This window comes from Bombus flavifrons, chromosome 1 (assembly GCF_040668555.2).
Source record: "Bombus flavifrons isolate JBK064 chromosome 1, iyBomFlav1_principal, whole genome shotgun sequence".
NCBI lineage: Eukaryota > Metazoa > Arthropoda > Insecta > Hymenoptera > Apidae > Bombus > Bombus flavifrons.
In genome coordinates this window covers 6,858,353-6,930,441 of record NC_138442.1, presented here as the reverse complement: position 1 = coordinate 6,930,441, position 72,089 = coordinate 6,858,353, and positions in this window count along the sequence as shown.

Sequence of the window (72,089 nt, the reverse complement as noted above, 5' to 3'; positions counted from 1 at the left end):
TATTACGTTATATAGTATATTGATATAGGGTATAACGTTATAACGCATTACGTTATATTGTATAACGTTATATGGTGTAACGTAATATGGTATAACGTTATAACGTAATACGTTATATGGTATAACGTTATAACGTAATACGTTATATGGTATAACGTTACAACGTAATACGTTATATGGTATAACGTTATAACGTAATACGTTATATGGTATATCGTTATATGGTATAACGTAATAACGTAATACGTTGTATGGTATAACGTCATAACGTATTACGTTACATAGTATAACGTTATACGGTATAACGTTATATGGTATAACGTTATATTGTACTGCGTTATATGGTATAACGAAATAACGTATTATGTTGCATAGTATAACGATATATGGTATAACGTTATATGGTATAACGTTATAACGTATTAAGTTATATAGTATAACGTTATATGGTATAACGTTATAACGTAATACGTTATATGGTATTACGTAATAACGTATTACGTTACGTAGTATAACGTTATACTGTATAACGTTACAGCGTATTTCGTTATATGGTATAACATTATATGGTATAACGTTATAACGTAATACGGTATATGGCATAACGTTATAGCGAATTACGTTATATCGTATAACGTTATAACGAATTACGTTATATAGTATAACGTTATATGGTATAACGTTATTTGTTAAAACGTTATAACGTAATACGTTATATGGTATAACCATATAGCGTATTACGTCATATAGTATAACTTTATTAAGTAATACGTTATATGGTATTACGTAATAACGTATTACGTTACGTAGTATAACGTTATACTGTATAACGTTACAGCGTATTTCGTTATATGGTATAACATTATATGGTATGACGTTATAACGTAATACGGTATATGGCATAACGTTATAGCGAATTACGTTATATCGTATAACGTTATAACGAATTACGTTATATAGTATAACGTTATATGGTATAACGTTATTTGTTAAAACGTTATAACGTAATACGTTATATGGTATAACCATATAGCGTATTACGTCATATAGTATAACTTTATTAAGTAATACGTCATATGGTATAAAGTAATAACGTATTACGTTACATAGTATAACGTTATATGGTATAACGTTATATGGTATAACGTTATAAAGTAATACGTTATATGGTATAACGTTACAACGTAATACGTTATATGGTATAACGTTATAACGTAATACGTTATATGGTATAACGTTATAACGTAATGCGTTATACGGTATAACGTTATAACGTAATACGTTATATGGTATAACGTTGTAACGTATTACGTTAAATAGTATAACGTTATATGGTATAAGGTTATAACGTACTATGTTATATGGTATAACGTTGTAACGTATTACGTTAAATAGTATAACGTTATATGGTATAAGGTTATAACGTACTATGTTATATAGTATAACGTTATATGGTATAAGGTTATAACGTTCTACGTTATATAGTATAACGTTATATGGTATAACGTTATAATGTATTACGTTATATAGTATATTGATATAGGGTATAACGTTATAACGCATTACGTTATATTGTATAACGTTATATGGTGTAACGTTATATGGTATAAGGTTATAACGTTCTACGTTATATAGTATAACGTTATATGGTATAACGTTATAATGTATTACGTTATATAGTATATTGATATAGGGTATAACGTTATAACGCATTACGTTATATTGTATAACGTTATATGGTGTAACGTAATATGGTATAACGTTATAACGTAAGACGTTATATAGTATAACGTTATATGGTATAACGTTATAACGTAATGCGTTATACGGTATAACGTTATAACGTAATACGTTATATGGTATAACGTTGTAACGTATTACGTTAAATAGTATAACGTTATATGGTATAAGGTTATAACGTACTATGTTATATAGTATAACGTTATATGGTATAAGGTTATAACGTTCTACGTTATATAGTATAACGTTATATGGTATAACGTTATATGGTATAACGTTATAAAGTAATACGTTATATGGTATAACGTTACAACGTAATACGTTATATGGTATAACGTTGTAACGTAATACGTTATATGGTGTAACGTTATAACGTAATGCGTTATACGGTATAACGTTATAACGTAATACGTTATATGGTATAACGTTGTAACGTATTACGTTAAATAGTATAACGTTATATGGTATAAGGTTATAACGTACTATGTTATATGGTATAACGTTATAACGTAATACGTTATATAGTATAGCGTTATATGGTATAACGTTATTACGTAAGACGTTATATAGTATAACGTTATATGGTATAACGTTATAACGTACAACGTTATATAGTATAGCGTTATAACGAAGTACCTCATATGGTATAACGTTACAACGTAATACGTTATATGGTATAACGTCATAACGTAATACGTTATATGGTATAACGTTATAACGTAATGCGTTATATGGTATAACGTTATAACAAAGTACCTTATATGGAATAATGTTAGAGCGTAATACGTTATATTTTATAACGTCATAACGTATTACGATATATAGTATAACGTTATATGGTATAACGTTACAACGTAATACGTTATATGGTGTAACGTTATAACGTAATACGTTATATGGTATAACGTTGTAACGTATTACGTTAAATAGTATAACGTTATATGGTATAACGTTATATGGTATAACGTTATAACGTAATACGTTATATAGTATAACGTAATAACGTATTACGATACATAGTATAACGTTATATGGTATAACGTTACAACGTAATACGTTATGTGGTATAACGTTATATGGTATAACGTTGTATGGTATAACGTTATAACGTAATCAGTTATATAGTATAACGTTATAACGTAATACGTTAAATTGTATAACGTAATAACGTATTACGTTATATAGTATAACGTTATATGGTATAACGTTACAACGTAATACGTTATATGGTGTAACGTTATAACGTAATACGTTAAATTGTATAACGTAATAACGTATTACGATACATAGTATAACGTTATATGGTATAACGTTACAACGTAATACGTTATGTGGTATAACGTTATATGGTATAACGTTGTATGGTATAACGTTATAACGTAATCAGTTATATAGTATAACGTTATAACGTAATACGTTAAATTGTATAACGTAATAACGAATTACGATACATAGTATAACGTTATATGGTATAACGTTACAACGTAATACGTTATATGGTATAACGTCATAACGTAATACGTTCAATGGTATAACGTTATAACATAATACGTTATATGGTATAACGTTATAACGTAATACGTTATATGTTATAACGTTATAACGAAATACGTTATATGGTATAACGTTATAACGTATTACGTTATATAGTATAACGTTATATGGTATAACGTTATATGGTATAACGTTATAACGTAATGCGTTATATGGTATAACGTAATAACGTATTACGTTACATAGTATAACGTTAAATGGCATAACGTTATATGGTATAACGTTATAACGTAATACGTTATATGTTATAACGTTATAACGTAATACGTTATATGGTATAACGTTATAACGTATTACGTTATATAGTACAACGTTATATGGTATAACGTTATATGGTATAACGTTATAACGTAATAAGTTATATAGTATAACGTTATAACGTAATATGTTCAATGGTATAACGTTATAACACAATACGTTATATGGTATAACGTTATAGCGTAATACGTTATATGTTATAACGTTATAACGTAATACGTTATATGGTATAACGTTATAACGTATTACGTTATATAGTACAACGTTATATGGTATAACGTTATATGGTATAACGTTATAACGTAATAAGTTATATAGTATAACGTTATAACGTAATACGTTAAATTGTATAACGTAATAATGTATTACGATACATAGTTTAACGTTATATGGAATAACGTTATATCGTATTACGTTATATAGTATAACGTTATATGGTATAACGTTATAACGTAATACATTATATGGTACAACGTACTAACGTATTACGATACATAGTATAACGTTACATGGAATAACGTTATATCGTATTACGTTATATAGTATAACGTTATATGGTATAACGTTATAACGTAACACATTATATGGTACAACGTAATAACGGATTACGTTACATAGTATAACGTTATATGGTATAACGTTCTGTGTATTCCGTTATACAGTATGACGTTAAATGGTATAACATTATAACGTAATACGTTATATGGTATATCGTTATATGGTATAACGTAATAACGTAATACGTTGTATGGTATAACGTCATAACGTATTACGTTACATAGTATAACGTTATACGGTATAACGTTATATAGTATAACGTTATATGGTATAACGTTATAACGTAATACGTTATATGGTATTACGTAATAACGTATTACGTTACATAGTATAACGTTAAATGGCATAACGTTATATGGTATAACGTTATAACGTAATACGTTATATGTTATAACGTTATATGGTATAGGGTTATAACGTAATACGTTATATAGTATAACGTTATAACGTATTACGTTATATGGTACAACGTTATAACGTATTACGTTATATGGTATAACGTTATATGGTATAACTATATAACGTAATACGTTATATAGTATAACGTTATATGGTATAACGTTACAACGTAATGCCTTATATGGTATAACGTAATAACGTATTACGTTACATAGTATAACGTTAAATGGCATAACGTTATATGGTATAACGTTATAACGTAATACGTTATATGTTATAACGTTATATGGTATAGGGTTATAACGTAATACGTTATATAGTATAACGTTATAACGTATTACGTTATATGGTACAACGTTATAACGTATTACGTTATATGGTATAACGTTATAACGCAATACGTAATATGGTATAACGTTATAACGTAAGACGTTATATAGTATAACGTTATATGGTATAACGTTATAACGTAATACGTTATATGGTATAACGTTATAACGTATTACGTTATAGAGCATAACGTTATATCGTATAACGTTATAACGTAATACGTTATATGCTATTACGTACTAACGTATTACGTTACGTAGTATAACGGTATACTGTATAACGTTATAGCGTATTTCGTTATATGGTATAACATTAAATGGTATAACGTTATAACGTAATACGGTATATGGCATAACGTTATAGCGAATTACGTTATATCGTATAAGGTTATAACGTATTACCTTATATAGTATAACGTTATATGGTATAACGTTATTTGTTAAAACGTTATAACGTAATTCGTTTAATGGTATAACGTTATAACGTATTACGTTATAGAGCATAACGTTATATCGTATAACGTTATAACGTATTACGTTATATGGTATAACGTAATAACGTATTACGTTATATAGTATTACGTAATGTGGTATAACGTTATAATGTATTACGTTATATAATATATTGATATAGGGTATAACGTTATAACGTATTACGTTATATGGTGTAACGTTATAAGGTGTTACGTTATGTAGTACAAGGTTATAATGTATAAAGTTATAACGTATTACGATATATGGTTTAACGTTATAACGTAATACGTTATATAGTATAACGTTATAACGTATTACGTTATATGGTATAACGTTGTATGGTAGAACGTTATAACGTAATACCTTAGATAGTATAACGTTATATGGTATAACGTTATAACGTATTACGTTATATGGTATAACGTTATAACTTAATACGTTATATGGAATAACGTTATAACGTATTACGTTATATGGTATAACGTTATAACGTATTACGTTATGTAGTACAACGTTATAAGGTATCACGTAATACGTTATATGGTACAACGTTATAACGTATAACGTTATATGGTATAACGTTATATGGTATAGGGTTATAACGTAATACGTTATATAGTATAACGTTATAACGTATTACGTTATATGGTACAACGTTATAACGTATTACGTTATATGGTATAACGTTATAACGCAATACGTAATATGGTATAACGTTATAACGTAAGACGTTATATAGTATAACGTTATATGGTATAACGTTATAACGTAATACGTTATATGGTATAACGTTATAACGTAAGACGTTATATAGTATAACGTTATATGGTATTACGTTACAACGTAATACGTTATATGGTATAACGTTATAACGTAATACGTTATATAGTATAACGTTATATGGTGTAAAGTAATATGGTATAACGTTATAACGTAGGACGTTATATAGTGTAACGTTATATGGTATAACGTTACAACGTAATACGTTATATGGTATAACGTTATAACGTAAGACGTTATATGGTATAACGTTATAACGTAATGCGTTATATGGTATAACGTTATAACGAAGTACCTTATATGGAATAATGTTAGAACGTAATACGTTATATGGTATAACGTTATAACGTAATACGTTATATGGTAAAACGTTGTAACGTATTACGTTAAATAGTATAACGTTATATGGTATAAGGTTATAACGCACTACGTTATATAGTATAACGTTATATGGTATAACGTTATAACGTAAGACGTTATATAGTATAACGTTATATGGTATAACGTTACAACGTAGTACGTTATATGGTATAACGTTATAACGTAATACGTTACATGGTATAACGTTATAACGTAATGCGTTATATGGTATAACGTTATAACGAAGTACCTTATATGGAATAATGTTAGAACGTAATACGTTATATTTTATAACGTCATAACGTATTACGTTATATAGTATAACGTTATATGGTATAACTATATAACGTAATACGTTATATAGTATAACGTTATATGGTATAACGTTATAACGTAATACGTCATAGGGTATAACGTTGTAACGTAATACGTTATATGGTGTAACGTTATAACGTAATGCGTTATACGGTATAACGTTATAACGTAATACGTTATATGGTATAACGTTGTAACGTATTACGTTAAATAGTATAACGTTATATGGTATAAGGTTATAACGTACTATGTTATATGGTATAACGTTATAACGTAATACGTTATATAGTATAACGTTATATGGTATAACGTTATTACGTAAGACGTTATATAGTATAACGTTATATGGTATAACGTTATACTGTATTACGTTATATAGTATATTGATATAGGGTATAACGTTATAACGCATTACGTTATATTGTATAACGTTATATGGTGTAACGTAATATGGTATAACGTTATAACGTAAGACGTTATATAGTATAACGTTATATGGTATAACGTTATATGGTATACCGTTATAACGCAATACGTAATATGGTATAACGTTATAACGTAAGACGTTATATAGTATAGCGTTATATGGTATAACGTTATAACGTAATACGTTATATGGTATAACGTTATAAAGTAATGCGTTATATGGTACAACGTTATAACGTATTACGTTATGTGGTATAACGTTATATGGTATAACTATATAACGTAATACGTTATATAGTATAACGTTATATGGTATAACGTTATAACGTAATACGATATATGGTATAACGTTGTAACGTATTACGTTAAATAGTATAACGTTATGTGGTATAACTATATAACGTAATACGTTATGTAGCATTACGTTATATGGTATAACGTTATAACGTAATAACGTTATAACGTAATACGTTATGTGATATAACGCTATAACGTATTACGTTATGTAGTATAACGTTATATGGTATAACGTTACAACGTATTACGTTATATAGTATAACGTTATATGGTATAACGTTATATGGTATACCGTTATAACGCAATACGTAATATGGTATAACGTTATAACGTAAGACGTTATATAGTATAGCGTTATATGGTATAACGTTATAACGTAATACGTTATATGGTATAACGTTATAAAGTAATGCGTTATATGGTACAACGTTATAATGTAATACGTTATGTGGTATAACGTTATATGGTATAACTATATAACGTAATACGTTATATAGTATAACGTTATATGGTATAACGTTACAACGTAATGCCTTATATGGTATAACGTAATAACGTATTACGTTACATAGTATAACGTTAAATGGCATAACGTTATATGGTATAACGTTATAACGTAATACGTTATATGTTATAACGTTATATGGTATAGGGTTATAACGTAATACGTTATATAGTATAACGTTATAACGTATTACGTTATATGGTACAACGTTATAACGTATTACGTTATATGGTATAACGTTATAACGCAATACGTAATATGGTATAACGTTATAACGTAAGACGTTATATAGTATAACGTTATATGGTATAACGTTATAAAGTAATACGTTATATGGTATAACGTTATAACGTATTACGTTATAGAGCATAACGTTATATCGTATAACGTTATAACGTAATACGTTATATGGTATTACGTACTAACGTATTACGTTACGTAGTATAACGGTATACTGTATAACGTTATAGCGTATTTCGTTATATGGTATAACATTAAATGGTATAACGTTATAACGTAATACGGTATATGGCATAACGTTATAGCGAATTACGTTATATCGTATAAGGTTATAACGTATTACCTTATATAGTATAACGTTATATGGTATAACGTTATTTGTTAAAACGTTATAACGTAATTCGTTTAATGGTATAACGTTATAACGTATTACGTTATAAAGCATAACGTTATATCGTATAACGTTATAACGTATTACGTTATATGGTATAACGTAATAACGTATTACGTTATATAGTATTACGTAATGTGGTATAACGTTATAATGTATTACGTTATATAGTATATTGATATAGGGTATAACGTTATAACGTATTACGTTATATGGTGTAACGTTATAAGGTGTTACGTTATGTAGTACAAGGTTATAATGTATAAAGTTATAACGTATTACGATATATGGTTTAACGTTATAACGTAATACGTTATATAGTATAACGTTATAACGTATTACGTTATATGGTATAACGTTGTATGGTAGAACGTTATAACGTAATACCTTAGATAGTATAACGTTATATGGTATAACGTTATAACGTATTACGTTATATGGTATAACTATATAACGTAATACGTTATATAGTATAACGTTATATGGTATAACGTTATAACGTAATACGTCATAGGGTATAACGTTGTAACGTATTACGTTAAATAGTATAACGTTATATGGTATAAGGTTACAACGTACTACGTTATATAGTATAACGTTATATGGTATAACGTTATAACGTACAACGTTATATAGTATAACGTTATATGGTATAACGTTATAACGTAAGACGTTATATAGTATAACGTTATATGGTATAACGTTATAACGTATTACGTTATATGGTATAACGTTACAACGTACTACGTTATATAGTATAACGTTATATGGTATAACGTTATAACGTACAACGTTATATAGTATAACGTTATATGGTATAACGTTATAACGTAAGACGTTATATAGTATAACGTTATATGGTATAACGTTATAACGTAATACGTTATATGGTATAACATTATATGGTATAACGTTACAACGTAATACGTTATATGGTATAACGTTATAACGTAATGCGTTATACGGTATAACGTTATAACGTAATACGTTCTATGGTATAACGTTGTAACGTATTACGTTAAATAGTATAACGTTATATGGTATAAGGTTATATCGTACTATGTTATATGGTATAACGTTTTAACGTATTACGTTAAATAGTATAACGTTATATGGTATAAGGTTATAACGTACTATGTTATATAGTATAACGTTATATGGTTTAACGTTATAACGTTCTACGTTATATAGTATAACTTTATATGGTGTAACGTAATATGGTATAACGTTATAACGTAAGACATTATATAGTATAACGTTATATGGTATAACGTTACAACGTAATACGTTATATGGTATAACGTTATAACGTAATACGTTATATAGTATAACGTTATATGGTGTATCGTAATATGGTATAACGTTATAACGTAGGACGTTATATAGTATAACGTTATATGGTATAACGCTACAATGTAATACGTTATATGGTATTACGTACTAACGTATTACGTTACGTAGTATAACGGTATACTGTATAACGTTATAGCGTATTTCGTTATATGGTATAACATTAAATGGTATAACGTTATAACGTAATACGGTATATGGCATAACGTTATAGCGAATTACGTTATATCGTATAAGGTTATAACGTATTACCTTATATAGTATAACGTTATATGGTATAACGTTATTTGTTAAAACGTTATAACGTAATTCGTTTAATGGTATAACGTTATAACGTATTACGTTATAAAGCATAACGTTATATCGTATAACGTTATAACGTATTACGTTATATGGTATAACGTAATAACGTATTACGTTATATAGTATTACGTAATGTGGTATAACGTTATAATGTATTACGTTATATAGTATATTGATATAGGGTATAACGTTATAACGTATTACGTTATATGGTGTAACGTTATAAGGTGTTACGTTATGTAGTACAAGGTTATAATGTATAAAGTTATAACGTATTACGATATATGGTTTAACGTTATAACGTAATACGTTATATAGTATAACGTTATAACGTATTACGTTATATGGTATAACGTTGTATGGTAGAACGTTATAACGTAATACCTTAGATAGTATAACGTTATATGGTATAACGTTATAACGTATTACGTTATATGGTATAACTATATAACGTAATACGTTATATAGTATAACGTTATATGGTATAACGTTATAACGTAATACGTCATAGGGTATAACGTTGTAACGTATTACGTTAAATAGTATAACGTTATATGGTATAAGGTTACAACGTACTACGTTATATAGTATAACGTTATATGGTATAACGTTATAACGTACAACGTTATATAGTATAACGTTATATGGTATAACGTTATAACGTAAGACGTTATATAGTATAACGTTATATGGTATAACGTTATAACGTATTACGTTATATGGTATAACGTTACAACGTACTACGTTATATAGTATAACGTTATATGGTATAACGTTATAACGTACAACGTTATATAGTATAACGTTATATGGTATAACGTTATAACGTAAGACGTTATATAGTATAACGTTATATGGTATAACGTTATAACGTAATACGTTATATGGTATAACATTATATGGTATAACGTTACAACGTAATACGTTATATGGTATAACGTTATAACGTAATGCGTTATACGGTATAACGTTATAACGTAATACGTTCTATGGTATAACGTTGTAACGTATTACGTTAAATAGTATAACGTTATATGGTATAAGGTTATATCGTACTATGTTATATGGTATAACGTTTTAACGTATTACGTTAAATAGTATAACGTTATATGGTATAAGGTTATAACGTACTATGTTATATAGTATAACGTTATATGGTTTAACGTTATAACGTTCTACGTTATATAGTATAACTTTATATGGTGTAACGTAATATGGTATAACGTTATAACGTAAGACATTATATAGTATAACGTTATATGGTATAACGTTACAACGTAATACGTTATATGGTATAACGTTATAACGTAATACGTTATATAGTATAACGTTATATGGTGTATCGTAATATGGTATAACGTTATAACGTAGGACGTTATATAGTATAACGTTATATGGTATAACGCTACAATGTAATACGTTATATGGTATAACGTTATAACGTAATACGTTATATGGTATAACGTTATAACGTAATGCGTTATATGGTATAACGTTGTAACGTATTACGTTAAATAGTATAACGTTATATGGTATAAGGTTATATCGTACTATGTTATATGGTATAACGTTGTAACGTATTACGTTAAATAGTATAACGTTATATGGTATAAGGTTATAACGTACTATGTTATATAGTATAACGTTATATGGTATAAGGTTATAACGTTCTACGTTATATAGTATAACGTTATATGGTATAACGTTATATGGTATAACGTTATAATGTATTACGTTATATAGTATATTGATATAGGGTATAACGTTATAACGCATTACGTTATATTGTATAACGTTATACGGTGTAACGTAATATGGTATAACGTTATAACGTAAGACGTTATATAGTATAACGTTATATGGTATAACGTTACAACGTAATACGTTATATGGTATAACGTTATAACGTAATACGTTATATAGTATAACGTTATATGGTGTAAAGTAATATGGTATAACGTTATAACGTAGGACGTTATATAGTGTAACGTTATATGGTATAACGTTACAACGTAATACGTTATATGGTATAACGTTATACCGTAATACGTTATATGGTATAACGTTATAACGTAATGCGTTATATGGTATAACGTTATAACGAAGTACCTTATATGGTATAATGTTAGAACGTAAGACGTTATATAGTATAACGTTATAACGAAGTACCTTATATGGAATAATGTTAGAACGTAATACGTTATATTTTATAACGTCATAACGTATAACGTTATAAAGTAATACGTTATATGGTATAACTTTATACGTAATGCGTTATATGGTATAACGTTATAATGTAATACGTTATGTGGTGTAACGTTATAACGTATTACGTTATGTAGTATAACGTTATATGGCATAAAGTTATAACGTATTACGTTATATGGTATAACGTTATAACATAATACGTTATATGGTATAACGTTATATGGTATAACGTTACAACGTAATACGTTATATGTTATAACGTAATAACGTATTACGTTATATAGTATAACGTAATGTGGTATAACGTTATAATGTATTACGTTATATAGTATATTGATATAGGGTATAACGTTATAACGTGTTACGTTATATTGTATAACGTTATATGGTGTAACGCTATAACGTAATACGTTATATGGTATAACGTTGTAACGTAATACGTTATATGGTGTAACGTTATAACGTAATGCGTTATACGGTATAACGTTATAACGTAATACGTTATATGGTATAACGTTGTAACGTATTACGTTAAATAGTATAACGTTATATGGTATAAGCTTATAACGTACTATGTTATATGGTATAACGTTGTAACGTATTACGTTAAATAGTATAACGTTATATGGTATAAGGTTATAGCGTACTATGTTATATAGTATAACGTTAAATGGTATATGGTTAGAACGTTCTACGTTATATAGTATAACGTTATATGGTATAACGTTATAATGTATTACGTTATATAGTATATTGATATAGGGTATAACGTTATAACGCATTACATTATATTGTATAACGTTATATAGTGTAACGTAATATGGTATAACGTTATAACGTAATACGTTATATGGTATAACGTTATAACGTAATACGTTATATGGTATAACGTTACAACGTAATACGTTATATGGTATAACGTTATAACGTAATACGTTATATGGTATATCGTTATATGGTATAACGTAATAACGTAATACGTTGTATGGTATAACGTCATAACGTATTACGTTACATAGTATAACGTTATACGGTATAACGTTATATGGTATAACGTTATATTGTACTGCGTTATATGGTATAACGAAATAACGTATTATGTTGCATAGTATAACGATATATGGTATAACGTTATATGGTATAACGTTATAACGTATTAAGTTATATAGTATAACGTTATATGGTATAACGTTATAACGTAATACGTTATATGGTATTACGTAATAACGTATTACGTTACGTAGTATAACGTTATACTGTATAACGTTACAGCGTATTTCGTTATATGGTATAACATTATATGGTATAACGTTATAACGTAATACGGTATATGGCATAACGTTATAGCGAATTACGTTATATCGTATAACGTTATAACGAATTACGTTATATAGTATAACGTTATATGGTATAACGTTATTTGTTAAAACGTTATAACGTAATACGTTATATGGTATAACCATATAGCGTATTACGTCATATAGTATAACTTTATTAAGTAATACGTCATATGGTATAAAGTAATAACGTATTACGTTACATAGTATAACGTTATATGGTATAACGTTATATGGTATAACGTTATAAAGTAATACGTTATATGGTATAACGTTACAACGTAATACGTTATATGGTATAACGTTGTAACGTAATACGTTATATGGTGTAACGTTATAACGTAATGCGTTATACGGTATAACGTTATAACGTAATACGTTATATGGTATAACGTTGTAACGTATTACGTTAAATAGTATAACGTTATATGGTATAAGCTTATAACGTACTATGTTATATGGTATAACGTTGTAACGTATTACGTTAAATAGTATAACGTTATATGGTATAAGGTTATAACGTACTATGTTATATAGTATAACGTTATATGGTATATGGTTATAACGTTCTACGTTATATAGTATAACGTTATATGGTATAACGTTATAATGTATTACGTTATATAGTATATTGATATAGGGTATAACGTTATAACGCATTACGTTATATTGTATAACGTTATATGGTGTAACGTAATATGGTATAACGTTATAACGTAATACGTTATATGGTATAACGTTATAACGTAATACGTTATATGGTATAACGTTACAACGTAATACGTTATATGGTATAACGTTATAACGTAATACGTTATATGGTATATCGTTATATGGTATAACGTAATAACGTAATACGTTGTATGGTATAACGTCATAACGTATTACGTTACATAGTATAACGTTATACGGTATAACGTTATATGGTATAACGTTATATTGTACTGCGTTATATGGTATAACGAAATAACGTATTATGTTGCATAGTATAACGATATATGGTATAACGTTATATGGTATAACGTTATAACGTATTAAGTTATATAGTATAACGTTATATGGTATAACGTTATAACGTAATACGTTATATGGTATTACGTAATAACGTATTACGTTACGTAGTATAACGTTATACTGTATAACGATACAGCGTATTTCGTTATATGGTATAACATTATATGGTATAACGTTATAACGTAATACGGTATATGGCATAACGTTATAGCGAATTACGTTATATCGTATAACGTTATAACGAATTACGTTATATAGTATAACGTTATATGGTATAACGTTATTTGTTAAAACGTTATAACGTATTACGTTATATGGTATAACCATATAGCGCATTACGTCATATAGTATAACTTTATTAAGTAATACGTCATATGGTATAAAGTAATAACGTATTACGTTACATAGTATAACGTTATATGGTATAACGTTATATGGTATAACGTTATAAAGTAATACGTTATATGGTATAACGTTACAACGTAATACGTTATATGGTATAACGTTGCAACGTATTACGTTAAATAGTATAACGTTATATGGTATAAGGTTATAACGTACTATGTTATATGGTATAACGTTGTAACGTATTACGTTAAATAGTATAACGTTATATGGTATAAGGTTATAACGTACTATGTTATATAGTATAACGTTATATGGTATAAGGTTATAACGTTCTACGTTATATAGTATAACGTTATATGGTATAACGTTATAATGTATTACGTTATATAGTATATTGATATAGGGTATAACGTTATAACGCATTACGTTATATTGTATAACGTTATATGGTGTAACGTTATATGGTATAAGGTTATAACGTTCTACGTTATATAGTATAACGTTATATGGTATAACGTTATAATGTATTACGTTATATAGTATATTGATATAGGGTATAACGTTATAACGCATTACGTTATATTGTATAACGTTATATGGTGTAACGTAATATGGTATAACGTTATAACGTAAGACGTTATATAGTATAACGTTATATGGTATAACGTTATTTGTTAAAACGTTATAACGTAATACGTTATATGGTATAACCATATAGCGCATTACGTCATATAGTATAACTTTATTAAGTAATACGTCATATGGTATAAAGTAATAACGTATTACGTTACATAGTATAACGTTATATGGTATAACGTTATATGGTATAACGTTATAAAGTAATACGTTATATGGTATATCGTTACAACGTAATACGTTATATGGTATAACGTTATAACGTAATACGTTATATGGTATAACGTTATAACGTAATGCGTTATACGGTATAACGTTATAACGTAATACGTTATATGGTATAACGTTGTAACGTATTACGTTAAATAGTATAACGTTATATGGTATAAGGTTATAACGTACTATGTTATATGGTATAACGTTGTAACGTATTACGTTAAATAGTATAACGTTATATGGTATAAGGTTATAACGTACTATGTTATATAGTATAACGTTATATGTTATAAGGTTATAACGTTCTACGTTATATAGTATAACGTTATATGGTATAACGTTATAATGTATTACGTTATATAGTATATTGATATAGGGTATAACGTTATAACGCATTACGTTATATTGTATAACGTTATATGGTGTAACGTTATATGGTATAAGGTTATAACGTTCTACGTTATATAGTATAACGTTATATGGTATAACGTTATAATGTATTACGTTATATAGTATATTGATATATTGTATAACGTTATAACGCATTACGTTATATTGTATAACGTTATATGGTGTAACGTAATATGGTATAACGTTATAACGTAAGACGTTATATAGTATAACGTTATATGGTATAACGTTACAACGTAATACGTTATATGGTATAACGTTATAACGTAATACGTTATATAGTATAACGTTATATGGTGTAAAGTAATATGGTATAACGTTATAACGTAGGACGTTATATAGTGTAACGTTATATGGTATAACGTTATAACGAAGTACCTTATATGGAATAATGTTAGAACGTAATACGTTATATGGTATAACGTTATAACGTACAACGTTATATAGTATAACGTTATATGGTATAACGTTATAACGTATAACGTTATATAGTATAACGTAATATGGTATAACGTTATAACGTAAGACGTTATATAGTATAACGTTATATGGTATAACGTTACAACGTAATACGTTATATGGTATAACGTTATAACGTAATACGTTATATGGTATAACGTTATAACGTAATGCGTTATATGGTATTACGTTATAACGAAGTACCTTATATGGAATAATGTTAGAACGTAAGACGTTATATAGTATAACGTTATAACGAAGTACCTTATATGGAATAATGTTAGAACGTAATACGTTATATTTTATAACGTCATAACGTATTACGTTATATAGTATAACGTTATATGGTATAACTATATAACGTAATACGTTATATAGTATAACGTTATATGGTATAACGTTATAACGTAATACGTTATATGGTATAACGTTGTAACGTATTACGTTAAATAGTATAACGTTATGTGGTATAACTATATAACGTAATACGTTATGTAGCATTACGTTATATGGTATAACGTTATAACGTAATACGTTATGTGATATAACGCTATAACGTATTACGTTATGTAGTATAACGTTATATGGTATAACGTTACAACGTATTACGTTATATAGTATAACGTTATATGGTATAACGTTATATGGTATACCGTTATAAAGTAATGCGTTATATGGTACAACGTTATAATGTAATACGTTATGTGGTATAACGTTATATGGTATAATTATATAACGTAATACGTTATATAGTATAACGTTATATGGTATAACGTTACAACGTATTACGTTATATAGTATAACGTTATATTGTATAACTATATAACGTAATACGTTATGTAGCATTACGTTATATGGTATAACGTTATAACGTATTACGTTAAATAGTATAACGTAATATGGTATAACGTTATAACGTAAGACGTTATATAGTATAACGTTGTATGGTATAACGTTATAATGTATTACGTTATATAGTATATTGATATAGGGTATAACGTTATAACGCATTACGTTATATTGTATAACGTTATATGGTGTAACGTAATATGGTATAACGTTATAACGTAAGACGTTATATAGTATAACGTTATATGGTATAACGTTATAACGTAATGCGTTATACGGTATAACGTTATAACGTAATACGTTATATGGTATAACGTTGTAACGTATTACGTTAAATAGTATAACGTTATATGGTATAAGGTTATAACGTACTATGTTATATAGTATAACGTTATATGGTATAAGGTTATAACGTTCTACGTTATATAGTATAACGTTATATGGTATAACGTTGTAACGTATTACGTTAAATAGTATAACGTTATATGGTATAAGGTTATAACGTACTATGTTATATAGTATAACGTTATATGGTATAAGGTTATAACGTTCTACGTTATATAGTATAACGTTATATGGTATAACGTTATAATGTATTACGTTATATAGTATATTGATATAGGGTATAACGTTATAACGCATTACGTTATATTGTATAACGTTATATGGTGTAACGTAATATGGTATAACGTTATAACGTAAGACGTTATATAGTATAACGTTATATGGTATAACGTTACAACGTAATACGTTATATGGTATAACGTTATAACGTAAGACGTTATATGGTATAAAGTTATAACGTAATGCGTTATATGGTATAACGTTATAACGAAGTACCTTATATGGAATAATGTTAGAACGTAATACGTTATATGGTATAACGTTATAACGTAATACGTTATATAGTATAACGTTATATGGTGTAAAGTAATATGGTATAACGTTATAACGTAGGACGTTATATAGTGTAACGTTATATGGTATAACGTTACAACGTAATACGTTATATGGTATAACGTTATAACGCATTACGTTATATTGTATAACGTTATATGGTGTAACGTAATATGGTATAACGTTATAACGTAAGACGTTATATAGTATAACGTTATATGGTATAACGTTACAACGTAATACGTTATATGGTATAACGTTATAACGTAATACGTTATATAGTATAACGTTATATGGTGTAAAGTAATATGGTATAACGTTATAACGTAGGACGTTATATAGTGTAACGTTATATGGTATAACGTTATAACGAAGTACCTTATATGGAATAATGTTAGAACGTAATACGTTATATGGTATAACGTTATAACGTACAACGTTATATAGTATAACGTTATATGGTATAACGTTATAACGTATAACGTTATATAGTATAACGTAATATGGTATAACGTTATAACGTAAGACGTTATATAGTATAACGTTATATGGTATAACGTTATAACGTAATACGTTATATGGTATAACGTTATAACGTAATGCGTTATATGGTATAACGTTATAACGAAGTACCTTATATGGAATAATGTTAGAACGTAAGACGTTATATAGTATAACGTTATAACGAAGTACCTTATATGGAATAATGTTAGAACGTAATACGTTATATTTTATAACGTCATAACGTATTACGTTATATAGTATAACGTTATATGGTATAACTATATAACGTAATACGTTATATAGTATAACGTTATATGGTATAACGTTATAACGTAATACGTTATATGGTATAACGTTGTAACGTATTACGTTAAATAGTATAACGTTATGTGGTATAACTATATAACGTAATACGTTATGTAGCATTACGTTATATGGTATAACGTTATAACGTAATACGTTATGTGATGTAACGCTATAACGTATTACGTTATGTAGTATAACGTTATATGGTATAACGTTACAACGTATTACGTTATATAGTATAACGTTATATAGTATAACGTTATATGGTATAACGTTATAAAGTAATGCGTTATATGGTACAACGTTATAATGTAATACGTTATGTGGTATAACGTTATATGGTATAATTATATAACGTAATACGTTATATAGTATAACGTTATATGGTATAACGTTACAACGTATTACGTTATATAGTATAACGTTATATGGTATAACTATATAACGTAATACGTTATGTAGCATTACGTTATATGGTATAACGTTATAACGTATTACGTTAAATAGTATAACGTAATATGGTATAACGTTATAACGTAAGACGTTATATAGTATAACGTTGTATGGTATAACGTTATGACGTATTACATTATATGGTATAGCGATGTAAAGTACTACGTCATATAGCATAACGTTATATGTTATAACGTCATAACGTCTTACGTTATATGGTATAACGTTATAACGTAATACACTGTATGGTACAACGATACAACGTATTACGTTATATAGTATAACGTTATATGGTATAACGTTATATGGTATAACGTTATAACGCAATACGTAATATGGTATAACGTTATATCGTAAGACGTTATATAGTATAACGTTATATGGTATAACGTTATAAAGTAATACGTTATATGGTATAACTTTATACGCAATGCGTTATATGGTATAACGTTATAACGTAATACGTTATGTGGTATAACGTTATAACGTATTACGTTATGTAGTATAACTTTATATGGCATAAAGTTATAACGTAGTACGTTATATGGTATAACGTTATAACATAATACGTTATATGGTATAACGTTGTATGGTATAACGTTACAACGTAATACGTTATATGTTATAACGTAATAACGTATTACGTTATATAGTATAACGTAATGTGGTATAACGTTATAATGTATTACGTTATATAGTATATTGATATAGGGTATAACGTTATAACGTGTTACGTTATATTGTATAACGTTATATGGTGTAACGTAATATGGTATAACGTTATCATGTAAGACTTTATATAGTATAACGTTATATGGTATAACGTTACAACGTAATACGTTATATGGTATAACGTTATAACGTAATACGTTATATGGTATAACGTTATAACGTAATGCGTTATACGGTATAACGTTATAACGTAATACGTTATATGGTATAACGTTGTAACGTATTACGTTAAATAGTATAACGTTATATGGTATAAGGTTATAACGTACTATGTTATATGGTATAACGTTATAACGTAATACGTTATATAGTATAACGTTATATGGTATAACGTTATTACGTAAGACGTTATATAGTATAACGTTATAACGTAATACGTTAAATTGTATAACGTAATAACGTATTACGATACATAGTATAACGTTATATGGTATAACGTCATATCGTAATACGTTCAACGGTATAACGTTATAACATAATACGTTATATGCTATAACGTTATAACGTAATACGTTATATGTTATAACGTTATAACGAAATACGTTATATGGTATAACGTTATATGGTATAACGTTATAACGCAATACGTAATATGGTATAACGTTATAACGTAAGACGTTATATAGTATAGCGTTATATGGTATAACGTTATAACGTAATACGTTATATGGTATTACGTTATAAAGTAATGCGTTATATGGTACAATGTTATAATGTAATACGTTATGTGGTATAACGTTATATGGTATAACTATATAACGTAATACGTTATATAGTATAACGTTATATGGTATAACGTTACAACGTATTACGTTATATAGTATAACGTTGTATGGTATAACGTTATGACGTATTACATTATATGGTATAGCGATGTAACGTACTACGTTATATAGCATAACGTTATATGTTATAACGTCATAACGTCTTACGTTATATGGTATAACGTTATAACGTAATACACTGTATGGTACAACGATACAACGTATTACCTTATATAGTATAACGTTATATGGTATAACGTTATATGGTATAACGTTATAACGCAATACGTAATATGGTATAACGTTACAACGTAATACGTTATATGGTATATCGTCATAACGTAATACGTTCAATGGTATAACGTTATAACATAATACGTTATATGGTATAACGTTATAACGTAATACGTTATATGTTATAACGTTATAACGAAATACGTTATATGGTATAACGTTATAACGTATTACGTTATATAGTATAACGTTATATGGTATAACGTTATTACGTAAGACGTTATATAGTAAAACGTTATATGGTATAACGTTATAACGTACAACGTTATATAGTATAGCGTTATAACGAAGTACCTCATATGGTATAACGTTAAAACGTAATACGTTATATGGTATAACGTCATAACGTAATACGTTATATGGTATAACGTTATAACGTAATGCGTTATATAGTACAACGTTATATGGTATAACGTTATATGGTATAACGTTATAACGTAATAAGTTATATAGTATAACGTTATAACGTAATATGTTCAATGGTATAACGTTATAACACAATACGTTATATGGTATAACGTTATAGCGTAATACGTTATATGGTATAACGTTATAACGTATTACGTTATATAGTATAACGTTATATGGTATAACGTTATAACGTAATGCGTTATATAGTACAACGTTATATGGTATAACGTTATATGGTATAACGTTATAACGTAATGCGTTATATGGTATAACGTAATAACGTATTACGTTACATAGTATAACGTTAAATGGCATAACGTTATATGGTATAACGTTATAACGTAATACGTTATATGTTATAACGTTATAACGTAATACGTTATATGGTATAACGTTATAACGTATTACGTTATATAGTACAACGTTATATGGTATAACGTTATATGGTATAACGTTATAACGTAATAAGTTATATAGTATAACGTTATAACGTAATATGTTCAATGGTATAACGTTATAACACAATACGTTATATGGTATAACGTTATAGCGTAATACGTTATATGTTATAACGTTATAACGTAATACGTTATATGGTATAACGTTATAACGTATTACGTTATATAGTACAACGTTATATGGTATAACGTTATATGGTATAACGTTATAACGTAATAAGTTATATAGTATAACGTTATAACGTAATACGTTAAATTGTATAACGTAATAATGTATTACGATACATAGTTTAACGTTATATGGAATAACGTTATATCGTATTACGTTATATAGTATAACGTTATATGGTATAACGTTATAACGTAATACATTATATGGTACAACGTACTAACGTATTACGATACATAGTATAACGTTACATGGAATAACGTTATATCGTATTACGTTATATAGTATAACGTTATATGGTATAACGTTATAACGTAACACATTATATGGTACAACGTAATAACGTATTACGTTACATAGTATAACGTTATATGGTATAACGTTACAACGTAATACGTTATATGGTATAACGTTGTAACGTATTACGTCAGATAGTATAACGTTATATGGTATAAGGTTATAACGTACTATGTTATATGGTATAACGTTATAACGTAATACGTTATATAGTATAACGTTATATGGTATAACGTTATTACGTAAGACGTTATATAGTATAACGTTATATGGTATAACGTTATAACGTACAACGTTATATAGTATAGCGTTATAACGAAGTACCTCATATGGTATAACGTTACAACGTAATACGTTATATGGTATAACGTCATAACGTAATACGTTATATGGTATAACGTTATAACGTAATGCGTTATATGGTATAACGTTATAACAAAGTGCCTTATATGGAATAATGTTAGAGCGTAATACGTTATATTTTATAACGTCATAACGTATTACGTTATATAGTATAACGTTATATGGTATAACGTTACAACGTAATACGTTATATGGTGTAACGTTATAACGTAATACGTTATATGGTATAACGTTGTAACGTATTACGTTAAATAGTATAACGTTATATGGTATAACGTTATATGGTATAACGTTATAACGTAATACGTTATATAGTATAACGTTATAACGTAATACGTTAAATTGTATAACGTAATAACGTATTACGATACATAGTATAACGTTATATGGTATAACGTTACAACGTAATACGTTATGTGGTATAACGTTATATGGTATAACGTTGCATGGTATAACGTTATAACGTAATCAGTTATATAGTATAACGTTACAACGTAATACGTTATATGGTATAACGTCATAACGTAATACGTTCAATGGTATAACGTTATAACATAATACGTTATATGGTATAACGTTATAACGTAATACGTTATATGTTATAACGTTATAACGAAATACGTTATATGGTATAACATTATAACGTATTACGTTATATAGTATAACGTTATATGGTATAACGTTATATGGTATAACGTTATAACGTAATGCGTTATATGGTATAACGTAATAACGTATTACGATACATAGTATAACGTTATATGGTATAACGTTACAACGTAATACGTTATATGGTATAACGTCATAACGTAATACGTTCAATGGTATAACGTTATAACATAATACGTTATATGGTATAACGTTATAACGTAATACGTTATATGTTATAACGTTATAACGTAATACGTTATATGGTATAACGTTATAACGTATTACGTTATATAGTACAACGTTATATGGTATAACGTTATATGGTATAACGTTATAACGTAATAAGTTATATAGTATAACGTTATAACGTAATATGTTCAATGGTATAACGTTATAACACAATACGTTATATGGTATAACGTTATAGCGTAATACGTTATATGTTATAACGTTATAACGTAATACGTTATATGGTATAACGTTATAACGTATTACGTTATATAGTACAACGTTATATGGTATAACGTTATATGGTATAACGTTATAACGTAATAAGTTATATAGTATAACGTCATAACGTAATACGTTAAATTGTATAACGTAATAATGTATTACGATACATAGTTTAACGTTATATGGAATAACGTTATATCGTATTACGTTATATAGTATAACGTTATATGGTATAACGTTATAACGTAATACATTATATGGTACAACGTACTAACGTATTACGATACATAGTATAACGTTACATGGAATAACGTTATATCGTATTACGTTATATAGTATAACGTTATATGGTATAACGTTATAACGTAACACATTATATGGTACAACGTAATAACGTATTACGTTACATAGTATAACGTTATATGGTATAACGTTCTGGGTATTCCGTTATACAGTATGACGTTAAATGGTATAACATTATAACGTAATACGTTATATGGTATATCGTTATATGGTATAACGTAATAACGTAATACGTTGTATGGTATAACGTCATAACGTATTACGTTACATAGTATAACGATATACGGTATAACGTTATATAGTATAACGTTATATGGTATAACGTTATAACGTAATACGTTATATGGTATTACGTAATAACGTATTACGTTATATAGTATTACGTAATGTGGTATAACGTTATAATGTATTACGTTATATTGTATAACGTTATAACGTAATACGGTATATGGCATAACGTTATAGCGAATTACGTTATATCGTATAACGTTATAACGTATTACGTTATATAGTATAACGTTATAACGTAATACGTTATATGGTATAACGTCATAACGTATTACGTTACATAGTATAACGTTATACGGTATAACGTTATATAGTATAACGTTATATGGTATAACGTTATAACGTAATACGGTATATGGCATAACGTTATAGCGAATTACGTTATATCGTATAACGTTATAACGTATTACGTTATATAGTATAACTTTATAACGTAATACGTTATATGGTATAACGTCATAACGTATTACGTTACATAGTATAACGTTATACGGTATAACGTTATATAGTATAACGTTATATGGTATAACGTTATAACGTAATACGGTATATGGCATAACGTTATAGCGGATTACGTTATATCGTATAACGTTATAACGTATGACGTTATATAGTATAACGTTATACGGTATAACGTTATTTGTTAAAACGTTATAACGTAATACGTTTAATGGTATAACGTTATAACGTATTACGTTATAGAGCATAACGTTATATCGTATAACGTTATAACGTAATACTTTATATGGTATTACGTACTAACGTATTACGTTACGTAGTATAACGGTATACTGTATAACGTTATAGCGTATTTCGTTATATGGTATAACATTAAATGGTATAACGTTAATACGTAATACGGTATATGGCATAACGTTATAGCGAATTACGTTATATCGTATAAAGTTATAACGTATTACCTTATATAGTATAACGTTATATGGTATAACGTTATTTGTTAAAACGTTATAACGTAATTCGTTTAATGGTATAACGTTATAACGTATTACGTTATAGAGCATAACGTTATATCGTATAACGTTATAACGTATTACGTTATATGGTATAACGTAATAACGTATTACGTTATATAGTATTACGTAATGTGGTATAACGTTATAATGTATTACGTTATATAGTATATTGATATAGGGTATAACGTTATAACGTATTACGTTATATGGTGTAACGTTATAAGGTGTTACGTTATGTAGTACAAGGTTATAATGTATAACGTTATAACGTATTACGATATATGGTTTAACGTTATAACGTAATACGTTATATAGTATAACGTTATAACGTATTACGTTATATGGTATAACGTTGTATGGTAGAACGTTATAACGTAATACCTTAGATAGTATAACGTTATATGGTATAACGTTATAACGTATTACGTTATATGGTATAACGTTATAACGTAATACGTTATATGGTATAACGTTATAACGTATTACGTTATATGGTATAACGTTATAACGTATTACGTTATGTAGTACAACGTTATATAGTATATGTAGTATGACGTAATACGTTATATGGTACAACGTTATAACGTATAACGTTATATGGTATAACGTTATATGGTATAGGGTTATAACGTAATACGTTATATAGTATAACGTTATAACGTATTACGTTATATGGTACAACGTTATAACGTATTACGTTATATGGTATAACGTTATAACGCAATACGTAATATGGTATAACGTTATAACGTAAGACGTTATATAGTATAACGTTATATGGTATAACGTTATAACGTAATACGTTATATGGTATATCGTTATAACGTAAGACGTTATATAGTATAACGTTATATGGTATAACGTTACAACGTAATACGTTATATGGTATAACGTTATAACGTAATACGTTATATAGTATAACGTTATATGGTGTAAAGTAATATGGTATAACGTTATAACGTAGGACGTTATATAGTGTAACGTTATATGGTATAACGTTACAACGTAATACGTTATATGGTATAACGTTATAACGTAAGACGTTATATGGTATAACGTTATAACGTAATCCGTTATATGGTATAACGTTATAACGAAGTACCTTATATGGAATAATGTTAGAACGTAATACGTTATATGGTATAACGTTATAACGTAATACGTTATATGGTATAACGTTGTAACGTATTACGTTAAATAGTATAACGTTATATGGTATAAGGTTATAACGCACTACGTTATATAGTATAACGTTATATGGTATAACGTTATAACGTAAGACGTTATATAGTATAACGTTATAACGAAGTACCTTATATGGAATAATGTTAGAACGTAATACGTTATATTTTATAACGTCATAACGTATTACGTTATATAGTATAACGTTATATGGTATAACTATATAACGTAATACGTTATATAGTATAACGTTATATGGTATAACGTTATAACGTAATACGTTATATTGTATAACGTTGTAACGTATTACGTTAAATAGTATAACGTTATGTGGTATAACTATATAACGTAATACGTTATGTAGCATTACGTTATATGGTATAACGTTATAACGTAATAACGTTATAACGTAATACGTTATGTGATATAACGCTATAACGTATTACGTTATGTAGTATAACGTTATATGGTATAACGTTACAACGTATTACGTTATATAGTATAACGTTATATGGTATAACGTTATATGGTATACCGTTATAACGCAATACGTAATATGGTATAACGTTATAACGTAAGACGTTATATAGTATAGCGTTATATGGTATAACGTTATAACGTAATACGTTATATGGTATAACGTTATAAAGTAATGCGTTATATGGTACAACGTTATAATGTAATACGTTATGTGGTATAACGTTATATGGTATAACTATATAACGTAATACGTTATATAGTATAACGTTATATGGTATAACGTTACAACGTAATGCGTTATATGGTATAACGTAATAACGTATTACGTTACATAGTATAACGTTAAATGGCATAACGTTATATGCTATAACGTTATAACGTAATACGTTATATGTTATAACGTTATATGGTATAGGGTTATAACGTAATACGTTATATAGTATAACGTTATAACGTATTACGTTATATGGTACAACGTTATAACGTATTACGTTATATGGTATAACGTTATAACGCAATACGTAATATGGTATAACGTTATAACGTAAGACGTTATATAGTATAACGTTATATGGTATAACGTCATAACGTAATACGTTATATGGTATAACGTTATAACGTATTACGTTATAGAGCATAACGTTATATCGTATAACGTTATAACGTAATACGTTATATGGTATTACGTACTAACGTATTACGTTACGTAGTATAACGGTATACTGTATAACGTTATAGCGTATTTCGTTATATGGTATAACATTAAATGGTATAACGTTATAACGTAATACGGTATATGGCATAACGTTATAGCGAATTACGTTATATCGTATAAGGTTATAACGTATTACCTTATACAGTATAACGTTATATGGTATAACGTTATTTGTTAAAACGTTATAACGTAATTCGTTTAATGGTATAACGTTATAACGTATTACGTTATAGAGCCTAACGTTATATCGTATAACGTTATAACGTATTACGTTATATGGTATAACGTAATAACGAATTACGATACATAGTTTAACGTTATATGGAATAACGTTATATCGTATTACGTTATATAGTATAACGTTATATGATATAACGTTATAACGTAATACATTATATGGTACAACGTACTAACGTATTACGATACATAGTATAACGTTACATGGAATAACGTTATATCGCATTACGTTATATAGTATAACGTTATATGGTATAACGTTATAACGTAACACATTATATGGTACAACGTAATAACGTATTACGTTACATAGTATAACGTTATATGGTATAACGTTCTGGGTATTCCGTTATACAGTATGACGTTAAATGGTATAACATTATAACGTAATACGTTATATGGTATATCGTTATATGGTATAACGTAATAACGTAATACGTTATATGGTATAACGTTATAACTTAATACGTTATATGGTATAACGTTATAACGTATTACGTTATATGGTATAACGTTATAACGTATTACGTTATGTAGTACAACGTTATAAGGTATGACGTAATACGTTATATGGTACAACGTTATAACGTATAACGTTATATGGTATAACGTTATATGGTATAGGGTTATAACGTAATACGTTATATAGTATAACGTTATAACGTATTACGTTATATGGTACAACGTTATAACGTATTACGTTATATGGTATAACGTTATAACGCAATACGTAATATGGTATAACGTTATAACGTAAGACGTTATATAGTATAACGTTATATGGTATAACGTTATAACGTAATACGTTATATGGTATAACGTTATAACGTATTACGTTATAGAGCATAACGTTATATCGTATAACGTTATAACGTAATACGGTATATGGTATTACGTACTAACGTATTACGTTACGTAGTATAACGGTATACTGTATAACGTTATAGCGTATTTCGTTATATGGTATAACATTAAATGGTATAACGTTATAACGTAATACGGTATATGGCATAACGTTATAGCGAATTACGTTATATCGTATAAAGTTATAACGTATTACCTTATATAGTATAACGTTATATGGTATAACGTTATTTGTAAAAACGTTATATGGTAATTCGTTTAATGGTATAACGTTATAACGTATTACGTTATAGAGCATAACGTTATATCGTATAACGTTATAACGTATTACGTTATATGGTATAACGTAATAACGTATTACGTTATATAGTATTACGTAATGTGGTATAACGTTATAATGTATTACGTTATATAGTATATTGATATAGGGTATAACGTTATAACGTATTACGTTATATGGTGTAACGTTATAAGGTGTTACGTTATGTAGTACAAGGTTATAATGTATAACGTTATAACGTATTACGATATATGGTTTAACGTTATAACGTAATACGTTATATAGTATAACGTTATAACGTATTACGTTATATGGTATAACGTTGTATGGTATAACGTTATAACGTAATACCTTAGATAGTATAACGTTATATGGTATAACGTTATAACGTATTACGTTATATGGTATAACGTTATAACGTAATACGTTATATGGTATAACGTTATAACGTATTACGTTATATGGTATAACGTTATAACGTATTACGTTATGTAGTACAACGTTATATAGTATATGTAGTATGACGTAATACGTTATATGGTACAACGTTATAACGTATAACGTTATATGGTATAACGTTATATGGTATAGGGTTATAACGTAATACGTTATATAGTATAACGTTATAACGTATTACGTTATATGGTACAACGTTATAACGTATTACGTTATATGGTATAACGTTATAACGCAATACGTAATATGGTATAACGTTATAACGTAAGACGTTATATAGTATAACGTTATATGGTATAACGTTATAACGTAATACGTTATATGGTATAACGTTATAACGTAAGACGTTATATAGTATAACGTTATATGGTATAACGTTACAACGTAATACGTTATATGGTATAACGTTATAACGTAATACGTTATATAGTATAACGTTATATGGTGTAAAGTAATATGGTATAACGTTATAACGTAGGACGTTATATAGTGTAACGTTATATGGTATAACGTTACAACGTAATACGTTATATGGTATAACGTTATAACGTAAGACGTTATATATTATAACGTTATAACGTAATGCGTTATATGGTATAACGTTATAACGAAGTACCTTATATGGAATAATGTTAGAACGTAATACGTTATATGGTATAACGTTATAACGTAATACGTTATATGGTATAACGTTGTAACGTATTACGTTAAATAGTATAACGTTATATGGTATAAGGTTATAACGCACTACGTTATATAGTATAACGTTATATGGTATAACGTTATAACGTAAGACGTTATATAGTATAACGTTATAACGAAGTACCTTATATGGAATAATGTTAGAACGTAATACGTTATATTTTATAACGTCATAACGTATTACGTTATATAGTATAACGTTATATGGTATAACTATATAACGTAATACGTTATATAGTATAACGTTATATGGTATAACGTTATAACGTAATACGTTATATGGTATAACGTTGTAACGTATTACGTTAAATAGTATAACGTTATGTGGTATAACTATATAACGTAATACGTTATGTAGCATTACGTTATATGGTATAACGTTATAACGTAATACGTTATGTGATATAACGCTATAACGTATTACGTTATGTAGTATAACGTTATATGGTATAACGTTACAACGTATTACGTTATATAGTATAACGTTGTATGGTATAACGTTATATGGTATACCGTTATAACGCAATACGTAATATGGTATAACGTTATAACGTAAGACGTTATATAGTATAGCGTTATATGGTATAACGTTATAACGTAATACGTTATATGGTATAACGTTATAAAGTAATGCGTTATATGGTACAACGTTATAATGTAATACGTTATGTGGTATAACGTTATATGGTATAACTATATAACGTAATACGTTATATAGTATAACCTTATATGGTATAACGTTATAACGAAGTACCTTATATGGAATAATGTTAGAACGTAATACGTTATATGGTATAACGTTATAACGTAATACGTTATGTGATATAACGCTATAACGTATTACGTTATGTAGTATAACGTTATATGGTATAACGTTACAACGTATTACGTTATATAGTATAACGTTGTATGGTATAACGTTATATGGTATACCGTTATAACGCAATACGTAATATGGTATAACGTTATAACGTAAGACGTTATATAGTATAGCGTTATATGGTATAACGTTATAACGTAATACGTTATATGGTATAACGTTATAAAGTAATGCGTTATATGGTACAACGTTATAATGTAATACGTTATGTGGTATAACGTTATATGGTATAACTATATAACGTAATACGTTATATAGTATAGCCTTATATGGTATAACGTTATAACGAAGTACCTTATATGGAATAATGTTAGAACGTAATACGTTATATGGTATAACGTTATAACGTAATACGTTATATGGTATAACGTTGTAACGTATTACGTTAAATAGTATAACGTTATATGGTATAAGGTTATAACGCACTACGTTATATAGTATAACGTTATACGGTATAACGTTATAACGTAAGACGTTATATAGTATAACGTTATAACGAAGTACCTTATATGGAATAATGTTAGAACGTAATACGTTATATTTTATAACGTCATAACGTATTACGTTATATAGTATAACGTTATATGGTATAACTATATAACGTAATACGTTATATAGTATAACGTTATATGGTATAACGTTATAACGTAATACGTTATATGGTATAACGTTGTAACGTATTACGTTAAATAGTATAACGTTATGTGGTATAACTATATAACGTAATACGTTATGTAGCATTACGTTATATGGTATAACGTTATAACGTAATACGTTATGTGATATAACGCTATAACGTATTACGTTATGTAGTATAACGTTATATGGTATAACGTTACAACGTATTACGTTATATAGTATAACGTTATATGGTATAACGTTATATGGTATACCGTTATAACGCAATACGTAATATGGTATAACGTTATAACGTAAGACGTTATATAGTATAGCGTTATATGGTATAACGTTATAACGTAATACGTTATATGGTATAACGTTATAAAGTAATGCGTTATATGGTACAACGTTATAATGTAATACGTTATGTGGTATAACGTTATATGGTATAACTATATAACGTAATACGTTATATAGTATAACGTTATATGGTATAACGTTACAACGTAATGCGTTATATGGTATAACGTAATAACGTATTACGTTACATAGTATAACGTTAAATGGCATAACGTTATATGGTATAATGTTATAACGTAATACGTTATATGTTATAACGTTATAACGTAATACGTTATATGGTATAACGTTATAACGTATTACGTTATATAGTACAACGTTATATGGTATAACGTTATATGGCATAACGTTATAGCGAATTACGTTATATCGTATAAGGTTATAACGTATTACCTTATATAGTATAACGTTATATGGTATAACGTTATTTGTTAAAACGTTATAACGTAATTCGTTTAATGGTATAACGTTATTACGTATTACGTTATAGAGCATAACGTTATATCGTATAACGTTATAACGTATTACGTTATATGGTATAACGTAATAACGTATTACGTTATATAGTATTACGTAATGTGGTAAAACGTTATAATGTATTACGTTATATAGTATATTGATATAGGGTATAACGTTATAACGTATTACGTTATATGGTGTAACGTTATAAGGTGTTACGTTATGTAGTACAAGGTTATAATGTATAACGTTATAACGTATTACGATATATGGTTTAACGTTATAACGTAATACGTTATATAGTATAACGTTATAACGTATTACGTTATATGGTACAACGTTATAACGTATTACGTTATATGGTATAACGTTATAACGCAATACGTAATATGGTATAACGTTATAACGTAAGACGTTATATAGTATAACGTTATATGGTATAACGTTATAACGTAATACGTTATATGGTATAACGTTATAACGTAAGACGTTATATAGTATAACGTTATATGGTATAACGTTACAACGTAATACGTTATATGGTATAACGTTATAACGTAATACGTTATATAGTATAACGTTATATGGTGTAAAGTAATATGGTATAACGTTATAACGTAGGACGTTATATAGTGTAACGTTATATGGTATAACGTTACAACGTAATACGTTATATGGTATAACGTTATAACGTAAGACGTTATATGGTATAACGTTATAACGTAATGCGTTATATGGTATAACGTTATAACGAAGTACCTTATATGGAATAATGTTAGAACGTAATACGTTATATGGTATAACGTTATAACGTAATACGTTATATGGTATAACGTTGTAACGTATTACGTTAAATAGTATAACGTTATATGGTATAAGGTTATAACGCACTACGTTATATAGTATAACGTTATATGGTATAACGTTATAACGTAAGACGTTATATAGTATAACGTTATAACGAAGTACCTTATATGGAATAATGTTAGAACGTAATACGTTATATTTTATAACGTTATAACGTAATACGTTATATGGTATAACGTTGTAACGTATTACGTTAAATAGTATAACGTTATGTGGTATAACTATATAACGTAATACGTTATGTAGCATTACGTTATATGGTATAACGTTATAACGTAATACGTTATGTGATATAACGCTATAACGTATTACGTTATGTAGTATCAACGTTATATGGTACAACGTTACAACGTATTACGTTATATAGTATAACGTTATATGGTATAACGTTATATGGTATACCGTTATAACGCAATACGTAATATGGTATAACGTTATAACGTAAGACGTTATATAGTATAGCGTTATATGGTATAACGTTAGAACGTAATACGTTATATGGTACAACGTTTTAAAGTAATGCGTTATATGGTACAACGTTATAATGTAATACGTTATGTGGTATAACGTTATATGGTATAACTATATAACGTAATACGTTATATAGTATAACGTTATATGGTATAACGTTATAACGAAGTACCTTATATGGAATAATGTTAGAACGTAATACGTTATATGGTATAACGTTATAACGTAATACGTTATATGGTATAACGTTGTAACGTATTACGTTAAATAGTATAACGTTATATGGTATAAGGTTATAACGCACTACGTTATATAGTATAACGTTATATGGTATAACGTTATAACGTAAGACGTTATATAGTATAACGTTATAACGAAGTACCTTATATGGAATAATGTTAGAACGTAATACGTTATATTTTATAACGTCATAACGTATTACGTTATATAGTATAACGTTATATGGTATAACTATATAACGTAATACGTTATATAGTATAACGTTATATGGTATAACGTTATAACGTAATACGTTATGTGGTATAACGCTATAACGTATTACGTTATGTAGTATAACGTTATATGGTATAACGTTACAACGTATTACGTTATATAGTATAACGTTATATGGTATAACGTTATATGGTATACCTTTATAACGCAATACGAAATATGGTATAACGTTATAACGTAAGACGTTATATAGTATAGCGTTATATGGTATAACGTTATAACGTAATACGTTATATGGTATAACGTTATAAAGTAATGCGTTATATGGTACAACGTTATAATGTAATACGTTATGTGGTATAACGTTATATGGTATAACTATATAACGTAATACGTTATATAGTATAACGTTATATGGTATAACGTTACAACGTAATGCGTTATATGGTATAACGTAATAACGTATTACGTTACATAGTATAACGTTAAATGGCATAACGTTATATGGTATAACGTTATAACGTAATACGTTATATGTTATAACGTTATAACGTAATACGTTATATGGTATAACGTTATAACGTATTACGTTATATAGTACAACGTTATATGGTATAACGTTATATGGCATAACGTTATAGCGAATTACGTTATATCGTATAAGGTTATAACGTATTACCTTATATAGTATAACGTTATATGGTATAACGTTATTTGTTAAAACGTTATAACGTAATTCGTTTAATGGTATAACGTTATAACGTATTACGTTATAGAGCATAACGTTATATCGTATAACGTTATAACGTATTACGTTATATGGTATAACGTAATAACGTATTACGTTATATAGTATTACGTAATGTGGTATAACGTTATAATGTATTACGTTATATAGTATATTGATATAGGGTATAACGTTATAACGTATTACGTTATATGGTGTAACGTTATAAGGTGTTACGTTATGTAGTACAAGGTTATAATGTATAACGTTATAACGTATTACGATATATGGTTTAACGTTATAACGTAATACGTTATATAGTATAACGTTATAACGTATTACGTTATATGGTATAACGTTGTATGGTAGAACGTTATAACGTAATACCTTAGATAGTATAACGTTATATGGTATAACGTTATAACGTATTACGTTATATGGTATAACGTTATAACGTAATACGTTATATGGTATAACGTTATAACGTATTACGTTATATGGTATAACGTTATAACGTATTACGTTATGTAGTACAACGTTATAAGGTATGACGTAATACGTTATATGGTACAACGTTATAACGTATAACGTTATATGGTATAACGTTATATGGTATAGGGTTATAACGTAATACGTTATATGGTATAACGTTATAACATAAGACGTTATATAGTATAACGTTATATGGTATAACGTTACAACGTAATACGTTATATGGTATAACGTTATAACGTAATACGTTATATAGTATAACGTTATATGGTGTAAAGTAATATGGTATAACGTTATAACGTAGGACGTTATATAGTGTAACGTTATATGGTATAACGTTACAACGTAATACGTTATATGGTATAACGTTATAACGTAAGACGTTATATGGTATAACGTTATAACGTAATGCGTTATATGGTATAACGTTATAACGAAGTACCTTATATGGAATAATGTTAGAACGTAATACGTTATATGGTATAACGTTATAACGTAATACGTTATATGGTATAACGTTGTAACGTATTACGTTAAATAGTATAACGTTATATGGTATAAGGTTATAACGCACTACGTTATATAGTATAACGTTATATGGTATAACGTTATAACGTAAGACGTTATATAGTATAACGTTATAACGAAGTACCTTATATGGAATAATGTTAGAACGTAATACGTTATATTTTATAACGTCATAACGTATTACGTTATATAGTATAACGTTATATGGTATAACTATATAACGTAATACGTTATATAGTATAACGTTATATGGTAAAACGTTATAACGTAATACGTTATATGGTATAACGTTGTAACGTATTACGTTAAATAGTATAACGTTATGTGGTATAACTATATAACGTAATACGTTATGTAGCATTACGTTATATGGTATAACGTTATAACGTAATACGTTATGTGATATAACGCTATAACGTATTACGTTATGTAGTATAACGTTATATGATATAACGTTACAACGTATTACGTTATATAGTATAACGTTATATGGTATAACGTTATATGGTATACCGTTATAACGCAATACGTAATATGGTATAACGTTATAACGTAAGACGTTATATAGTATAGCGTTATATGGTATAACGTTATAACGTAATACGTTATATGGTATAACGTTATAAAGTAATGCGTTATATGGTACAACGTTATAATGTAATACGTTATGTGGTATAACGTTATATGGTATAACTATATAACGTAATACGTTATATAGTATAACGTTATATGGTATAACGTTACAACGTAATGCGTTATATGGTATAACGTAATAACGTATTACGTTACATAGTATAACGTTAAATGGCATAACGTTATATGGTATAACGTTATAACGTAATACGTTATATGTTATAACGTTATAACGTAATACGTTATATGGTATAACGTTATAACGTATTACGTTATATAGTACAACGTTATATGGTATAACGTTATATGGTATAACGTTATAACGTAATAAGTTATATAGTATAACGTTATAACGTAATATGTTCAATGGTATAACGTTATAACACAATACGTTATATGGTATAACGTTATAACGTAATACGTTATATGTTATAACGTTATAACGTAATAGGTTATATGGTATAACGTTATAACGTATTACGTTATATAGTACAACGTTATATGGTATAACGTTATATGGTATAACGTTATAACGTAATAAGTTATATAGTATAACGTTATAACGTAATATGTTCAATGGTATAACGTTATAACACAATACGTTATATGGTATAACGTTATAGCGTAATACGTTATATGTTATAACGTTATAACGTAATACGTTATATGGTATAATGTTATAACGTATTACGTTATATAGTACAACGTTATATGGTATAACGTTATATGGTATAACGTTATAACGTAATAAGTTATATAGTATAACGTTATAACGTATTACGTTATATGGTATAACGTAATAACGTATTACGTTATATAGTATTACGTAATGTGGTATAACGTTATAATGTATTACGTTATATAGTATATTGATATAGGGTATAACGTTATAACGTATTACGTTATATGGTGTAACGTTATAAGGTGTTACGTTATGTAGTACAAGGTTATAATGTATAACGTTATAACGTATTACGATATATGGTTTAACGTTATAACGTAATACGTTATATAGTATAACGTTATAACGTATTACGTTATATGGTATAACGTTGTATGGTATAACGTTATAACGTAATACCTTAGATAGTATAACGTTATATGGTATAACGTTAAAACGTATTACGTTATATGGTATAACGTTATAACGTAATACGTTATATGGTATAACGTTATAACGTATTACGTTATATGGTATAACGTTATAACGTAATACGTTATGTAGTACAACGTTATAAGGTATGACGTAATACGTTATATGGTACAATGTTATAACGTATAACGTTATATGGTATAACGTTATATGGTATAGGGTTATAACGTAATACGTTATATAGTATAACGTTATAACGTATTACGTTATATGGTACAACGTTATAACGTATTACGTTATATGGTATAACGTTATAACGCAATACGTAATATGGTATAACGTTATAACGTAAGACGTTATATAGTATAACGTTATATGGTATAACGTTATAACGTAATATGTTATATGGTATAACGTTATAACGTATTACGTTATAGAGCATAACGTTATATCGTATAACGTTATAACGTAATACGGTATATGGTATTACGTACTAACGTATTACGTTACGTAATATAACGGTATACTGTATAACGTTATAGCGTATTTCGTTATATGGTATAACATTAAATGGTATAACGTTATAACGTAATACGGTATATGGCATAACGTTATAGCGAATTACGTTATATCGTATAAAGTTATAACGTATTACCTTATATAGTATAACGTTATATGGTATAACGTTATTTGTTAAAACGTTATAACGTAATTCGTTTAATGGTATAACGTTATAACGTATTACGTTATAGAGCATAACGTTATATCGTATAACGTTATAACGTATTACGTTATATGGTATAACGTAATAACTTATTACGTTATATAGTATTACGTAATGTGGTATAACGTTATAATGTATTACGTTATATAGTATATTGATATAGGGTATAACGTTATAACGTATTACGTTATATGGTGTAACGTTATAAGGTGTTACGTTATGTAGTACAAGGTTATAATGTATAACGTTATAACGTATTACGATATATGGTTTAACGTTATAACGTAATACGTTATATAGTATAACGTTATAACGTATTACGTTATATGGTATAACGTTGTATGGTATAACGTTATAACGTAATACCTTAGATAGTATAACGTTATATGGTATAACGTTATAACGTATAACGTTATATGGTATAACGTTATATGGTATAGGGTTATAACGTAATACGTTATATAGTATAACGTTATAACGTAATACGTTATATGGTATAACGTTATAACGTAAGACGTTATATAGTATAACGTTATATGGTATAACGTTACAACGTAATACGTTATATTGTATAACGTTATAACGTAATACGTTATATAGTATAACGTTATATGGTGTAAAGTAATATGGTATAACTATATAACGTAATACGTTATATAGTATAACCTTATATGGTATAACGTTATAACGAAGTACCTTATATGGAATAATGTTAGAACGTAATACGTTATATGGTATAACGTTATAACGTAATACGTTATGTGATATAACGCTATAACGTATTACGTTATGTAGTATAACGTTATATGGTATAACGTTACAACGTATTACGTTATATAGTATAACGTTGTATGGTATAACGTTATATGGTATACCGTTATAACGCAATACGTAATATGGTATAACGTTATAACGTAAGACGTTATATAGTATAGCGTTATATGGTATAACGTTATAACGTAATACGTTATATGGTATAACGTTATAAAGTAATGCGTTATATGGTACAACGTTATAATGTAATACGTTATGTGGTATAACGTTATATGGTATAACTATATAACGTAATACGTTATATAGTATAGCCTTATATGGTATAACGTTATAACGAAGTACCTTATATGGAATAATGTTAGAACGTAATACGTTATATGGTATAACGTTATAACGTAATACGTTATATGGTATAACGTTGTAACGTATTACGTTAAATAGTATAACGTTATATGGTATAAGGTTATAACGCACTACGTTATATAGTATAACGTTATATGGTATAACGTTATAACGTAAGACGTTATATAGTATAACATTATAACGAAGTACCTTATATGGAATAATGTTAGAACGTAATACGTTATATTTTATAACGTCATAACGTATTACGTTATATAGTATAACGTTATATGGTATAACTATATAACGTAATACGTTATATAGTATAACGTTATATGGTATAACGTTATAACGTAATACGTTATATGGTATAACGTTGTAACGTATTACGTTAAATAGTATAACGTTATGTGGTATAACTATATAACGTAATACGTTATGTAGCATTACGTTATATGGTATAACGTTATAACGTAATACGTTATGTGATATAACGCTATAACGTATTACGTTATGTAGTATAACGTTATATGGTATAACGTTACAACGTATTACGTTATATAGTATAACGTTATATGGTATAACGTTATATGGTATACCGTTATAACGCAATACGTAATATGGTATAACGTTATAACGTAAGACGTTATATAGTATAGCGTTATATGGTATAACGTTATAACGTAATACGTTATATGGTATAACGTTATAAAGTAATGCGTTATATGGTACAACGTTATAATGTAATACGTTATGTGGTATAACGTTATATGGTATAACTATATAACGTAATACGTTATATAGTATAACGTTATATGGTATAACGTTACAACGTAATGCGTTATATGGTATAACGTAATAACGTATTACGTTACATAGTATAACGTTAAATGGCATAACGTTATATGGTATAATGTTATAACGTAATACGTTATATGTTATAACGTTATAACGTAATACGTTATATGGTATAACGTTATAACGTATTACGTTATATAGTACAACGTTATATGGTATAACGTTATATGGCATAACGTTATAGCGAATTACGTTATATCGTATAAGGTTATAACGTATTACCTTATATAGTATAACGTTATATGGTATAACGTTATTTGTTAAAACGTTATAACGTAATTCGTTTAATGGTATAACGTTATTACGTATTACGTTATAGAGCATAACGTTATATCGTATAACGTTATAACGTATTACGTTATATGGTATAACGTAATAACGTATTACGTTATATAGTATTACGTAATGTGGTAAAACGTTATAATGTATTACGTTATATAGTATATTGATATAGGGTATAACGTTATAACGTATTACGTTATATGGTGTAACGTTATAAGGTGTTACGTTATGTAGTACAAGGTTATAATGTATAACGTTATAACGTATTACGATATATGGTTTAACGTTATAACGTAATACGTTATATAGTATAACGTTATAACGTATTACGTTATATGGTACAACGTTATAACGTATTACGTTATATGGTATAACGTTATAACGCAATACGTAATATGGTATAACGTTATAACGTAAGACGTTATATAGTATAACGTTATATGGTATAACGTTATAACGTAATACGTTATATGGTATAACGTTATAACGTAAGACGTTATATAGTATAACGTTATATGGTATAACGTTACAACGTAATACGTTATATGGTATAACGTTATAACGTAATACGTTATATAGTATAACGTTATATGGTGTAAAGTAATATGGTATAACGTTATAACGTAGGACGTTATATAGTGTAACGTTATATGGTATAACGTTACAACGTAATACGTTATATGGTATAACGTTATAACGTAAGACGTTATATGGTATAACGTTATAACGTAATGCGTTATATGGTATAACGTTATAACGAAGTACCTTATATGGAATAATGTTAGAACGTAATACGTTATATGGTATAACGTTATAACGTAATACGTTATATGGTATAACGTTGTAACGTATTACGTTAAATAGTATAACGTTATATGGTATAAGGTTATAACGCACTACGTTATATAGTATAACGTTATATGGTATAACGTTATAACGTAAGACGTTATATAGTATAACGTTATAACGAAGTACCTTATATGGAATAATGTTAGAACGTAATACGTTATATTTTATAACGTTATAACGTAATACGTTATATGGTATAACGTTGTAACGTATTACGTTAAATAGTATAACGTTATGTGGTATAACTATATAACGTAATACGTTATGTAGCATTACGTTATATGGTATAACGTTATAACGTAATACGTTATGTGATATAACGCTATAACGTATTACGTTATGTAGTATCAACGTTATATGGTACAACGTTACAACGTATTACGTTATATAGTATAACGTTATATGGTATAACGTTATATGGTATACCGTTATAACGCAATACGTAATATGGTATAACGTTATAACGTAAGACGTTATATAGTATAGCGTTATATGGTATAACGTTAGAACGTAATACGTTATATGGTACAACGTTTTAAAGTAATGCGTTATATGGTACAACGTTATAATGTAATACGTTATGTGGTATAACGTTATATGGTATAACTATATAACGTAATACGTTATATAGTATAACGTTATATGGTATAACGTTATAACGAAGTACCTTATATGGAATAATGTTAGAACGTAATACGTTATATGGTATAACGTTATAACGTAATACGTTATATGGTATAACGTTGTAACGTATTACGTTAAATAGTATAACGTTATATGGTATAAGGTTATAACGCACTACGTTATATAGTATAACGTTATATGGTATAACGTTATAACGTAAGACGTTATATAGTATAACGTTATAACGAAGTACCTTATATGGAATAATGTTAGAACGTAATACGTTATATTTTATAACGTCATAACGTATTACGTTATATAGTATAACGTTATATGGTATAACTATATAACGTAATACGTTATATAGTATAACGTTATATGGTATAACGTTATAACGTAATACGTTATATGGTATAACGTTGTAACGTATTACGTTAAATAGTATAACGTTATGTGGTATAACTATATAACGTAATACGTTATGTAGCATTACGTTATATGGTATAACGTTATAACGTAATACGTTATGTGGTATAACGCTATAACGTATTACGTTATGTAGTATAACGTTATATGGTATAACGTTACAACGTATTACGTTATATAGTATAACGTTATATGGTATAACGTTATATGGTATACCTTTATAACGCAATACGAAATATGGTATAACGTTATAACGTAAGACGTTATATAGTATAGCGTTATATGGTATAACGTTATAACGTAATACGTTATATGGTATAACGTTATAAAGTAATGCGTTATATGGTACAACGTTATAATGTAATACGTTATGTGGTATAACGTTATATGGTATAACTATATAACGTAATACGTTATATAGTATAACGTTATATGGTATAACGTTACAACGTAATGCGTTATATGGTATAACGTAATAACGTATTACGTTACATAGTATAACGTTAAATGGCATAACGTTATATGGTATAACGTTATAACGTAATACGTTATATGTTATAACGTTATAACGTAATACGTTATATGGTATAACGTTATAACGTATTACGTTATATAGTACAACGTTATATGGTATAACGTTATATGGCATAACGTTATAGCGAATTACGTTATATCGTATAAGGTTATAACGTATTACCTTATATAGTATAACGTTATATGGTATAACGTTATTTGTTAAAACGTTATAACGTAATTCGTTTAATGGTATAACGTTATAACGTATTACGTTATAGAGCATAACGTTATATCGTATAACGTTATAACGTATTACGTTATATGGTATAACGTAATAACGTATTACGTTATATAGTATTACGTAATGTGGTATAACGTTATAATGTATTACGTTATATAGTATATTGATATAGGGTATAACGTTATAACGTATTACGTTATATGGTGTAACGTTATAAGGTGTTACGTTATGTAGTACAAGGTTATAATGTATAACGTTATAACGTATTACGATATATGGTTTAACGTTATAACGTAATACGTTATATAGTATAACGTTATAACGTATTACGTTATATGGTATAACGTTGTATGGTAGAACGTTATAACGTAATACCTTAGATAGTATAACGTTATATGGTATAACGTTATAACGTATTACGTTATATGGTATAACGTTATAACGTAATACGTTATATGGTATAACGTTATAACGTATTACGTTATATGGTATAACGTTATAACGTATTACGTTATGTAGTACAACGTTATAAGGTATGACGTAATACGTTATATGGTACAACGTTATAACGTATAACGTTATATGGTATAACGTTATATGGTATAGGGTTATAACGTAATACGTTATATGGTATAACGTTATAACATAAGACGTTATATAGTATAACGTTATATGGTATAACGTTACAACGTAATACGTTATATGGTATAACGTTATAACGTAATACGTTATATAGTATAACGTTATATGGTGTAAAGTAATATGGTATAACGTTATAACGTAGGACGTTATATAGTGTAACGTTATATGGTATAACGTTACAACGTAATACGTTATATGGTATAACGTTATAACGTAAGACGTTATATGGTATAACGTTATAACGTAATGCGTTATATGGTATAACGTTATAACGAAGTACCTTATATGGAATAATGTTAGAACGTAATACGTTATATGGTATAACGTTATAACGTAATACGTTATATGGTATAACGTTGTAACGTATTACGTTAAATAGTATAACGTTATATGGTATAAGGTTATAACGCTCTACGTTATATAGTATAACGTTATATGGTATAACGTTATAACGTAAGACGTTATATAGTATAACGTTATAACGAAGTACCTTATATGGAATAATGTTAGAACGTAATACGTTATATTTTATAACGTCATAACGTATTACGTTATATAGTATAACGTTATATGGTATAACTATATAACGTAATACGTTATATAGTATAACGTTATATGGTAAAACGTTATAACGTAATACGTTATATGGTATAACGTTGTAACGTATTACGTTAAATAGTATAACGTTATGTGGTATAACTATATAACGTAATACGTTATGTAGCATTACGTTATATGGTATAACGTTATAACGTAATACGTTATGTGATATAACGCTATAACGTATTACGTTATGTAGTATAACGTTATATGATATAACGTTACAACGTATTACGTTATATAGTATAACGTTATATGGTATAACGTTATATGGTATACCGTTATAACGCAATACGTAATATGGTATAACGTTATAACGTAAGACGTTATATAGTATAGCGTTATATGGTATAACGTTATAACGTAATACGTTATATGGTATAACGTTATAAAGTAATGCGTTATATGGTACAACGTTATAATGTAATACGTTATGTGGTATAACGTTATATGGTATAACTATATAACGTAATACGTTATATAGTATAACGTTATATGGTATAACGTTACAACGTAATGCGTTATATGGTATAACGTAATAACGTATTACGTTACATAGTATAACGTTAAATGGCATAACGTTATATGGTATAACGTTATAACGTAATACGTTATATGTTATAACGTTATAACGTAATACGTTATATGGTATAACGTTATAACGTATTACGTTATATAGTACAACGTTATATGGTATAACGTTATATGGTATAACGTTATAACGTAATAAGTTATATAGTATAACGTTATAACGTAATATGTTCAATGGTATAACGTTATAACACAATACGTTATATGGTATAACGTTATAACGTAATACGTTATATGTTATAACGTTATAACGTAATAGGTTATATGGTATAACGTTATAACGTATTACGTTATATAGTACAACGTTATATGGTATAACGTTATATGGTATAACGTTATAACGTAATAAGTTATATAGTATAACGTTATAACGTAATATGTTCAATGGTATAACGTTATAACACAATACGTTATATGGTATAACGTTATAGCGTAATACGTTATATGTTATAACGTTATAACGTAATACGTTATATGGTATAATGTTATAACGTATTACGTTATATAGTACAACGTTATATGGTATAACGTTATATGGTATAACGTTATAACGTAATAAGTTATATAGTATAACGTTATAACGTATTACGTTATATGGTATAACGTAATAACGTATTACGTTATATAGTATTACGTAATGTGGTATAACGTTATAATGTATTACGTTATATAGTATATTGATATAGGGTATAACGTTATAACGTATTACGTTATATGGTGTAACGTTATAAGGTGTTACGTTATGTAGTACAAGGTTATAATGTATAACGTTATAACGTATTACGATATATGGTTTAACGTTATAACGTAATACGTTATATAGTATAACGTTATAACGTATTACGTTATATGGTATAACGTTGTATGGTATAACGTTATAACGTAATACCTTAGATAGTATAACGTTATATGGTATAACGTTAAAACGTATTACGTTATATGGTATAACGTTATAACGTAATACGTTATATGGTATAACGTTATAACGTATTACGTTATATGGTATAACGTTATAACGTAATACGTTATGTAGTACAACGTTATAAGGTATGACGTAATACGTTATATGGTACAATGTTATAACGTATAACGTTATATGGTATAACGTTATATGGTATAGGGTTATAACGTAATACGTTATATAGTATAACGTTATAACGTATTACGTTATATGGTACAACGTTATAACGTATTACGTTATATGGTATAACGTTATAACGCAATACGTAATATGGTATAACGTTATAACGTAAGACGTTATATAGTATAACGTTATATGGTATAACGTTATAACGTAATATGTTATATGGTATAACGTTATAACGTATTACGTTATAGAGCATAACGTTATATCGTATAACGTTATAACGTAATACGGTATATGGTATTACGTACTAACGTATTACGTTACGTAATATAACGGTATACTGTATAACGTTATAGCGTATTTCGTTATATGGTATAACATTAAATGGTATAACGTTATAACGTAATACGGTATATGGCATAACGTTATAGCGAATTACGTTATATCGTATAAAGTTATAACGTATTACCTTATATAGTATAACGTTATATGGTATAACGTTATTTGTTAAAACGTTATAACGTAATTCGTTTAATGGTATAACGTTATAACGTATTACGTTATAGAGCATAACGTTATATCGTATAACGTTATAACGTATTACGTTATATGGTATAACGTAATAACTTATTACGTTATATAGTATTACGTAATGTGGTATAACGTTATAATGTATTACGTTATATAGTATATTGATATAGGGTATAACGTTATAACGTATTACGTTATATGGTGTAACGTTATAAGGTGTTACGTTATGTAGTACAAGGTTATAATGTATAACGTTATAACGTATTACGATATATGGTTTAACGTTATAACGTAATACGTTATATAGTATAACGTTATAACGTATTACGTTATATGGTACAACGTTATAACGTATTACGTTATATGGTATAACGTTATAACGCAATACGTAATATGGTATAACGTTATAACGTAAGACGTTATATAGTATAACGTTATATGGTATAACGTTATAACGTAATACGTTATATGGTATAACGTTATAACGTAAGACGTTATATAGTATAACGTTATATGGTATAACGTTACAACGTAATACGTTATATGGTATAACGTTATAACGTAATACGTTATATAGTATAACGTTATATGGTGTAAAGTAATATGGTATAACGTTATAACGTAGGACGTTATATAGTGTAACGTTATATGGTATAACGTTACAACGTAATACGTTATATGGTATAACGTTATAACGTAAGACGTTATATGGTATAACGTTATAACGTAATGCGTTATATGGTATAACGTTATAACGAAGTACCTTATATGGAATAATGTTAGAACGTAATACGTTATATGGTATAACGTTATAACGTAATACGTTATATGGTATAACGTTGTAACGTATTACGTTAAATAGTATAACGTTATATGGTATAAGGTTATAACGCACTACGTTATATAGTATAACGTTATATGGTATAACGTTATAACGTAAGACGTTATATAGTATAACGTTATAACGAAGTACCTTATATGGAATAATGTTAGAACGTAATACGTTATATTTTATAACGTTATAACGTAATACGTTATATGGTATAACGTTGTAACGTATTACGTTAAATAGTATAACGTTATGTGGTATAACTATATAACGTAATACGTTATGTAGCATTACGTTATATGGTATAACGTTATAACGTAATACGTTATGTGATATAACGCTATAACGTATTACGTTATGTAGTATCAACGTTATATGGTACAACGTTACAACGTATTACGTTATATAGTATAACGTTATATGGTATAACGTTATATGGTATACCGTTATAACGCAATACGTATTATGGTATAACGTTATAACGTAAGACGTTATATAGTATAGCGTTATATGGTATAACGTTAGAACGTAATACGTTATATGGTACAACGTTTTAAAGTAATGCGTTATATGGTACAACGTTATAATGTAATACGTTATGTGGTATAACGTTATATGGTATAACTATATAACGTAATACGTTATATAGTATAACGTTATATGGTATAACGTTATAACGAAGTACCTTATATGGAATAATGTTAGAACGTAATACGTTATATGGTATAACGTTATAACGTAATACGTTATATGGTATAACGTTGTAACGTATTACGTTAAATAGTATAACGTTATATGGTATAAGGTTATAACGCACTACGTTATATAGTATAACGTTATATGGTATAACGTTATAACGTAAGACGTTATATAGTATAACGTTATAACGAAGTACCTTATATGGAATAATGTTAGAACGTAATACGTTATATTTTATAACGTCATAACGTATTACGTTATATAGTATAACGTTATATGGTATAACTATATAACGTAATACGTTATATAGTATAACGTTATATGGTATAACGTTATAACGTAATACGTTATATGGTATAACGTTGTAACGTATTACGTTAAATAGTATAACGTTATGTGGTATAACTATATAACGTAATACGTTATGTAGCATTACGTTATATGGTATAACGTTATAACGTAATACGTTATGTGGTATAACGCTATAACGTATTACGTTATGTAGTATAACGTTATATGGTATAACGTTACAACGTATTACGTTATATAGTATAACGTTATATGGTATAACGTTATATGGTATACCTTTATAACGCAATACGAAATATGGTATAACGTTATAACGTAAGACGTTATATAGTATAGCGTTATATGGTATAACGTTATAACGTAATACGTTATATGGTATAACGTTATAAAGTAATGCGTTATATGGTACAACGTTATAATGTAATACGTTATGTGGTATAACGTTATATGGTATAACTATATAACGTAATACGTTATATAGTATAACGTTATATGGTATAACGTTACAACGTAATGCGTTATATGGTATAACGTAATAACGTATTACGTTACATAGTATAACGTTAAATGGCATAACGTTATATGGTATAACGTTATAACGTAATACGTTATATGTTATAACGTTATAACGTAATACGTTATATGGTATAACGTTATAACGTATTACGTTATATAGTACAACGTTATATGGTATAACGTTATATGGCATAACGTTATAGCGAATTACGTTATATCGTATAAGGTTATAACGTATTACCTTATATAGTATAACGTTATATGGTATAACGTTATTTGTTAAAACGTTATAACGTAATTCGTTTAATGGTATAATGTTATAACGTATTACGTTATAGAGCATAACGTTATATCGTATAACGTTATAACGTATTACGTTATATGGTATAACGTAATAACGTATTACGTTATATAGTATTACGTAATGTGGTATAACGTTATAATGTATTACGTTATATAGTATATTGATATAGGGTATAACGTTATAACGTATTACGTTATATGGTGTAACGTTATAAGGTGTTACGTTATGTAGTACAAGGTTATAATGTATAACGTTATAACGTATTACGATATATGGTTTAACGTTATAACGTAATACGTTATATAGTATAACGTTATAACGTATTACGTTATATGGTATAACGTTGTATGGTAGAACGTTATAACGTAATACCTTAGATAGTATAACGTTATATGGTATAACGTTATAACGTATTACGTTATATGGTATAACGTTATAACGTAATACGTTATATGGTATAACGTTATAACGTATTACGTTATATGGTATAACGTTATAACGTATTACGTTATGTAGTACAACGTTATAAGGTATGACGTAATACGTTATATGGTACAACGTTATAACGTATAACGTTATATGGTATAACGTTATATGGTATAGGGTTATAACGTAATACGTTATATGGTATAACGTTATAACATAAGACGTTATATAGTATAACGTTATATGGTATAACGTTACAACGTAATACGTTATATGGTATAACGTTATAACGTAATACGTTATATAGTATAACGTTATATGGTGTAAAGTAATATGGTATAACGTTATAACGTAGGACGTTATATAGTGTAACGTTATATGGTATAACGTTACAACGTAATACGTTATATGGTATAACGTTATAACGTAAGACGTTATATGGTATAACGTTATAACGTAATGCGTTATATGGTATAACGTTATAACGAAGTACCTTATATGGAATAATGTTAGAACGTAATACGTTATATGGTATAACGTTATAACGTAATACGTTATATGGTATAACGTTGTAACGTATTACGTTAAATAGTATAACGTTATATGGTATAAGGTTATAACGCACTACGTTATATAGTATAACGTTATATGGTATAACGTTATAACGTAAGACGTTATATAGTATAACGTTATAACGAAGTACCTTATATGGAATAATGTTAGAACGTAATACGTTATATTTTATAACGTCATAACGTATTACGTTATATAGTATAACGTTATATGGTATAACTATATAACGTAATACGTTATATAGTATAACGTTATATGGTAAAACGTTATAACGTAATACGTTATATGGTATAACGTTGTAACGTATTACGTTAAATAGTATAACGTTATGTGGTATAACTATATAACGTAATACGTTATGTAGCATTACGTTATATGGTATAACGTTATAACGTAATACGTTATGTGATATAACGCTATAACGTATTACGTTATGTAGTATAACGTTATATGATATAACGTTACAACGTATTACGTTATATAGTATAACGTTATATGGTATAACGTTATATGGTATACCGTTATAACGCAATACGTAATATGGTATAACGTTATAACGTAAGACGTTATATAGTATAGCGTTATATGGTATAACGTTATAACGTAATACGTTATATGGTATAACGTTATAAAGTAATGCGTTATATGGTACAACGTTATAATGTAATACGTTATGTGGTATAACGTTATATGGTATAACTATATAACGTAATACGTTATATAGTATAACGTTATATGGTATAACGTTACAACGTAATGCGTTATATGGTATAACGTAATAACGTATTACGTTACATAGTATAACGTTAAATGGCATAACGTTATATGGTATAACGTTATAACGTAATACGTTATATGTTATAACGTTATAACGTAATACGTTTTATGGTATAACGTTATAACGTATTACGTTATATAGTACAACGTTATATGGTATAACGTTATATGGTATAACGTTATAACGTAATAAGTTATATAGTATAACGTTATAACGTAATATGTTCAATGGTATAACGTTATAACACAATACGTTATATGGTATAACGTTATAACGTAATACGTTATATGTTATAACGTTATAACGTAATAGGTTATATGGTATAACGTTATAACGTATTACGTTATATAGTACAACGTTATATGGTATAACGTTATATGGTATAACGTTATAACGTAATAAGTTATATAGTATAACGTTATAACGTAATATGTTCAATGGTATAACGTTATAACACAATACGTTATATGGTATAACGTTATAGCGTAATACGTTATATGTTATAACGTTATAACGTAATACGTTATATGGTATAATGTTATAACGTATTACGTTATATAGTACAACGTTATATGGTATAACGTTATATGGTATAACGTTATAACGTAATAAGTTATATAGTATAACGTTATAACGTATTACGTTATATGGTATAACGTAATAACGTATTACGTTATATAGTATTACGTAATGTGGTATAACGTTATAATGTATTACGTTATATAGTATATTGATATAGGGTATAACGTTATAACGTATTACGTTATATGGTGTAACGTTATAAGGTGTTACGTTATGTAGTACAAGGTTATAATGTATAACGTTATAACGTATTACGATATATGGTTTAACGTTATAACGTAATACGTTATATAGTATAACGTTATAACGTATTACGTTATATGGTATAACGTTGTATGGTATAACGTTATAACGTAATACCTTAGATAGTATAACGTTATATGGTATAACGTTAAAACGTATTACGTTATATGGTATAACGTTATAACGTAATACGTTATATGGTATAACGTTATAACGTATTACGTTATATGGTATAACGTTATAACGTAATACGTTATGTAGTACAACGTTATAAGGTATGACGTAATACGTTATATGGTACAATGTTATAACGTATAACGTTATATGGTATAACGTTATATGGTATAGGGTTATAACGTAATACGTTATATAGTATAACGTTATAACGTATTACGTTATATGGTACAACGTTATAACGTATTACGTTATATGGTATAACGTTATAACGCAATACGTAATATGGTATAACGTTATAACGTAAGACGTTATATAGTATAACGTTATATGGTATAACGTTATAACGTAATATGTTATATGGTATAACGTTATAACGTATTACGTTATAGAGCATAACGTTATATCGTATAACGTTATAACGTAATACGGTATATGGTATTACGTACTAACGTATTACGTTACGTAATATAACGGTATACTGTATAACGTTATAGCGTATTTCGTTATATGGTATAACATTAAATGGTATAACGTTATAACGTAATACGGTATATGGCATAACGTTATAGCGAATTACGTTATATCGTATAAAGTTATAACGTATTACCTTATATAGTATAACGTTATATGGTATAACGTTATTTGTTAAAACGTTATAACGTAATTCGTTTAATGGTATAACGTTATAACGTATTACGTTATAGAGCATAACGTTATATCGTATAACGTTATAACGTATTACGTTATATGGTATAACGTAATAACTTATTACGTTATATAGTATTACGTAATGTGGTATAACGTTATAATGTATTACGTTATATAGTATATTGATATAGGGTATAACGTTATAACGTATTACGTTATATGGTGTAACGTTATAAGGTGTTACGTTATGTAGTACAAGGTTATAATGTATAACGTTATAACGTATTACGATATATGGTTTAACGTTATAACGTAATACGTTATATAGTATAACGTTATAACGTATTACGTTATATGGTATAACGTTGTATGGTATAACGTTATAACGTAATACCTTAGATAGTATAACGTTATATGGTATAACGTTATAACGTATAACGTTATATGGTATAACGTTATATGGTATAGGGTTATAACGTAATACGTTATATAGTATAACGTTATAACGTAATACGTTATATGGTATAACGTTATAACGTAAGACGTTATATAGTATAACGTTATATGGTATAACGTTACAACGTAATACGTTATATTGTATAACGTTATAACGTAATACGTTATATAGTATAACGTTATATGGTGTAAAGTAATATGGTATAACGTTATAACGTAGGACGTTATATAGTGTAACGTTATATGGTATAACGTTACAACGTAATACGTTATATGGTATAACGTTATAACGTAAGACGTTATATGGTATAACGTTATAACGTAATGCGTTATATGGTATAACGTTATAACGAAGTACCTTATATGGAATAATGTTAGAACGTAATACGTTATATGGTATAACGTTATAACGTAATACGTTATATGGTATAACGTTGTAACGTATTACGTTAAATAGTATAACGTTATATGGTATAAGGTTATAACGCACTACGTTATATAGTATAACGTTATATGGTATAACGTTATATGGTATAACGTTATAACGTAAGACGTTATATAGTATAACGTTATAACGAAGTACCTTATATGGAATAATGTTAGAACGTAATACGTTATATTTTATAACGTCATAACGTATTACGTTATATAGTATAACGTTATATGGTATAACTATATAACGTAATACGTTATATAGTATAACGTTATATGGTATAACGTTATAACGTAATACGTTATATGGTATAACGTTGTAACGTATTACGTTAAATAGTATAACGTTATGTGGTATAACTATATAACGTAATACGTTATGTAGCATTACGTTATATGGTATAACGTTATAACGTAATACGTTATGTGATATAACGCTATAACGTATTACGTTATGTAGTATAACGTTATATGGTATAACGTTACAACGTATTACGTTATATAGTATAACGTTATATGGTATAACGTTATATGGTATACCGTTATAACGCAATACGTAATATGGTATAACGTTATAACGTAAGACGTTATATAGTATAGCGTTATATGGTATAACGTTATAACGTAATACGTTATATGGTATAACGTTATAAAGTAATGCGTTATATGGTACAACGTTATAATGTAATACGTTATGTGGTATAACGTTATATGGTATAACTATATAACGTAATACGTTAAGTAGTATAACGTTATATGGTATAACGTTACAACGTAATGCGTTATATGGTATAACGTAATAACGTATTACGTTACATAGTATAACGTTAAATGGCATAACGTTATATGGTATAACGTTATAACGTAATACGTTATATGTTATAACGTTATAACGTAATACGTTATATGGTATAACGTTATAACGTATTACGTTATATAGTATAACGTTATATGGTATAACTATATAACGTAATACGTTATGTAGCATTACGTTATATGGTATAACGTTATAACGTATTACGTTAAATAGTATGACGTAATATGGTATAACGTTATAACGTAAGACGTTATATAGTATAACGTTGTATGGTATAACGTTATGACGTATTACATTATATGGTATAGCGATGTAACGTACTACGTTATATAGCACAACGTTATATGTTATAACGTCATAACGTCTTACGTTATATGGTATAACGTTACAACGTAATACACTGTATGGTACAACGATACAACGTATTACGTTATATAGTATAACGTTATATGGTATAACGTTATATGGTATAACGTTATAACGCAATACGTAATATGGTATAACGTTATATCGTAAGACGTTATATAGTATAACGTTATATGGTATAACGTTATAAAGTAATACGTTATATGGTATAACTTTATACGTAATGCGTTATATGGTATAACGTTATAACGTAATACGTTATGTGGTATAACGTTATAACGTATTACGTTATGTAGTATAACGTTATATGGCATAAAGTTATAACGTATTACGTTATATGGTATAACGTTATAACATAATACGTTATATGGTATAACGTTATATGGTATAACGTTACAACGTAATACGTTATATGTTATTACGTAATAACGTATTACGTTATATAGTATAACGTAATGTGGTATAACGTTATAATGTATTACGTTATATAGTATATTGATATAGGGTATAACGTTATAACGTGTTACGTTATATTGTATAACGTTATATGGTGTAACGTAATATGGTATAACGTTATCATGTAAGACTTTATATAGTATAACGTTATATGGTATAACGTTACAACGTAATACGTTATATGGTATAACGTTATAACGTAATACGTTATATGGTATAACGTTATAACGTAATGCGTTATACGGTATAACGTTATAACGTATTACGTTATATGGTATAACGGTATAACGTAATACGTTATATAGTATAACGTTATATGGTATAACGTTATAACGTATTACGTTATATGGTATAACGTTATAACGTATTACGTTATATGGTATAACGTTAGAACGTATTACGTTATATGGTAGAACGTTATAACGTAATACGTTATATAGTATAACGTTATGTGGTATAACGTTATAACGTATTACGTTATGTAGTACAACGTTATAAGGTATAACGTTATAACGTAATACGCTATATGGTATATCGTTATAACGTATTACGTTGTATGGTATAACGTTATAACGTAATACGTTATATGGTATTCCGTTATATGGTATAACGTTATAACGTAATACGTTATATAGTATAACGTTATATGGTACATCGTTATAACGTATTACGTTATATGGTATAACGTTATAACGTATTACGTTATATGGTATAACGTTATAACGTATTACGTTATATGTTACAGCGTTATAACGTATTACGTTATATGGTATAACGTTATATGGTATAACGTCATAATGTATTACGTTATATGGTATAAGGTTATAACGTAATACGTTATATAGTATAACGTTATATGGTATAACGTTATAACGTATTACGTTATATGGTATAACGTTATATGGTATAATGTTATAACGTAATACGTTATATGGTATAACGTTATAACGTAATACGTTATATGTTATAACGTTATATGGTATAACGTTATAACGTATTACGTTATATGGTATAACGTTATAACGTATTACGTTATATGGTACAACGTTATAACGTATTACGTTATATGGTATAACGTTATAACGTAATACGTTATATAGTATAACGTTATATGGTACATCGTTATAACGTATTACGTTATATGGTATAACGTTATAACGTATTACGTTATATGGTATAACGTTATAACGTATTACGTTATATGTTACAGCGTTATAACGTATTACGTTATATGGTATAACGTTATATGGTATAACGTTATAACGTATTGCGTTATATGGTATAACGTTATAACGTAATACGTTATATGGTATAATGTTATAACGTAATACGTTATATGGTATAACGTTATAACGTATTACGTTATATGGTATAACGTTATAACGTATTACGTTATATGTTACAGCGTTATAACGTATTACGTTATATGGTATAACGTTATATGGTATAACGTTATAACGTATTACGTTGTATGGTATAACGTTATATGGTATAATGTTATAACGTAATACGTTATATGGTATAACGTTATAACGTAATACGTTATATGTTATAACGTTATATGGTATAACGTTATAACATATTACGTTATATGGTATAACGGTATAACGTAATACGTTATATAGTATAACGTTATATGGTACATCGTTATAACGTATTACGTTATATGGTATAACGTTATAACGTATTACGTTATATGGTATAACGTTATAACGTATTACGTTATATGTTACAGCGTTATAACGTATTACGTTATATGGTATAACGTTATATGGTATAACGTTATAACGTATTGCGTTATATGGTATAAGGTTATATGGTATAACGTTATAACGTATTGCGTTATATGGTATAAGGTTATAACGTAATATGTTATATAGTATAACGTTATATGGTATAACGTTTTGACGTATTACGTTATATGGTATAACGTTATATGGTATAACGTTATAACGTAATACGTTATATGGTATAACGTTATAACGTATTACGTTATATGGTATAACGTTATAACGTAATACGTTATATGGTACAACGTTATAACATATTACGTTATATAGTATAACGTTATATGGTATAACTATATAACGTATTACGTTATATGGTATAACGTTATATGGTATAACGTTATAACGTAATACGTTATATGGTATAACGTTATATGGTATAACGTTATAACGTATTACGTTATACGGTATAACATTATAACGTAATACGTTATATAGTATAACGTTATATGCTATAACGTTATAACGTATTACGTTATATGGTATAACGTTATAACGTAATACGTTATATAGTATAACGTTATATGGTATAACTATATAACGTATTACGTTATATGGTATAACGTTATATGGTATAACGTTATAACGTAATACGTTATATGGTATAACGTTATATGGTATAACGTTATAACGTATTACGTTATATGGTATAACGTTATAACGTAATACGTTATATGGTACAACGTTATAACCCATTACGTTATATGGCATAACGTTATATGGTATAACGTTATAACGTAATACGTTATATAGTATAACGTTATATGGTATAACGTTATAACGTATTACGTTATATGGTATTACGTTATATGGTATAACGTTAGAACGTATTACGTTATATGCTATAACGTTATAACGTAATACGTTATATAGTATAACGTTATATGGTATAACGTTATAACGTATTACGTTATGTAGTACAACGTTATAAGGTATAACGTTATAACGTAATGCGTTGTATGGTATAACGTTATAACGTATTACGTTATATGGTATAACGTTATATGGTATAACGTTATAACGTAATACGTTATATGGTATAACGTTATAACGTAATACGTTATATGGTATAACGTTATAACGTATTACGTTATATGGTATAACGTTATATGGTATAATGTTATAACGTAATACGTTATATGGTATAACGTTATAACGTAATACGTTATATGTTATAACGTTATATGGTATAACGTTATAACATATTACGTTATATGGTATAACGGTATAACGTAATACGTTATATAGTATAACGTTATATGGTACATCGTTATAACGTATTACGTTATATGGTATAACGTTATAACGTATTACGTTATATGGTATAACGTTATAACGTATTACGTTATATGTTACAGCGTTATAACGTATTACGTTATATGGTATAACGTTATATGGTATAACGTTATAACGTATTGCGTTATATGGTATAAGGTTATATGGTATAACGTTATAACGTATTGCGTTATATGGTATAAGGTTATAACGTAATATGTTATATAGTATAACGTTATATGGTATAACGTTTTGACGTATTACGTTATATGGTATAACGTTATATGGTATAACGTTATAACGTAATACGTTATATGGTATAACGTTATAACGTATTACGTTATATGGTATAACGTTATAACGTAATACGTTATATGGTACAACGTTATAACATATTACGTTATATAGTATAACGTTATATGGTATAACTATATAACGTATTACGTTATATGGTATAACGTTATATGGTATAACGTTATAACGTAATACGTTATATGGTATAACGTTATATGGTATAACGTTATAACGTATTACGTTATACGGTATAACATTATAACGTAATACGTTATATAGTATAACGTTATATGCTATAACGTTATAACGTATTACGTTATATGGTATAACGTTATAACGTAATACGTTATATAGTATAACGTTATATGGTATAACTATATAACGTATTACGTTATATGGTATAACGTTATATGGTATAACGTTATAACGTAATACGTTATATGGTACAACGTTATAACCCATTACGTTATATGGCATAACGTTATATGGTATAACGTTATAACGTAATACGTTATATAGTATAACGTTATATGGTATAACGTTATAACGTATTACGTTATATGGTATTACGTTATATGGTATAACGTTAGAACGTATTACGTTATATGCTATAACGTTATAACGTAATACGTTATATAGTATAACGTTATATGGTATAACGTTATAACGTATTACGTTATGTAGTACAACGTTATAAGGTATAACGTTATAACGTAATGCGTTGTATGGTATAACGTTATAACGTATTACGTTATATGGTATAACGTTATATGGTATAACGTTATAACGTAATACGTTATATGGTATAACGTTATAACGTAATACGTTATATGGTATAACGTTATAACGTATTACGTTATATGGTATAACGTTATATGGTATAATGTTATAACGTAATACGTTATATGGTATAACGTTATAACGTAATACGTTATATGTTATAACGTTATATGGTATAACGTTATAACATATTACGTTATATGGTATAACGGTATAACGTAATACGTTATATAGTATAACGTTATATGGTACATCGTTATAACGTATTACGTTATATGGTATAACGTTATAACGTATTACGTTATATGGTATAACGTTATAACGTATTACGTTATATGTTACAGCGTTATAACGTATTACGTTATATGGTATAACGTTATATGGTATAACGTTATAACGTATTGCGTTATATGGTATAAGGTTATATGGTATAACGTTATAACGTATTGCGTTATATGGTATAAGGTTATAACGTAATATGTTATATAGTATAACGTTATATGGTATAACGTTTTGACGTATTACGTTATATGGTATAACGTTATATGGTATAACGTTATAACGTAATACGTTATATGGTATAACGTTATAACGTATTACGTTATATGGTATAACGTTATAACGTAATACGTTATATGGTACAACGTTATAACATATTACGTTATATAGTATAACGTTATATGGTATAACTATATAACGTATTACGTTATATGGTATAACGTTATATGGTATAACGTTATAACGTAATACGTTATATGGTATAACGTTATATGGTATAACGTTATAACGTATTACGTTATACGGTATAACATTATAACGTAATACGTTATATAGTATAACGTTATATGCTATAACGTTATAACGTATTACGTTATATGGTATAACGTTATAACGTAATACGTTATATAGTATAACGTTATATGGTATAACTATATAACGTATTACGTTATATGGTATAACGTTATATGGTATAACGTTATAACGTAATACGTTATATGGTATAACGTTATATGGTATAACGTTATAACGTATTACGTTATATGGTATAACGTTATAACGTAATACGTTATATGGTACAACGTTATAACCCATTACGTTATATGGCATAACGTTATATGGTATAACGTTATAACGTAATACGTTATATAGTATAACGTTATATGGTATAACGTTATAACGTATTACGTTATATGGTATTACGTTATATGGTATAACGTTAGAACGTATTACGTTATATGCTATAACGTTATAACGTAATACGTTATATAGTATAACGTTATATGGTATAACGTTATAACGTATTACGTTATGTAGTACAACGTTATAAGGTATAACGTTATAACGTAATGCGTTGTATGGTATAACGTTATAACGTATTACGTTATATGGTATAACGTTATATGGTATAACGTTATAACGTAATACGTTATATGGTATAACGTTATAACGTAATACGTTATATGGTATAACGTTATAACGTATTACGTTATATGGTATAACGTTATAACGTAATACGTTATATTTTATAACGTTATATGGTATAACGTTATAACGTAATACGTTATATAGTATAACGTTATACGGTATAACGTTATTTGTTAAAACGTTATAACGTAATACGTTTAATGGTATAACGTTATAACGTATTACGTTACAGAGCATAACGTTATATCGTATAACGTTATAACGTAATACGTTATATGGTATTACGTACTAACGTATTACGTTACGTAGTATAACGGTATACTGTATAACGTTATAGCGTATTTCGTTATATGGTATAACATTAAATGGTATAACGTTATAACGTAATACGGTATATGGCATAACGTTATAGCGAATTACGTTATATCGTATAAAGTTATAACGTATTACCTTATATAGTATAACGTTATATGGTATAACGTTATTTGTTAAAACGTTATAACGTAATTCGTTTAATGGTATAACGTTATAACGTATTACGTTATAGAGCATAAAGTTATATCGTATAACGTTATAACGTATTACGTTATATGGTATAACGTAATAACGTATTACGTTATATAGTATTACGTAATGTGGTATAACGTTATAATGTATTACGTTATATAGTATATTGATATAGGGTATAACGTTATAACGTATTACGTTATATGGTGTAACGTTATAAGGTGTTACGTTATGTAGTACAAGGTTATAATGTATAACGTTATAACGTATTACGATATATGGTTTAACGTTATAACGTAATACGTTATATAGTATAACGTTATAACGTATTACGTTATATGGTATAACGTTGTATGGTATAACGTTATAACGTAATACCTTAGATAGTATAACGTTATATGGTATAACGTTATAACGTATTACGTTATATGGTATAACGTTATAACGTAATACGTTATATGGTATAACGTTATAACGTATTACGTTATATGGTATAACGTTATAACGTATTACGTTATGTAGTACAACGTTATAAGGTATGACGTAATGCGTTATATGGTACAACGTTATAACGTATAACGTTATATGGTATAACGTTATATCGTAAGACGTTATATAGTATAACGTTATATGGTATAACGTTATAAAGTAATACGTTATATGGTATAACTTTATACGTAATGCGTTATGTGGTATAACGTTATAACGTAATACGTTATGTGGTATAACGTTATAACGTATTACGTTATGTAGTATAACGTTATATGGCATAAAGTTATAACGTATTACGTTATATGGTATAACGTTATAACATAATACGTTATATGGTATAACGTTATATGGTATAACGTTACAACGTAATACGTTATATGTTATAACGTAATAACGTATTACGTTATATAGTATAACGTAATGTGGTATAACGTTATAATGTATTACGTTATATAGTATATTGATATAGGGTATAACGTTATAACGTGTTACGTTATATTGTATAACGTCATATGGTGTAACGTAATATGGTATAACGTTATCATGTAAGACTTTATATAGTATAACGTTATATGGTATAACGTTACAACGTAATACGTTATATGGTATAACGTTATAACGTAATACGTTATATGGTATAACGTTATAACGTAATGCGTTATATGGTATAACGGTATAACGTAATACGTTATATAGTATAACGTTATATGGTATAACGTTATAACGTATTACGTTATATGGTATAACGTTATAACGTATTACGTTATATGGTATAACGTTAGAACGTATTACGTTATATGGTAGAACGTTATAACGTAATACGTTATATAGTATAACGTTTTGTGGTATAACGTTATAACGTATTACGTTATGTAGTACAACGTTATAAGGTATAACGTTATAACGTAATACGTTATATGGTATAACGTTATAACGTATTACGTTATATGGTACAACGTTATAACGTATTACGTTATATGGTATAACGGTATAACGTAATACGTTATATAGTATAACGTTATATTGTATAACGTTATAACGTATTACGTTATATGGTATAACGTTATAACGTATTACGTTATATGGTATAACGTTAGAACGTATTACGTTATATGGTAGAACGTTATAACGTAATACGTTATATAGTATAACGTTATGTGGTATAACGTTATAACGTATTACGTTATGTAGTACAACGTTATAAGGTATAACGTTATAACGTAATACGTTATATGGTATATCGTTATAACGTATTACGTTGTATGGTATAACGTTATAACGTAATACGTTATATGGTATACCGTTATATGGTATAACGTTATAACGTAATACGTTATATAGTATAACGTTATATGGTACATCGTTATAACGTATTACGTTATATGGTATAACGTTATAACGCATTACGTTATATGGTATAACGTTATAACGTATTACGTTATATGTTACTGCGTTATAACGTATTACGTTATATGGTATAACGTTATATGGTATAACGTCATAATGTATTACGTTATATGGTATAAGGTTATAACGTAATACGTTATATAGTATAACGTTATATGGTATAACGTTATAACGTATTACGTTATATGGTATAACGTTATATGGTATAATGTTATAACGTAATACGTTATATGGTATAACGTTATAACGTACTACGTTATATGTTATAACGTTATATGGTATAACGTTATAACGTATTACGTTATATGGTATAACGTTATAAAGTATTACGTTATATGGTACAACGTTATAACGTATTACGTTATATGGTATAACGTTATAACGTAATACGTTATATAGTATAACGTTATATGGTACATCGTTATAACGTATTACGTTATATGGTATATCGTTATAACGTATTACGTTGTATGGTATAACGTTATAACGTAATACGTTATATGGTATACCGTTATATGGTATAACGTTATAACGTAATACGTTATATAGTATAACGTTATATGGTACATCGTTATAACGTATTACGTTATATGGTATAACGTTATAACGTATTACGTTATATGGTATAACGTTATAACGTATTACGTTATATGTTACAGCGTTATAACGTATTACGTTATATGGTATAACGTTATATGGTATAACGTCATAATGTATTACGTTATATGGTATAAGGTTATAACGTAATACGTTATATAGTATAACGTTATATGGTACAACGTTATAACGTATTACGTTATATGGTATAACGTTATAACGTAATACGTTATATAGTATAACGTTATATGGTACATCGTTATAACGTATTACGTTATATGGTATAACGTTATAACGTATTACGTTATATGGTATAACGTTATAACGTATTACGTTATATGTTACAGCGTTATAACGTATTACGTTATATGGTATAACGTTATATGGTATAACGTTATAACGTATTGCGTTATATGGTATAACGTTATAACGTAATACGTTATATGGTATAACGTTATAACGTAATACGTTATATGGTATAACGTTATAACGTATTACGTTATATGGTATAACGTTATAACGTATTACGTTATATGTTACAGCGTTATAGCGTATTACGTTATATGGTATAACGTTATATGGTATAACGTTATAACGTATTACGTTATATGGTATAACGTTATATGGTATAATGTTATAACGTAATACGTTATATGGTATAACGTTATAACGTAATACGTTATATAGTATAACGCTATATAGTACATCGTTATAACGTATTACGTTATATGGTATAACGTTATAACGTATTACGTTATATGGTATTACGTTATATGGTATAACGTTAGAACGTATTACGTTATATGCTATAACGTTATAACGTAATACGTTATATAGTATAACGTTATATGGTATAACGTTATAACGTATTACGTTATGTAGTACAACGTTATAAGGTATAACGTTATAACGTAATGCGTTGTATGGTATAACGTTATAACGTATTACGTTATATGGTATAACGTTATATGGTATAACGTTATAACGTAATACGTTATATGGTATAACGTTATAACGTAATACGTTATATGGTATAACGTTATAACGTATTACGTTATATGGTATAACGTTATAACGTAATACGTTATATTTTATAACGTTATATGGTATAACGTTATAACGTAATACGTTATATAGTATAACGTTATACGGTATAACGTTATTTGTTAAAACGTTATAACGTAATACGTTTAATGGTATAACGTTATAACGTATTACGTTACAGAGCATAACGTTATATCGTATAACGTTATAACGTAATACGTTATATGGTATTACGTACTAACGTATTACGTTACGTAGTATAACGGTATACTGTATAACGTTATAGCGTATTTCGTTATATGGTATAACATTAAATGGTATAACGTTATAACGTAATACGGTATATGGCATAACGTTATAGCGAATTACGTTATATCGTATAAAGTTATAACGTATTACCTTATATAGTATAACGTTATATGGTATAACGTTATTTGTTAAAACGTTATAACGTAATTCGTTTAATGGTATAACGTTATAACGTATTACGTTATAGAGCATAACGTTATATCGTATAACGTTATAACGTATTACGTTATATGGTATAACGTAATAACGTATTACGTTATATAGTATTACGTAATGTGGTATAACGTAATAATGTATTACGTTATATAGTATATTGATATAGGGTATAACGTTATAACGTATTACGTTATATGGTGTAACGTTATAAGGTGTTACGTTATGTAGTACAAGGTTATAATGTATAACGTTATAACGTATTACGATATATGGTTTAACGTTATAACGTAATACGTTATATAGTATAACGTTATAACGTATTACGTTATATGGTATAACGTTGTATGGTATAACGTTATAACGTAATACCTTAGATAGTATAACGTTATATGGTATAACGTTATAACGTAGTACGTTATATGGTATAACGTTATAACGTAATACGTCATATGGTATAACGTTATAACGTATTACGTTATATGGTATAACGTTATAACGTATTACGTTATGTAGTACAACGTTATAAGGTATGACGTAATGCGTTATATGGTACAACGTTATAACGTATAACGTTATATGGTATAACGTTATATGGTATAGGGTTATAACGTAATACGTTATATAGTATAACGTTACAACGTATTACGTTATATAGTATAACCTTATATGGTATAACGTTATATGGTATACCGTTATAACGCAATACGTAATATGGTATAACGTTATAACGTGAGACGTTATATAGTATAGCGTTATATGGTATAACGTTATAACGTAATACGTTATATGGTGTAACGTTATAAAGTAATGCGTTATATGGTAAAACGTTATAATGTAATACGTTATGTGGTATAACGTTATATGGTATAACTATATAACGTAATACGTTATATAGTGTAACGTTATATGGTATAACGTTATAACGTAATACACTGTATGGTACAACGATACAACGTATTACGTTATATAGTATAACGTTATATGGTATAACGTTATATGGTATAACGTTATAACGCAATACGTAATATGGTATAACGTTATATCGTAAGACGTTATATAGTATAACGTTATATGGTATAACGTTATAAAGTAATACGTTATATGGTATAACTTTATACGTAATGCGTTATATGGTATAACGTTATAACGTAATACGTTATGTGGTATAACGTTATAACGTATTACGTTATGTAGTATAACGTTATATGGCATAAAGTTATAACGTATTACGTTATATGGTATAACGTTATAACATAATACGTTATATGGTATAACGTTATATGGTATAACGTTACAACGTAATACGTTATATGTTATAACGTAATAACGTATTACGTTATATAGTATAACGTAATGTGGTATAACGTTATAATGTATTACGTTATATAGTATATTGATATAGGGTATAACGTTATAACGTGTTACGTTATATTGTATAACGTTATATGGTGTAACGTAATATGGTATAACGTTATCATGTAAGACTTTATATAGTATAACGTTATATGGTATAACGTTACAACGTAATACGTTATATGGTATAACGTTATAACGTAATACGTTATATGGTATAACGTTATAACGTAATGCGTTATACGGTATAACGTTATAACGTATTACGTTATATGGTATAACGTTATATGGTATAACGTTATAACGTAATACGTTATATAGTATAACGTTATAACGTATTACGTTATATGGTACAACGTTATAACGTATTACGTTATATGGTATAACGGTATAACGTAATACGTTATATAGTATAACGTTATATGGTATAACGTTATAACGTATTACGTTATATGGTATAACGTTATAACGTATTACGTTATATGGTATAACGTAAGAACGTATTACGTTATATGGTAGAACGTTATAACGTAATACGTTATATAGTATAACGTTAGGTGGTATAACGTTATAACGTATTACGTTATGTAGTACAACGTTATAAGGTATAACGTTATAACGTAATACGTTATATGGTATATCGTTATAACGTATTACGTTGTATGTTATAACGTTATAACGTAATACGTTATATGGTATACCGTTATATGGTATAACGTTATAACGTAATACGTTATATAGTATAACGTTATGTGGTACATCGTTATAACGTATTACGTTATATGGTATAACGTTATAACGTATTACGTTATATGGTATAACGTTATAACGTATTACGTTATATGTTACAGCGTTATAACGTATTACGTTATATGGTATAACGTTATATGGTATAACGTCATAATGTATTACGTTATATGGTATAAGGTTATAACGTAATACGTTATATAGTATAACGTTATATGGTATAACGTTATAACGTATTACGTTATATGGTATAACGTTATATGGTATAATGTTATAACGTAATACGTTATATGGTATAACGTTATAACGTACTACGTTATATGTTATAACGTTATATGGTATAACGTTATAACGTATTACGTTATATGGTATAACGTTATAAAGTATTACGTTATATGGTACAACGTTATAACGTATTACGTTATATGGTATAACGTTATAACGTAATACGTTATATAGTATAACGTTATATGGTACATCGTTATAACGTATTACGTTATATGGTATATCGTTATAACGTATTACGTTGTATGGTATAACGTTATAACGTAATACGTTATATGGTATACCGTTATATGGTATAACGTTATAACGTAATACGTTATATAGTATAACGTTATATGGTACATCGTTATAACGTATTACGTTATATGGTATAACGTTATAACGTATTACGTTATATGGTATAACGTTATAACGTATTACGTTATATGTTACAGCGTTATAACGTATTACGTTATATGGTATAACGTTATATGGTATAACGTTATAACGTATTGCGTTATATGGTATAACGTTATAACGTAATACGTTATATGGTATAACGTTATAACGTAATACGTTATATGGTATAACGTTATAACGTATTACGTTATATGGTATAACGTTATAACGTATTACGTTATATGTTACAGCGTTATAACGTATTACGTTATATGGTATAACGTTATATGGTATAACGTTATAACGTATTACGTTATATGGTATAACGTTATATGGTATAATGTTATAACGTAATACGTTATATGGTATAACGTTATAACGTAATACGTTATATAGTATAACGAAATATGGTACATCGTTATAACGTATTACGTTATATGGTATAACGTTATAACGTATTACGTTATATGGTATAACGTTATAACGTATTACGTTATATGTTACAGCGTTATAACGTATTACGTTATATGGTATAACGTTATATGGTATAACGTTATAACGTATTGCGTTATATGGTATAACGTTATATGGTATAACGTCATAATGTATTACGTTATATGGTATAACGTTATAACGTATTACGTTATATGGTATAACGTTATAACGTATTACGTTATATGTTACAGCGTTATAACGTATTACGTTATATGGTATAACGTTATATGGTATAACGTTATAACGTATTGCGTTATATGGTATAAGGTTATATGGTATAACGTTATAACGTATTGCGTTATATGGTATAAGGTTATAACGTAATATGTTATATAGTATAACGTTATATGGTATAACGTTTTGACGTATTACGTTATATGGTATAACGTTATATGGTATAACGTTATATGGTATAACGTTATAACGTAATACGTTATATGGTATAAGGTTATAACGTAATACGTTATATAGTATAACGTTATATGGTATAACGTTATAACGTATTACGTTATATGGTATAACGTTATATGGTATAATGTTATAACGTAATACGTTATATGGTATAACGTTATAACGTATTACGTTATATGGTATAACGTTATAACGTATTACGTTATATGTTACAGCGTTATAACGTATTACGTTATATGGTATAACGTTATATGGTATAACGTCATAATGTATTACGTTATATGGTATAAGGTTATAACGTAATACGTTATATAGTATAACGTTATATGGTATAACGTTATAACGTATTACGTTATATGGTATAACGTTATATGGTATAATGTTATAACGTAATACGTTATATGGTATAACGTTATAACGTACTACGTTATATGTTATAACGTTATATGGTATAACGTTATAACGTATTACGTTATATGGTATAACGTTATAAAGTATTACGTTATATGGTACAACGTTATAACGTATTACGTTATATGGTATAACGTTATAACGTAATACGTTATATAGTATAACGTTATATGGTACATCGTTATAACGTATTACGTTATATGGTATATCGTTATAACGTATTACGTTGTATGGTATAACGTTATAACGTAATACGTTATATGGTATACCGTTATATGGTATAACGTTATAACGTAATACGTTATATAGTATAACGTTATATGGTACATCGTTATAACGTATTACGTTATATGGTATAACGTTATAACGTATTACGTTATATGGTATAACGTTATATGGTATAACGTCATAATGTATTACGTTATATGGTATAAGGTTATAACGTAATACGTTATATAGTATAACGTTATATGGTACAACGTTATAACGTATTACGTTATATGGTATAACGTTATAACGTAATACGTTATATAGTATAACGTTATATGGTACATCGTTATAACGTATTACGTTATATGGTATAACGTTATAACGTACTACGTTATATGGTATAACGTTATAACGTATTACGTTATATGTTACAGCGTTATAACGTATTACGTTATATGGTATAACGTTATATGGTATAACGTTATAACGTATTGCGTTATATGGTATAACGTTATAACGTAATACGTTATATGGTATAACGTTATAACGTAATACGTTATATGGTATAACGTTATAACGTATTACGTTATATGGTATAACGTTATAACGTATTACGTTATATGTTACAGCGTTATAACGTATTACGTTATATGGTATAACGTTATATGGTATAACGTTATAACGTATTACGTTATATGGTATAACGTTATATGGTATAATGTTATAACGTAATACGTTATATGGTATAACGTTATAACGTAATACGTTATATAGTATAACGAAATATGGTACATCGTTATAACGTATTACGTTATATGGTATAACGTTATAACGTATTACGTTATATGGTATAACGTTATAACGTATTACGTTATATGTTACAGCGTTATAACGTATTACGTTATATGGTATAACGTTATATGGTATAACGTTATAACGTATTGCGTTATATGGTATAAGGTTATAACGTAATATGTTATATGGTATAACGTTATATGGTATAACGTTTTGACGTATTACGTTATATGGTATAACGTTATATGGTATAACGTTATAACGTAATACGTTATATGGTATAACGTTATAACGTATTACGTTATATGGTATAACGTTATAACGTAATACGTTATATGGTACAACGTTATAACATATTACGTTATATGGTATAACGTTATATGGTATAACATTATAACGTAATACGTTATATAGTATAACGTTATATGCTATAACGTTATAACGTATTACGTTATATGGTATAACGTTATAACGTAATACGTTATATAGTATAACGTTATATGGTATAACTATATAACGTATTACGTTATATGGTATAACGTTATATGGTATAACGTTATAACGTAATACGTTATATGGTATAACGTTATATGGTATAACGTTATAACGTATTACGTTATATGGTATAACGTTATAACGTAATACGTTATATGGTACAA